The sequence below is a fragment of the Pagrus pagrus genome, assembly GCF_965226575.1.
Source record: "Pagrus pagrus genome assembly, contig: HAP1_SCAFFOLD_204, whole genome shotgun sequence".
Classification (NCBI taxonomy): Eukaryota; Metazoa; Chordata; class Actinopteri; order Spariformes; family Sparidae; genus Pagrus; species Pagrus pagrus.
The window spans coordinates 22,154-94,242 of record NW_028175259.1 but is presented as its reverse complement, the minus strand read 5'-3'; the positions used below and the strand labels follow the sequence as shown (position 1 = coordinate 94,242).

Sequence of the window (72,089 nt, the reverse complement as noted above, 5' to 3'; positions counted from 1 at the left end):
AAAAAGCAAACTTTGTGGCATAAACACCCCAGCTGCTAGCCTGCTAATCATGAGACAGAAGAGAGGATAATTCTGTCTAGATGTGGACTGGAGATCAAATTTTCCAGCGGCCCTGATTATCATTTATTGAATGTCTTGTTAACTGCATATACATTCACCTCTGTTGAAAAAGGAGCGGTTAATTGACCAGTTGGTGGTCGTATGTTGGCTCAGGTTTATAGCCTATCAATCTATGCTATCAGTAGAAGTTTTGGGCTGTTTTTATGGAGGTAAAATATCGCCATCTCTTGGTGAATTTAATTCATAACAGTCATATAAGATAAAATAAAATAAGATAAATTAAGATAATCCTTTATTTGACCCACAATGGAGAAATTTAAAGCGTTGCAGCAGCAAACAGCAGTGTGAATATAGAACCTAATTACTAAATGTATAAATAAGTATATCAAAAATATTTAAATATAGAAATATCATCAAATCAAATCATAATGCATATTATTATTAGTTGTAGTCGTATTTGCATTAATTGCATTTTAATCTTTGTGAGGAGGCTAGCACCATTGCAGGAACTCTCCCTGTTACAGTTGCCTTTGCTGAGCAAAAACTGAAGCTCATCAATGGCGCAAGAACGCTTTAGTGGCCTGGCTATCATAAGCATCAACTCAGAAGTGGCACAGCAGCTGTCATATGATGACCTCATTGATGACTTTGCATCCAGAAAATGCAGACGTGTGCATCTGTAAAAGGCTTGTTCCATTGTTGAAAGAGTCATGTTGTAATGGGGGGGGGGGCCTCAAAATAAAACTCTGCTTAGGGCCCCAATTTGGCCAGGGGCGGCCCTGGTCCCATGAGAGTTAATGCTACAATGAGCCCAGTGAGCAGAGACAAGATCAGTGCTTTCCATTTACCAAACATTGTATCAAACCAGCCAAAGGTGCTGTTAATACCAGAAAGTTCTCCACGAAGAGACCTCAGTCTCTCAAGAGCCTGGGCGACAGATCCGTCTGGGGCTGTGTTATTGGGAATGAAAGTACAGCAAGAGTCACCAAACATTACACAGACGCCCCCCTTGTCAGCCAGCAGCATGTCAAGCGCCATTCTGTTTTGCCAAGACATCAGAGATGTTGCTGACATCTGCTCAGCTAGTCCAGTGAGGGCATCATGTGTGTAGTTATGAACCTCTGTTGGTTGTAATAGATGTAATTAATCCAGTCCACATTTTTATTCAGTGTACACCACCAGCAAAAAGCTGTTTCAAAGCCTGCAAGAACCTGATTTCTAGCTTTGAATTCATCAGGGACACCACAAGGCACCCCTATAGCATCGATGTACACTGTTTTGTCAAAACTGCCAAGTGGGTTAGAGAAACGTTTCACCCTGTAATTTTGGGAGTGATGGTATTCTCCAACCGGCCACAGGTGTACCTGCGAAGCAAACATGGTTACTGCACACAAACCAGTCCAATTAGCAGGTAGAGATTTTCGCATTCTACCACAATCCCAGTAGATGTCTGGGTATGGCTCTATCTTATAGTCAAACGCATCACGCTTCCAGCGCCGACCATAAGAGCCATCCTCGATTAGTTCTTTGCCTGCTGCTGTCAGGAGGATACAGGATATGAGTTTTTGCACATTTAAGACGTGTCTGTCCAACACTGATACTGCCATAGGTGCGGTTGAAACAAATAAAGGTAGCACCCGATGCTACTTCAACTTGTCCTGCAACTGGTAATGGTGGTGAAGGAACTGAGAAACGGGGCAGCGGAGGGCAAGATTTGAACAGTGAGTGGCTGTACCTCCAGTGAGGTTGTGTAGATATTCTAGTGAGCAAACAGTCCACCAGACACACTACAAAGGGACCCACTCTTGGTTTGGGTTCAGTGCGACAATGAGGATTTCCAGGCAGACTGACCAGTGACAGGTTTGCTGTGTAGCCTTGACAGATGAGGCATGATGAGTTTGTCATTGTGCGTGCAGTATAATTGACATACTGCATCCACAGATTCTTCAGGGGCCCTGTCTGGTCCATAGGGGTCAGAGGTCAGGTGTCTTTTGGTTCTGTGTAGAAGTGCAGTGTTGTTGTGAGTGGTAGTGTTTTGTGAGACACTTTTGCTGGGATGAGTCGAAGGCCATAATATGGGTACCACTATGATGACAGCGATCCCCACAAGACAGCACAAGGTGCCTCGGAGACCGCACATGCCTGGCTGCCTGAATGGATGCCACGGACGTTGACGTCTTTCCATGTTGCACACAGGTGAATCAGTGCTTCGATCAATCGGCGCTCCGAAAGTTGTTTCCTCCCACAGTATGTCAATACTGTGACCGTCTGCTTCTCTTCCTGGCGTTATGAACACTCCTGGTCCTCAGCGTGTTGTGGAGTTGGGACCTTCCTGCAGTGGCTGGCGTGTGCCCAGGTGGCTCTCTCAGCGATTTTGACGGCAGTGTGGGTGGTGAGGAGGACCTGGAACGGGCCGCTCCACTTTTTGGACCTCCAGTGTTTTTGCCTGAGGTCACGAATCACGATGTAGTCGCCTGGAGTAAGGCTGTGGAGAGGATGGTTGGCCGGAGCAGGAAGGGCGTCCTTTACCAGTCTGTGGATTTGAGATAAAGCAGAGGACAACGTCTGGCAATATTGCAACATATCATTTTCATAGAAACAGGTCTCAGGGAGTGGTCTATTAACAGGCCCTACTCCCAGTTCGGGAGGCCTGCCAAGGAGGATTTCAAAGGGACTTAGATTTGCGCGCGCTCTTTTTCTCATTCTCATGTACATTAGCACAATCGGCAGGGCTTTAGTCCATGAGAGACCTGTTTCTTCACAACACTTTGCAAGTTTTGATTTCAAAGTGCAATTTTCTCTTTCCACTGCACCCCCACTCGCTGGATGGTAGGAGCAGTGTTGTCTCAAGTCAATCCCAAGAAAACCTCCTAGCTGTTTAATAGCTTCACTCACAAATGGTGTACCATTATCACTACTTATTTTCCTGGGGATACCCCATCGTGGTATCACACACGTCATCAGGGCCTTGGCCACAGCAGCGCTGTCCTGCTTTGAGGTGGGAAACACCTCAACCCATTTGGAAAACATGTCAACCATCACAAGGCAATATTTCTTGCCTTCACTTGGGGTTAGTTCAATGAAATCCATCATGACATGTTCAAAAGGTCCCTCTGGTTGTGGATGTGCTGCTTGTGGCTGTCGTGTAGTTTTACCTGCATTATGTGTAGTGCAGATATGACAGGATTGGCAAAATCTTTGAGAATAGGCTGTAAAGCCTTTTGTGAACCAATGTTTTTTTATCAGATCAAACATTCCCCCATTCCCCCCCAAATTTGGCAAAATGTGGAAAAAAGTGTTTTGGTAAACATGGTTTACTGTCAGGTCCGTGCCAGATGCCGTTAGTGTATGTGCAGTCGAGTGATCGCCAGATTCCTTTTTCATCAGCAGAAGCGCTAATATCTGTGTGTGTGTGTCAGAGTTGGAAGCACTAGTGTCTGTGTGTTTTTCAGGGTCAGAGTGAAGCAGGGTGTGGGTGTGTCTTACTCCATGTTTTCCAGCAGCAGCTTTAGCAGCTGCGTCTGCTCGTGCATTTCCAGAGTGGTATTCCAGAAAGGAGGTTCAACAAACTCTGAGTCTATCCCTGAACTCTGAGTTGACTTACCCTGTGAAGTGAAACTCTGAGTTTTCAGTTCCAGGATAGCTGATCTGAGTTAGGTAAGTCGACTCTGAGTACGTTAACTCTGAGTTGAGCTCGTGCCTGACGACTAGTAAAAAGCCATCATCAATGGAGCTCCGATACTGTGATTCACCATGGCAACAGGGGAGAAAACAGGAAGCAGACATTTTCTGTGGGGAAAAAAAGTAACACGGCTGCAGCCGTAATAAAAATCACTGACAGAGTTTTAGATGCGGCCGTCTTTTCATTTTGAATTTAACATCACTTTCTTTTATATTAGCCTTTGAGGAAGTGGTTGAATGTTGTTCAGTGTTTTATTTTATTTTAGGCTATTTTATTTAATTCAAATCGGCTGAAAATATAAAAACAGTCTCACGATGGCTCCTCACTTTGGTTTTATTTCACATATTAAACAAAGTAAAAGTTTATTCAGTGGATATTTTAACTTGTAGTAGCTTTTACCACCAACAGATGCTGTTTAACACACATCTGTGTCCTAACATCCTGCTGAGTAGATGAACATGAAGTGGTGCTCACCTCCACCACGTCCGCCAGAGACAGAGGAGCTGGTCCTGAGTCAGGTCGCTGGGTGACCAGAGGCTGAGGGCGTCACTCTCCCCCAGTACCCAACATTGGAGTCAGACACACACGTAGCCTACTGTCTACAGATTTAACTAGAAGTCATTTAATCTTATACTCAATGCGGCTGCAAACTAGAAACACGGACATTGAAATTACGTTGTTGGAAAAAATACAATAGGCTCTACTGATGGTTACTTTTGTAGCTATCTGTGGGAAATAAAGAAAGTCAAATGAAATGTGAGTTATTTCTCTTTTTCTGGTTGCTGAAGGTGATTGATTAACCTGCGAAGTGATTAAAAACAAAGAAACAAAAAAAACAAACAAAGAGGATTGTTCAGATCTGAGAGCACGTCAGCGATGTGTAGCCTGATATTCGCTGTGCGGCCGGAGAATATAAATGACGGACTGATGAGAAGCGGTCTACTGTTCGGTTCAGTCCTCGTCGGGGAGTGAGAGCTCATCTAAATGAATCTAAATTCTCCTCCTGGTGTAAAACTATGTGAATTATTTCTGCTTCAACACGATCGGACTGAAGGAAAGGACAGCTGCTGTCAGACAGCTCCGTCAGACTCAGGGTTTCTTCAGGTAAACCTGCCAGTGAGCAGGTTATGTTCACAGAGTCAGTTACCGCAGTAACAGACTCAGAGTTTAAGTTACCTCTCTTTCTGGAACTAAAAACTCAGAGTTTCTCTCATCTCAGGGTTAACAAACTCAGAGTTTTCACAAAACCCACTGTCTGAAATACCCCCCTGTAGAAACTGAATCACTGTTGTTAGTGTGAGCCTGACATTTACACACAGCAATGGCTCTGGGCAATAACGCAGCATCCAATAATGCAGAAACTTTGTCACCATTCAGAATAGGCTTTCCATCAGATTTTATGAATTTCCTGTGCTTCCATAGAGCACCAAAATCATGCAAAACGCTTAAAGCATAACGACTATCGGTCCAGATCGTTACTGATTTATCTTCTGCTAGTTTACAGGTCTCTGTGAGAGCAACTAACTCTGCAGCTTGAGCAGAGTAGTGAGGCGGCAAAGAACCTGATTTCAAAGTCTCATGTAGTGAGACTACAGCATAACCAACCTGTTTTTTTACCGGTTTCTGGGTTACGGGATGCTGAGCCATCAACAAACAAAACAAAGTGAGGATTAATCAGTGGAGTTTCAGACAAATCGGTGCAATGGGTGCACACCTCGTCCAACACAGCAACACAGTTGTGATCTTCACCCTCCCCCTGAATGGGAAGCAATGTAGCAGGGTTAAGAACAGTACATCTTTTGATCTTGATGTTAGGCATGTCAAGCAAAACAGTATTGTGTCTTAGCCATCGTGCTGTGGAGAGATGTGAGGTTTTCTGTTCAAGCAAAATTAGAGAAACAGCATGAGGAACAAGGAGAGTCAGATCTGAATAACCTACAGTATCCCTCGAAGCCATAACAGCTTTCTCAGCTGCTGCTACAGCCCGGAGACAACGTGGCAACCCAGCAGCTACAGGGTCGAGTTTAGCAGAGAAATAAGCCACAGGTCTAAGTTTCCCCCCATGATCTTGGAGCAGCACTGATGTCATACATGCATTCCTCTCATCAGCAGTCTGTGTGAATGGTCTGCTCGGGTCAGGTCGCCCTAAAGTAGGTGTTGTCTGTAGAGCTAGTTTCAGGTCAGTGAAGGCCTTTTCAGCCTCAGGAGTCCATGTCACTAAATCATGTGATTGTGGGCTTTTACCATGCACCGTGGCACCAAGTGGTGCTTCTAACACTGCATAGAACACATTCCCAGGAACGAAAGAACTTGTTTTTTGGTTCTAGGCCTGGGAATGTTCTGAATTGCCTCAACACGATTGGGTGAAAGGGATTTCCCGTCGCTGGAAATCTCATGACCCAAAAATGTGACCTTTTGTCTGACATGTTTTAGGAGTCGGATCGTATCGCGTTCGCATTGTTCTTTTGTTGGCGCACAAATCACAAGGTCGTCCACATACTGCAAAAGTGCAGAGCCCTCGGACAAAGCCAGAGGCTCTAGACTTTTCCGCAACGCGTCGTAAACAGTACGGGACTCGCAAACCAGAACTGACTATCTGGATGAACAGGAACACTGAAAAATGCATTGGCCAGGTCCACCACCGAAAACCACTTGTGACAAAATTGTGTAAGGATTAGGAACTTGAGGAGCTCTCGGCTGTACAGCATCATTTACGACTTGCAAGTCTTGTACAAAACGCCATTCAGTTGGTTGACCTTTGTCTCTTATTTTCTTCACAGGAAAAAATAGGAGTCCTCACAGGAGAAGTGTCACAAGGCACAATTACTCCTGCCTTTTTCAGGGACTCAAAAACCTTCAATAGCCTCAGGTTTGGCAAGGTGTTGGCAAGGTCTGTAATCAGATTTGGGGGTGATCACCACTGGTTCTGCTGTTTTAATTAGACCAACATCATGTTTTCCTCGAGCCCACAGAGTCTTAGGACTTCCTGGAGGGCTGGGATGGCTGCAGCCTCAGTCTCTGACAGAAAAATGTGCGAGGATGTTATAGGTGGAACTAACTGAACTGTTCGTTGTGTGTGAGTGGTTGCAGAAAAACCTTTCTAAATGCATGCAGTTTTGGATTGTAAAACACATGTGGGTCATCTGTGGGGTCCCACTTAGTGGTTGATCTACATGCACGTGCAAAAAGACCCAAATCCTCCCATTTATCAGTGTTTGCTTTTTCAAGTGCAATGTGCGGCGCAGAGTTATTTACATAGTACTGATGTTTTTGAGTGGGTGTAAGTTGCACAGATGCAATGCATTTGTTTTCTGTCCAACATAGGTGTGTGATACACAACCGTTCATTTTTGTATTTGTCATCATACCATTTCTTTTCATACTGTCTATCTGGACCCACTGAAACAAAAGATGTACACTGAAGTGAGTCATTTGGCATGCACTGCACGTGCGTGTGTGGTGGGCCAGGGGGTGTGTGTTTTCTGGCCTCTTCCAAAAATAGACTGCAGATATCGCTCTACGGTAGCTTCCACTGATAAGCATACAACAGCTGATCAGGGCAATATTTCACAAACAACTGTGCATTTTCATGAGGTTTTATGACTTGAACACCATCTGGTGTGGGAATAAGAGTTATTCCCAGTTTGCACATGAGATCTCTGCCCAATAAATTTATAGGGCAGCAGTCTGACAACAGAAATGCATGTTTGAAGTTGGTGCTGTTATCATCGGAACATTTAAGAGGAACAGTAAAATGTTCACGTACTACTACACCAGAAGCACTTGCAGAGTTGACAAAGCAGACTGACATTTTAGGAGAGCTCAGAAACTCCTTTCCTTTGATCACTGAGTGTGTGGCACCAGAGACAACAAGGAAAGAAACCATTCTGTCATTCACAGATAGAGAATATGTTGGCATTTTCTTAAAGGCATTGTTTTCATATTTCACATATGTACCAGCTGGAGGTGAACATTTTGTTTCAAGGAAGGTTATTGCATCACATAACAATTCAAACGTGTGATCTGTAGTGTGCGATGTGGGTGTGTTACCAGGCTCCAGATGCGTCGGGTGAGTCAGAGTAGAGAATGAGCTGTCCGGCCGCACCCCCCTTCCCTTCTCTCAGTCCGCCTGGCTGGAGGTCGCAGCTAGAGTCTTGGTGCAATCCTTGGCCCAATGTCCTTTTTGTTCACATCGGAGACACACTTCTGGATCACAATAAGAGCGTCTCCAGTCACCGTATCCTCTGTGACCTCGTCCTCGATATGCAGCCTCAGTTTCACCTTTCGCCTGTACGCAGTCAGAGATCTTAGCAGAGTTCATCCGAGGTGGGAAGGCAGCTGTAATTACTGTATACAGCGCGGTAACAGCATGTCTATAGTCTTCATTTTCCACGTCGTCCCAGTCATGATGTGAGCAGCACGTGTCGCCACTTGGAAACTTTTCTGAAAGCTTTGACCAATCTGCTGCTCCCATTTTTAGGATTAGCAGGCGTTTCAGTTCAGGAAGGGTTGGGCTGAATTCTCGACAGAAAAGTTCTAAGTCCTCATCAAATTTCTTTCCACATGTACTCGGCTGTGGCAGGTGTGCCATGGCCTCTTTCACATCAGTATCAGACCTGGGGCGGAAAACCATTTGGACGCCCCGGGCTCCTGCCACCTCCACCATGGGATAGGTGCCGGTGGCTCCTGTATTATCTTCCTTGTTGGCCTTGCTTCTGGTGTAAGGTCGAGGAGTAAGAGGGGAATGTTCTCCAAAGTTTGCAGCAACAGATGTGGTTTTGGTTAGCTGTCCTTTGTTGGCACTGAGCTTCGCATCCCCTTGTTTGTGTCCCGCTGCGCTCATATCTGGTTGGGAAGCAGACGATGACGGTTTCTGGTCGTCCGGGTATGGCGGTGGTGCTGGAGACCGTAGTGGCGGTGGTGGTCTCGGCGGTGCTATGGGTTGAACAGGAGGGACGCGTCGAGGTCATAGTCCACTCTGAGACACTGAGGCATAGGACCTGGAAGTGGGGGATACAGAGAAGAAACCCGATTCTGAGAAGACAACTCTGTTCTTTTCTCATCACTTGCACTCTTCTTTTCCTTCTCATTTTGACTAGCACATTTACGTCTCTCCCTGCATCCACTTTCCACATCCTAAAGGCTTTCAAATGCCTTTCAACCTCCCCAAGTTTTTTTATGTGACACTTTTCTTTTTGCTTTTATCTCTTTTATTCTAAAATTAATCTTCTCCTCCAACAGATTCAGCTGTCTCATGCTGAATGTCCCTCCGCAGGGAAAACCAAACTCTCTCACCCAGACATGTAAAGGCTCTATAGCCTCATTACCATCATTAACCTTTATGTAATTTATGTTTGGGGCAGCCAGGTCTGGTCCTACGCCAGCTTCCTGTTTTTTTGCTGGATTTGCCTCCCATTGTTCTACTTGTCACTTGTCCCAGTGCACTTTATATTTATCCTTAAGACCCGGTCATTACCATGAATTCAGTTTAATTACGCTACAAATTCTGAAAAAAAGCAGCCAACCAGCGGTGATAACCTTAAGAGACCCCTTGTCTCTGCTTGGTTTCACTCGGCCCTGATTTGGCCCCCAATCCAGCGGTAAAACAGCTTAATAGGATAAACACCTTTTCTTCCTATTAGCGCCGGTGTTCCCAGAACCCGGTATTACTCTGCCCTGAATTGGTTCGAGTCGCCCAACTATCACAATGATCAACAGAAATCCAGCAAAAATTACTAATTTACTTAATTTTTTTTTTTTTTTTCCAAAACATAATTATAATTATTTATTCATTTATTTTCCCTCTTAAAGAAGTTTCGTTTCTTTCAGTATCTCACCGTTTGTTAAGCAACGTGGTCCTTTTTCCCTCAATAAGGATTCCAGTGATGACGGTCCGGGGCCGCAGCGGTCAGTCCTCTCGTCTCTTAAGATTTTTTCTCGAGGTAGAGGCTGGACGAAGTTTTCCTCCAGGCTGGCCGGTCACAGTCCGCTGCAGGCTCCAGATCCTGTCACACAAGGAATCCCACTTCTGACACCAAATTGTTGTGGAAATTTGTCTTATTTGTGAGATATCTGAAACAAACTTGTAAGAAATACCAGTTGTCTTTTAAGGATTTTATTCTTTATAAAAAAGGTTCATCAATCAACAGAGTGGCATGCGGTCTGCAGAAAGAAGAACAAGATGAGACAGTTGAGAACCCTTTTTGTTAAAGGAAAGGAATGCCCTGTGTCCTTCTCATGTCTGTACCAGGCTCCGTTCCCATAACAAGAAGCACATATCTCTCTTTGTGCTGACAGTACAAACATTCGAGGATGTGGGAAGAACACAGTGAAGACAATGTAAGACGACATAATGAATAAAAATGGTATAGTAATGCAATTTCCCATTCCAGGCTTTTATGGTGAGGGATCTGATGTTCGGCTCCCATTTTAGGTCCTGGGTGATAATGGTGCCCAGGAAACGGCAGGACTCCACAGAGTTGACTGGGGAGCCACACAGGTTGAAGGAGGCGGGTGGGGCTGGGTTCTTTCTGAAGTCCACTACTATCTCCACTGTCTTTAGAGCATTAAGCTCCAGGTTGTTCTGGCTGCACCAGGTCACCAAATGGTCAATCTCTCACCTGTAGGCGTACAGGTTTCCAGATGTTACCAGTTCTGGTCCCAAAGCAATTTTTTCAACAACTCAACCTTTGCATCACACAGTTTATATGGAGAAACAAACCACCCAGGATAAAGATGTTAATATTGCAAAACCCTCTAGAAAAAGGTGGACTGAAAAGTCCCCAATTTTGAGCATTTCTATTGGGCAGCACAAATTACAGCAATGTGGGTCTGGCAAACAGTGCAAATCCCATTCACCTAAGTGGAAACAAATTGAACAGAACCATTTAACAGAGTTCAAACTGGAATCAGTTCAATATAACAGCTCGCTTAGCTCTCTTTTGGTTACAACAACAAACCCAGTTATTGTCCATACTTATAAGATATGGCAGCAAATTTGGAAGAAAACGGGCTGTATTCAACCTATTTATGACAAATCCCCTTTCCACTCCAATCCCTCTTTACCTAAAGCCCTTAGAGATGGTATTACAAACCTATGGTTTACAAGAGGTATTACAACTTTTGGGAATTTGTTCAAAGATGGAACCCTTCAGACTTTTGAAGAGCTCTCATCTCAGTATGGACTACTCCACACCCATTATTTCAAATACCTCCAGGTTAGGCACTTTGTTATCTCCGAACAGGGTGGCCATCTTCAACCATTAAAAGAGCAGCCTCTAGATAAACTTGTGCGTAGTAAACAGGGAGTGGGGGGGGGGGTTTATCAAATCAAATCAAATCAAATTTTATTTATATAGCCCAAAATCACAATTCATTCTTTATTCTTCATTTTATCTTGAACAACAAGTAGCCATCAAAATGATATGTCAGACAAACAAAATAATCTGTTCGAGAGGGAACAGGAGGAAGCAGAAAGCTTATTTAGTCCTGTCCCTTCTTCACAACTTCCTCACATCATAAAATAAATACAACAAAAAAGAAATATATAAAAGTAAAATACAAAGTAATGACAAAATGATAAATACAACAAAACAATTAACAAAAAATCAAGGCATACTTAAACTAGCCTCCTACAATATCCTAAACTCGAAAAAGTTAATTCCCCAGTCACTCCCCATATACCACCGAAGTGAAGTACTGTATTCCATAACCCAGCCGTGATTGCAATTAGTTATATTTATATTATACATATTGCTTCGTATAAGGAACAGAAATGTAATAGAATAATTACATCCAGAAAATAGATAGTTTTGAGGTCTTATTTTTTTATTCTATTTGTCAAGAATTGCTTTCTTGTATCTGTTTTTAAACTGTATAGAGCTAGTACTTTGATTTCTTCTTCAAGACCATTCCACAATGTTACCCCATAGACTGATATGCACATGCTTTTAAAAGCAGTACGTACACAAGGTTTTTTAAAATTTAATTTTCCTCTTAGATGATATTTACCTTCTCTATCTTGAAACATTTTTTTAAATGTTTTCAGGCAGTGCATTATTTCTTGCTTTAAACATTATTATTGCTGTTCTAACTTTCACTAAGTCCATAAATTTCAAAGTCTGTAATTTAAAAAATAGAGGATTCGTATGATCAAGATACCCAGCATGATTTATTATCCTTACTGCTCTTTTTTGCAATGTGCATATCCTTTTTAAGGTACTCTTGTAAGTATTACCCCAGATTTCAACACAATAGATCAGATATGGTAATATGTGTAATAGCGGATAAGGTCTAACGTCTCATTTGGAAAAGTCGGCGAACCCCTGGGTATCCCACACACTCAGAGTCTGGCAGAAGGTAATTAATATTTGTGAGATGCATAGAATGTTGAGAATTTTCAGATGGTTTGCCTATGACTCAGATTTTATTCCCAATAGGCACAACTCTAGTTTTAAATCATGGACATTGTATGGTCTCACAACACTCCTTTCACTTACTCGAAGAAAGCCTGTGCACAGCTTTGAGACCTTGCGGGATAATCACGGCTTGGCACGAAACAAATTTCATAGATACCTGCAATTACGATCATATATTGCTTATGAATGTAAATTGACCGACCTTACAGAACGTGAATCAGAATTTTTCCACACATATGGCATGCTGGAGACAATGTGGTTCAACTGTTGCTAACCACTATCATATCTTCTGGGATTGTCCCAAGTTAAATGATTTCTGGAGGGGTATCCAGGCTTCCTTAAGCACGTTTTTTAACACTCAAATACCTCTGGTTTTTGATGTTCTGTACCTGGGTCTTGTCTCTTTTTTGAAATGCAGGACCGAGATAAAGCTGCTGCAATTACTTTTGGTGGCTAGTAAGAAAACAATTACAAGGAGATGGTTAAGCCCGATTCAGCCTACCCTGGATGATTGGATTGGAATTACCCTAGAGATATTTAGGATGGAAAAATTGAGCTATCAATTAAGAATCCAAAAGGACAAATTTTACCAAATCTGGAACAACTGGATTTCATTCATAACCCCCACGAGAGCAGATTTCATTTGATCTCACTGGTAATATTACTTCCTAGATTACTTACTTAATTTCTGACTGGTTATTGTTAATTATTTCTATGACAGCAGCAGCGGGCGACCACCCTGGTTCCTGTACATAGTTCCATTTAAACTGTGAGATGAGAGATGAGATCTACAAGTAAGTTGTACCAGAGTTCTCTCTAAGTGAGCATGTAAATCTCATCTGGCTTTGTGTACCTCACGCAAATTATCAGTACTGTCTTTTAAGAGGATAACCTGTATCCACTGATATTATTCCATTACAATTGCTGTGTAATTTAAGTTATTAGAGGAAAGTGGGTACTACAAAGGCCGAACGTAATTTAATCCACGACCCATGACTATACCTTTTTTGGACTCGCATGCCTGGACGGCTGGTGATGCGTTTTTCCTGGACTCAAACAAACAAAACCGGAAGGACACTTGTTTTCACTCTTACCAATGTTGATATGCTGGTGTATTTATGTCCATTCCAAATAAAGATATAATAAAAAAAAATAAAAAAAAGATATTGTAATGAGTGCACAGTACAGAAAGTGTAGTGTTGCTTGATTCAAGATATATCTACATGTACTCAGCACTCCAATGCTCTTTGCCATCTTAGTACACAGATACTTAATGTGGGCCTTCCAGCAAAACTAAATTAATAAATTAAAAATTAAAACACTCCAAAATTTGTTTTCATAAACTCTTTCTATTGCAACATTATTCATTTCTACGTGAACATCTTCATTCATTTTACGATGTCCAAAATTTATAAATTTAGTTTTGTTCAGGTTCAATCAGCGCTGCCCCTCCTTAGACGCAGAACACGCGCTGTGCGTAGGGCCCCACGATCCGTGGGGGGCCCCATTTTGCACAAGGGGACGCATTCTCCGCAAATGCGCAAAGGATGCGCATCGCTGCCGTGAGGCACGCTTAGAGCACCAAGTCAGCCAAAGGCAGGAGAGAAAAAAAAAGAGACGAGTAATCTGACGCCGCACACGTTGCCGCAATGATTGACAGCACGCAGCATCTGACCAATCAGCGGTCAGATGCGCCGACAGGCAGTTGGATGCAGGTGGAGAGATGGCCTCCCGACGGCAATATGAATCGGGAGCAAGCAAAAGAAAGACAAAGTCTAAACAAGAGGAGGCTCGTGCTTCACTTGAAGGTGGGTATGTTGTTGAAATAAAAAAGAAAACTTTGTGGCATAAACACCCCAGCTGCTAGCATGCTAATCATGAGACAGAAGAGAGGATAATTCTGTCTAGATGTGGACTGGAGATGAAATTTTCCAGCGGCCCTGATTATCATTTATTGAATGTCTTGTTAACTGCATATACATTCAGCTCTGTTGAAAAAGGAGCGGTTAATTGACCAGTTGGTGGTCGTATGTTGGCTCAGGTTTATAGCCTATCAATCTATGCTATCAATAGAAGTTTTGGGCTATTTTTATGGAGGTAAAATGTCGCCATCTCTTGGTGAATTTAATTTATAACAGTCATATAAGATTAGATAAGAAAAATTAAGATAATCCTTGACCCACAATGGAGAAATGTAAAGCGTTACAGCAGCAAACGGCAGTGTAGGAATATAGAACCTAAGCACTAAATGTAAAAATAAGTATTTAAAAATATTTAGATATAGAAATATCATCAAATCAAATCATAATGAATATTATTAGCTGTAGTCGTATTTGCATTAATTGCATTTTAATCTTTGTGAGGCTAGTATTTACATTAATTTCATTGTGTAATTTACCATTAAGACCAAAACAAAAATTAATAATCTGCTTGTATGGTGGATTTCTTGTCATAACAGGGTCAATGCTGAAGTTTGTTACTAAGGGTGACACGGAGCCAGCACCCAGTATGTCACAAGGGCCATCAGGCACCATGTCTACTGAAGCAGCCTGCATCTGTAAAAGGCTTGTTCCATTGTTGAAAGAGGCTGTTCATTTGATTTGTTCCTACTTATAAAAGGTTGTAAACCTAAATGGCATTCCGTGATACAGTCATTTTGTAAAGGGGGGGGGGGGGGGGCTCAAAATAAAATTCTGCTTAGGGCCCCAATTTTGCCAGGGGCGGCCCTGGGTTCAATGATAATTTATTTATATCAAACCAACTTTTTAATTTATACATTTCTTCCGTGACCACTTCCAAGAGCTGCTGCAAGTCTTCCCCAGAACAAAAAATATTTGTGTCATCCGCAAAGACAACAAACTTCAGTACATTTGAAACTCTACAAATGTCATTAATGTACAAAATAACTAGCTTCGGCCCCAAGACTGACCCCTGTGGGACACCACAGGTAATGTTCAGGTTCTTTGACTTGTGAAGACCCATCTGCACAAATTGAAGCCTGTTTTTAATGTAACTCTTTATCCAATCCAATGCAACCCCTCTGATGCCATACCTCTCCAGTTTTTTAAGTAGCATCCCATGATCAATTGTGTCGAATGCTTTTTTTAGGTCAACAAATATATAGAAGTTAATCTGCCTGATCTGAACCCATACTGACTGTCCATGAATATATTATTTTTTTTAATGAAATTATCCAGTCTTGTAACAAAAAGTTTTTCAATAATTTTTGAGAACTGAGAAAGCAAGGATACAGGTCTATAGTTGGTGAAAAGGTGTTTATCACCATCTTTATACAATTACTTTAGCAACTTTAATTTTATCTGGAAATGTTCCCGTTATGAATGATAAATTACATATATGTGTTAACAGACCCACAATTCCATTTATTATTTTCTTTAGAAGACTCATATCGATATCATTCTAATCTTTTGACGTTTTACTTATACACTTATTTACAATATCAATAATTTCCTTACTTTTCAGTTCCCAATATGACTGAATTTGGATTTCTCTCCACACATTTTTCCTCAACACATTTCTTCTCGGATTTATTTCTTTGGCCAGATTAGGACCCATCCATTAACAAAAAAACTGTTAAATTTGTCAACCACTTCATTCCTATCAGTAATTGTTATGCCATTGTCCGTAAACAATTCAGGGTAATCTGGTTTGGTTTGTCTTTTTCTAATTATATTATTTAAGGGAATAGTTGTCCAGTCCATCAGCAGGGCAGAGGAGAGCCATTAGCATTGGGCTAAGACAAGCGACAAAAGTAGCTAATTTGGCTAACGTTACATATTTCATGAAAATAACAAATCCCCGAAGCAAAACAACTAATTACCTGTCCAACAGAAAGACAGCAACCTCTGCATCACTTCTGGAAGTGCTACTTTTGGCTGCATTTTCTCTGCCATTGTTCTCTCTTGGTAACTCTGCTGCTTCTTCTTCTGCTGCTGTTTTATGGCTGTTGGCAAACAACTTTAGGTGTGCATTACCGCCACCTTCTGAACTGGAGTGTGGATCTCCTGCTAACTCCATAGCTGTGTCCAAATTCAGGGGCCGCATCCTTCGAAGGCCGGGTCCTTCGGAGAGTCCTTTGACGGTTGCGTCAACCATAGTTAAATTGGACGGTCCAGCCTTCGGCGTATTTCCTGGTTTGCGTCACCAGATGTTCCCGCCCTTACGGTTATGTCATGATTGATGCCGCCCAGGCCCGCGAAAGAGTTTTGACTGAATGGATTTTATGGTTTTCTGAACGTCTAACATTTTGAAAGCGAAGGCTTTTATAGCTTTACTTCCAACGGCATAATGCTAATTTATGCCGTATGCTAATGCATTACCAGGGTCACGTATTTTAACTGAAAGTCCGCTGAAGTTTAACATATCTGGCAATGGATGATCAAATGAGTAAAAACCGAGTATAAACCCAGAACTTACATTTAAATGTCAAGTCCGCGCCACTTGATGTCGCCATTGTTCAGTTTTCCCTCTTCTTTTTCGTGACTGAGCAGCGGCGCACAAAGGATCTTGGGATATGGGAGGCCGCGAAGGACAGTAGCGGTCCGTCCTCCAAAAAGCGGGAGAAGCAGGCTGCATTTGTGGGCTGCATTTGGAGGAGCCTTCGAATTTGGACATCCTTCGCGCAGCGTTGTGATTGGCCTTCAAATCCGCACTTTGAAGGATGCTGCCCCTGAATTTGGACACAGCTCATGTGGACTGTGTTGAATATATCCGGCAACGGTTCTTTAAACTCTGACTGAGAGGGAGGGATTGGTCAGAGATTTTACAGGCCTGCAGCTGCCACAGAGGTATGATTTATTTTGTTTATTTTTCTGAACACATTATGTATGGACTACTCTCAGGATGGAAAGGCCATTTCACCCAGTATAACAAAAAGTGTTTCTGAACAGGATTACCAACTATACCTTTAATATATTCCATATACTTTTTACATTGTTTTTATTATTCTCTAATATTTTATTATAATAACCCTTCTTACATACTCTCATAATATTAGTTAATGCCTTTTTGTATTTCTTATATTTAATCTCCGCCTCTTTTGTTCTATATTTTATGAAGTGCCTATACAGAGTATTCTTTTTCTTACAGGCATTTTGCAGTCCCTTAGTCATCCAGGGGTTTTCAGAATACTTATTCTTGTTACATTGTTTGCATATATATATACATATGACAGCTTTTGTCATACTCATTTTTGAATATGTCTAAAAATAATTATCAGTGTCTTCACAAACTTTCCAATCATAATTAATTAAATCATTCCTAAATGCAGCTATAGTTTCCTCAGAGCTTACTCTCCTGTATTTAACTTCATTACACCCCCAGTTCCTATTGTAGTTACATTCATGAATCGCAAAGACAGGCAGGTGATCACTAATGTCATTAAATAATAATGCACTAACAGTACTACTCTCCATATTGTTTGTAAAAATATTGTCAATCAGAGTGACAGTGAGATGTTATTCTGGTTGGTTTTGTAATCGTTGGAAATAAACTCATACTATACATTGCTTCCACAAATGCATCCGTCATTTTATGGTTGTTGGGATTCAACAAGGCTATGTTAAAATCCCCACAGACATAATTGACTTTTTTGCTTTTCTTTAGCGAATACCCTTTCCATATTTTCTATAAAGATTTCAATGTTTGAACCAGGTTTCCTATACACACAACTGACAATGACATTTTTCTTTTTTTCCAATACATATTTCAATAGTAACACACTCCATTACATCATCCATGATTACTGACATATTGTCCACAACCTTGTGAGGCCTTTGTCAACAAATAGAGCCACGTCTCCTCCAGTTTTGCTCCCTCTATTAATGCAATTAAGTTCCTATCCCTGCAAAACAAAATCTGTACCTCTCTCTTCGTCAAGCCATGTTTCTAAGATGGCTATAATGTTAAAAGGCTTTTTGAACTGCATTAGATATTCTTTTATACTTTGGAAGTTTGCATATAAATTCTACTGTTAAAATGAATAATATTTATCCCATGTTCAACAGTAATATTGTTAAACTGTTTTCTGTATAACAACAGCAACTGGTGTTTGTTTTTAAAAAGATTATGTTCCGGATCTATAACCTGTTCATATTCTATTAAGTTTTGTTCCAAGTTATCACGTTGCCTCAATGGGCTTTACAGTCTGTAAAGTGAACGACATCCTCTGTCCTTAGACCCTCGATTCGAGTGAGGAAAAACTTGCCATCTTGATGGGGGAAAAAAAAAAAAAAAAAGACCCTTTTAACCAGAAAAAAAAAGACGACGGAAGAAACCTCAGGGAGAGCCACAGAGGAGGGATCTCTCTTCCAGGACGGACAGTCATGCAATAGATGTCGCATGTACAGAAAGAACAGCAATCACAGTTTACAGGTTGCATTGACAGAAAATCTGATAAAAATTATATATGTAAAGTATGTGGATCCAGGAGACGACTGAGCAGGACAAGGCATCGTCAGGGGGTGCCCGAGCCACACGACCTCCTGTCCACCGTGGTGACCTGGAAGAGGGCAGGCCACATAGGATAATTAGTAGTAGAGAGAGAGATCAGAATGAGGAGGCCTCAAAATTTACAGGAATACAGTTATAAGGAGATAGCGAAACAAGGAGAGGAACGATCCAACGGAGCCCGGGTGTGACAATCCAGATCTGACAGTATGTGGGGCTGTAGGAGCCAGGAGAGGTAGATGGTCTCTGGGGCCTGAGTTCATCAGAAGGGAGCCTGAATGAAAAGAGAGTAGGAGGAGAAAGAGGGGGAGAAAGTGACACAGCTTGCACCTTGTGGGAACAGAAAGAAAAACAAGGTTATAGAAATGCAATGTTAATCAGAATAAGCAGATTATTACTCGTCGGCAGGACAATGTGGCGTCTAATACTATAGCTTACTCACTGAGACTGAGTTGACCCACCGAAGAAGCTAGCAGTCGATGTCAAGGACTAATTAAAGGCCAAGTCAGAAAAAGTGAGTTTTGAGTTTAGATTTAAAGGCGTCAATAGAGCCAGATTGTCTAATATCAGCTGGGAGTTTATTCCAGAGGAAGGGGGCCTGATAGGAGAAAGCCCTGCAGCCAGCTGACTTCTTCTTAACCCTGGGAACCATCAGGAGCCCTGAATTTTGAGAGCGTAGTGCACGAGTTGGAGAATACAGTATAATAAGATCTGACATGTACGACGGGGCAAGGCTGTGTACAGTTTTGTATGTCATCAGCAGCACCTTAAAGTCTGATCTCATATGTATTGGGAGCCAGTGCAGTGAGGCTAAGATTGGTGTAATATGATCAAATTTTCTTGTACATGTTAAGACTCTAGCTGCAGCATTTTGAACCATCTGAAGACCTTTAGTGCTCCCATGTGGAAGACCCGAAAATAAGGCATTGCAGTAATCCAGCCTAGACGAAACAAAGGCCGTGGACAGGAAGGACCTAATTTTGGCCATATTGCGCAGGTGGTAAAAAGCGATCTTGGTAATTTCTTTTATGTGCTGATGGAAAGAGAGGCTAGAGTCAAAAGTAACACCTCAATTCTTAACAGTTGAACTTTGATCACGTGACAGTAACTCTCGACAGTTGTGTTATTTCTCAAAGGGGTGTCTCTGTCGAGGGGGAGCAATGACCAGCATCTCAGTTTTATCCGAATTTAGGAGCAGGAAATTTTCTGACATCCAGCTCTTCACGGCACACAGGCAGGTCTCCAATTTGGCGATTTGAGATTTATCATCAGCTTTGATGGGCACATACAGCTGAGTGTCGTCCACATAGTTCCACATAGTGGAAATGTATTCCCTAACTCTGTATTCCCAAACTCCGAGTATGGAACACCATACTTCACATCAGTAAATATCGATGTAGTACTTTTATATATACAATATAACAATATGCCGTGACCTGTGGTGTCAAATGCAGCACTGAGATCTAGTAACAGAAGCACTGAGGTAGAGTCTAAATCTAAATTAAGTAAGTAAGATGTCCTTTACCACTTTAGTAAGGGCAGTTTCGGTGGAGTGACAGGCTCTGAAAGCTGATTGAAAAGGTTCCAGGAGATTGTTATTAGTTAGGTAGCCTGAAAGTTGCTGGGACACAACTCTTTCTAAGATTTTGGAGAAGAAGGGAAGGTTGGATACTGGCCTATAATTATTTAGAGATCCTGGGTCAAGGTGGGGTTTCTTAAGTAGAGGCTTAACCACAGCAGACTTAAAACTAGCAGGGACAACACCTGTCATGAGCGATAAGTTAACAATATTTAACATTGTAGGTCCCAGTGCTGGCCATAGATCCTTAAACAGTTTTGCCAGAAGGGTGTCCAGGATGCAGGTAGTTGGCTTTGAGGATGAGACAATTTTAGACAATATCTCAGGGGAGATATCTTCAAAATTGTTTAGAGCCGGGGCTAACTGAGAATCGGCAGAAGGCTGTTTTATAATCAACTTTGACGAGGAAGCCAGAGATGATGAATTAATTTTGGCTCTAATATCATCAATTTTATTGCAAAAGAAATCTAAGAAATCATTTGCATTAAAGGATGTACAGCTCACAGACTGTGGTTTTTTGATTAAGTTTAGCCACAGTGTCAAAGAGAAATCTAGGATTGTGTTTATTATTGTTTATTAGGCCAGATAAATATGCTGTTCTAGTGGCATTAAGAGCACGCTTGTAATTAAGTACACTATGACAGCATGCAAGATGAAAAACGACTAATTTAGATTTTCGCCATGCACGTTCCATTTTCCTGCAGGCCTGTTTGAGATCTCGGGTTTCATTAGTAAACCAGGGAGAAGATTTCTTTGGTCGTCTTGTCTTGGTAGAGACCGGTGCCACAGAATCGAGGAGAGAAACGATTACCGAGTTAACTTAATTGGTGAATTTTTCCACAGGCTTTGTCGCAATCGCAAAAGGGGCCAGGACCCCAGCCAATTTATCACAGAGTGTCGCTATGATTGCCGGGCTGATATGACGAGAGGTGGAAACATTTGTGTCATTGATACAGGGACAGGCTAATGACGCTTCAAATGTAATAAGAGAGTGGTCCGACACAGCAGAGGAGACGGAAGCAACATTCAGGGCTGACGCATCTAATCCATGGGAAAGAATCAAATCCAGAGTGTTACCACTGGAATGAGTAGGTTCATGAACGAGCTGAGTAAAGCTAGACATATCGAGCAGACCCAAAAAAGCTTTACTTAGAGCAGTGGTTCTCAACTATTTTCTGTCATGCCCCCCCTAGAGGACAGAAATTTTTTCACACCCCCCCTGAATTGAAATATTATTGAGAACCTGATAATAATTATTCATTTATCTGTATAAACCACTGTATGAGTTGCTGGCACCAGCATTCTGCATACAATCACCTGATTATCAAAATAGATTAAAAACATCTGCATCTCATCTCATCTGTTAACATCTGCAACAACTTCAAACAATTTCCAAGTTTAGTTTATTAACTCAATTTGTAACATTTAAACAAGACTGTGATTCTCAAAACAGAGAAAAAAGCGCAAATGATTCACTGGGATGTGCATTTTTATAGACTTAACACATTAACATTCAAAACTTTAAACTGTAAACATTGGTCACTTGTCAGCTTCATCAGCTTATTCCTTTTCAAAAAGGACTTTTTAATTTTTTTTGTGCAACATTTGCAACAATATTGCTTTTTTTTAAACGTTATTTTACTACGCACTGACAAATCTAAACATGTACACACTTATCATCATATGGATGCAGTTAATGTGGGATCCTGACCCACCAAACATCCTGGAAAATGACAAAGTTACATTTTTCTCTTAATTACATAATCACCATCAGTAAACGGGACGCCGTCTGTCACTCGCAGGGAGGGAGGCTGTTTTATGGAGGAAAGATCACTGAAGTCTCGGTCAGTAGGGCTGACTTAGCAGTGATGTTTTTCACCGCGACAAACACTTGCCGAGTTAAAGTTTTTTGCCGGGGACAGACGCCGTTTTTCGGGCAGAAATGTGACGAAGAGTCGGTTGGACCGACAGGCTGACAGACACTTTTCCACATATAATTGCTGTATTTTTTTCCTCATAAGTTGCCAAAGACACGACCAGTTACCACGTTACTGTTGTTTGGTCCTGTAACATTGCTTTGTGGGACATTTCTCTATATTTTATTGAGTGTCGGACCCGTTTAGTTATCACACAGTGAACACCATCAGATCGACAACCCCCCGCTCCCCACCGTCGGCTTATCTGCTCACACTGGTTCGGTTCGCCAATACTGTGCCTCTGATACCTCCGTAGGAGCATCAGAGGCAGAGGGAAATTTCACCCCTCGCCGCATCTGAAACTTTCACACAGAGGCAGATGGGGAGAATTGGCGCAGGATCCCCGCATGCAAACAGCAGTGTGAATGGGGCTACTAATAATGACAGTGGAAAATGAAAATGAAATGAAAGTCCTGACCTGCCTCTCACGCCCCCCCGACACCTCACCGCGCCCCCCACCATTTGAGAAGTACTGACTAGGAGAGTCAGAAGGCTTATTTAAGTGGATATTGAAATCCCCAATAATTAGGATCTTATCTGAACTAGTTACAAGATCTGCAATAAATTCACCGAATTCTTCTAGGAACTGGGAATAAGGCCCTGGAGGTCTGTAGATTACCACCAGGGGAAAGCCTGTTACTACTTGATGGAGATGGTTTTAACACCAGGGCCTCAAAAGAAGTAAATTTAATTTCCTGGTTGGAGCTTAAACTGAAAATAGATAGATGTAGATTAGAGCAACGCCTCCTCCCTGTTTAGAGGCCCGAGCAACATGGGCATAGTTATAATCAGGAGGGGAGGCTTCATTTAATGGCAGAAAAGTATTAGATTTCAGCCATGTTTCACATAAGCCAATCATGTCCAGCTTATGATCAGTAATCAAATCATTAATCAGTAAGGCTTTGGTTGACAGTGATCTAATATTAATAAAGCCAAGGAATTGGAACAAGGTACCTTTTAGTAGTTAGATTTGGCTGCCTATGCAGGTAGGGATGACGGGATGCCGGGATGCCATTGTGATTAGCTTTGGTATTTTATTATGCGAGACTGTGTAAGGTGCTTGCTAAGACATTTCCCCACTGTCAGAGGTGGAGATCAAGATTAAATTATTGTGGTTTATAGGGGTGTCAACATCTACACGTGTAAACGGGTACGCGGATAATAAATCATAACCGTTTAGAAAAGTTTACGCGTCATTTTTCCTCCTCGTTTATTTCTCACCAATATATAGGCCTATAGTATTTTTAGGGGTGATAATGTTGCCTAAAAGCTTCAGATAAAAACATTAACTAACTATACAATTAAATGTTCCCACTAGTGCAGTTATCCGCATACACAATAGATGCATAGGGCACAATGTTCTGTGATATATAAAAAAAACCCGCGGCCACAGCTATTTGTGTTTTTCAGACCAGCGAGACCACTTAAAGGCAAGACAGCTGCTGTGTAGAATAGGCTGCGGAGGACTTGAGAAGAGCGCGGCGCTCATCTTCTCCATGCGCAAATGTCGTCCTGCTGAAAACAAAAACTGTTAGTTTTTTTCGATTGCTAAGATGCATTGGTCGAAACTGAAGCGACATGTTCAAAACTCTTAACACAGTCTGCAAAACAGAAATGCATGTGGGCTTAACTGTCTCACTGCGTTTGGCCTCATTAGAAAGCATATGTTGGAGCCTATTGATTCTTTGTATTAATTATTTGGAAAATGGTATATGGTAATGGTATAAAATAATGCTAATGATAAGGATGACTATTCAGGATATATATTGTACATGAACTATTATTTATGATCGTTTTGCTGCTCAGGTCCCTCCTCCTAGTCAGGCCATCCTCCTCCTGTGATTAGGGAGAGAGGACAGCTGGTTTGTGCTTTTGTCTGTTTTTTGTGTTGAAGGAGTGAGGAGTGAAACAGTTTATCAACCACTAAATTACGTTTTTTATTTGCTCATTGTCTGAAGTCAACCCGGAGAATATTTCTGTTTATGTAAATAAATTCAAAACTTTTTGTTGAAACTGGAAACATCTCCGCGAGTGCTTATTATTAAGTGAGTCGTGGACCTCCTCCTCAGAAACTAGGGTTTTTTTTACCTTTTTTGAATGCAAGGAAGGAAAGTGGAAAGTCGGCGGATCACTCGCCGACAGATGAAGAAAGCAGCCGGCGGGCCGTGACTAAAATCAGCTGATCGACTCTATGAACGAATGCGCCGTTGCGCTACAAAGAAACAATCGAACACTATGGAAGGCAAAGTTGTGGATTGTGGATGTGGATTGCAATAAAACGGGGACGTTGGAATGATGTTTAAGAATGAACTTAACGGAAATTAAAGGAATTTGTGTGGTTATTTGTGATGATGTCTGACACACCTGAGACCGCAACTGAGTCTGAGGACATGTTGAAATCGCGCATTGCTTCGCGCAGAGGCAGATTGGGAGCATGCACGAGGAGGACAAATGAAATAAAGGCTTTGATGACTGACGTTGGAAATGTTGATAAAGTCAATGACACATTTGAAGCGTTTAAAGGAGCTGTGGATGAATTTAAAAATGCTCACAAATCTGTGCAAGAGCTCTTATCAGAGGAGGAAAAGGAAAATGATTATTATGACTGGTATGAACCCAGAATAACTAACCTGAATTACTCCATGAAAGATGTTGAAACATGGAAAAGAGAAATTGCACAATCAAAAGTTGGACCACTGGACAGCATATCAAATGTGTCACACAAATCAAAGTCTTCCACTTCCACTGGATCATCAACCTCCAGATCTTCCTCAGTCTCCTCAGAGTTAAAAAAGGCCAAAGCGGAACAAGCTGCTGTGATGGCTCGAGCTGCTGCATTGAAAGAAAAACACACTTTGCAACTGGAGGAAACAAAACTGAAATCAAAGATGGAGCAAATGGAGCTGGAAGCAGACCTCGCAGCATCAACTGCTAAAATAAAAATCCTTCAAAGTGATGAGGTGGATCAGGAAGCTCTGGGTGATGGCATGAAGGAGTATTATGACTCTCACCATGAACCAGAAACAATGGAGAGCAATGTAGAATTTGCACAGTTAGGTGCAATACCCAAAACTCCACTTCACCAAACCATCTTAAGTCTCCACAGACCTCCACCTACAAGGGGTACCAACACACCAGGAAATAAACCTCAAAACAAGAATTTAACTGAAAAACATAAAAACGAAACTGCAAATCATAATCACACCATAACTAATGCTGCTCATGATAACTTGGATGTGGTTATTCAAAGACAAAGACAAATGACTTAGCAGAACTCATTGTCTCACAGCAAAACCTGTCTGTTACCTGCAAGAGAGATTTCTGTGTTTGATGGTAACCCATTGGCATATCAGTCTTTTATCCATGCATTTGAACACTTGGATTGAAGACAAGACTAAAAATAATCAGGACAGACTCTACTATCTTGAGCAGTTTATCTCTGGTTTACCAAGAGACTTGCACATGGATGGGAGCAGGGGCTATAGTGAAGCAAGACACCTCTTAAAAGAGCACTTTGGGAATGAAATGAAAGTTTCTGGAGCTTACCTGGAAAAAGCCTTGAACTGGACAGCGATTAAAGCCGAGGATGGGAAAACGCTGCATGCATATGCAATGTATTTGAGAGCATGTTGTAATGTAATGCAAGATTTACAGTATTTAGAGGAACTCGAGATCCCATCAAACCTAAGGCGAATAGCATCCAAACTACCCTACAAACTCCGGGAAAGGTGGCGAACCACAGCCTATGAGACACAACAGAGAACTGGCAGGAGAATCAGATTTCAGCACCTTGTGGATTTTGTGGAAAAACATTCTAAGATGCTTTTGGATCCGTTGTTCGGGGACATTCAAGACCAAATGACAACAAAAAAGTCTATCCCAAGAAGTAAAAATGAACCAAAATTAATAAGAGGCAAAAACAGCAGCTTCGCTACTTCAGTAGCAGTGAATACAGAGAAAGCAGGATGCGCTGTAAAACGCACTCTGATCGACCGCCCACAATTCAAAACACAGTCACATGACAACAAGGTTGAATTCTTAAGAAGCCATGGATACTGCTTTGGTTGCCTACTAAAAGGTCATCTAAGCAAAAAAGAAGATTAATGTGTCAAGTTTGTCAAATGAAACATCCTACTGTACTTCATATTCAAAGTGCAAAAGGCCCAAAACAGGAAAATCAACCAAAAGCCACTGCTGAGACAGAAGATAACCCCATAAGCAGTGCTCGTTTCAGCAGGTGATGGAACTGGGGCCGGGAGAGACTGTGCACTTGCGATTGTTCCAGTCAGAGTTAAGGTGGCAAAAGGGAGCAGGTATATTCAGACCTATGCCTTCCTCGATCCAGGCAGCACAGCAACATTTTGCACAGAAAATCTAATGAACCTGTTGAATGCGAAAGGACGCAAAACAGAGATACTTTTGCGAACAATGGGACAGGAAAACCCTGCAGGGACCTATGAGGTCAGAGGACTGGAGGTGGGAGACTTGGAGGGCTGCACATATCTGGACCTGCCGAAAGTTTACACGCAGAACAAAATCCCTGTCTCAAAGGAAAACATAATCACAGAAGCTGATTTGGAGAGGTGGCCTTATCTCAGTTAAAGGAAATTGAGGCAGACATTGAACTCCTCATTGGGACTGATGTTCCTCGAGCAATGGAGCCATGGAAAATAATAAACAGTCATGATAATGGACCATATGCAGTCCAAACCTTACTGGGATGGGTGGTAACTGGACCACTCAGTGTTAATAGTCCTGCAGAACGTGCTGGGCCCATTGCAGTGTCAAGTAACAGAATCTCTGTTGTTGAGTTGAAGGATCTACTCATCAGACAATATAACCAGGATTTCTCTGAGAACATGTATGAGGAGAAAATTGAGATGTCAGTTGAGGATAAACGTTTTATGGAGATTGATTCCAGCTCAGCATTCCTTAAAGATGGCCACTGTCATTTACCACTGCCTTTCAGGGATAAAGACAAGGTCATGCCTGATAACTATGATACGGTAAAGGAACGCACACTGCACCTTATGAAAAAATTTAAGAAGGATAAGACGTATGCCGAGGAATACACCTCCTTCATGGAGGACATTCTCAAAAAGGGTTATGGAGAGAAGGTTCCACCTCAGCAGCTTCGCAGAGGGGATGGACGGGTCTGGTATATCCCACATGATGGCATCTACCACAAGCGAAAACTCAAACTGAGGGTGGTGTTTGACTGTACATCCTCATTTCAAGGAACGTCTCTGAATAAGGAGCTCCTCCAAGGTCCAGACTTAACAAACGCCCTCATCGGAGTGCTATTAAGGTTTCGCCAAGAACAAACTGCAGTTATGGCAGACATTGAGGCAATGTTTTATCAAGTACATGTTGATGAAAAGGACAGAGACTTTCTGAGGTTTTTGTGGTGGCCAGAGGGTGATATCAGCAAACCGCTTGATGTTTACAGGATGAAAGTTCACCTCTTTGGCGCTGTATCATCCCCGAGCATTGCTAATTTTGCCCTGCGTCAAACTGCTGATGACAACCAGAAGCATTACTCTGATGAAGTTATGAAAACCATCAAAACTAACTTATGTGGGTGATTGCCTCCGATCTGTGGCAACAGCAGACCGAGGCATAAAGCTTGTCAACGATCTCACTAAAGCCTGCGATCAGTGAGGTTTCACATTGACAAAATGGGTCAGCAATAACTGTGAGGTGTTAGCAAGCATTCCTGAGCATCACAGAGCAAAGGCAGTCAAGGAACTGGACCTGGGTAAAGAAAAGCTGAAAGAACAAATCACAGTCGAGCCTGCACTTGGAATCCACTGGAACACCCACAGTGACACCTTCAGCTTTAAAGTAACTGTCAACAGCCGGCCTGCAACCAGAAGAGGTATACTCTCCACAGTAAGTTCAGTTTATGACCCATTAGGTTTTCTCTCTCCTTTCATCCTGAAAGCCAAACAACTACTGCAAGAGCTCTGCAAATCCAGGTATGGATGGGATCAAGTTATTCCACAGGAATTTGCAATGCCCTGGCAGAGATGGATCGGGGAATTAATTCAGTTACGTGGGTTTCAAGCAGCAAGATGTATAAAGCCTGAGAACTACGACCCAGTGGCGACCGCTGAGCTGCATCACTTCTGCGATGCAAGTGAGTCAGGTTATGGTACAGTAAGCTACCTTAGACTAACAAATCACCAAGGCAAAATCCATATCTCCTTTATATTTGGAAAAGCCAGACTCTCACCTCTCAAGCAGATCACCATACCCAGGCTTGAACTCACTGCAGCAACATTGGCTGTAAAAGTGGATCGGATGCTGAGGAAGGAGCTGCATTTACCACTCACAGATTCAACTTTCTGGACAGATAGTACACCTGTATTGAAGTATATTCACAATCAAACAAAGAGATTTCATACATTTGTATCCAACAGAGTTGCAATGATCCATGATCTCTCTCACACAAGCCAGTGGAGATACATAAATTCAAGAGACAATCCAGCTGACGACGCATCACGAGGATTGCACGTGGAATCTTTCTTAAGATCAAGATGGCTGAGAGGTCCTGAATACCTGGTCAGAGGAAAAAAAGACATGGCCAAAGATCACACAAGGTCTAGGAGAGATATCAGCAAATGACCCTGAGGTGAAAAAGGAGGTCACAGTTAACAGTGTGGAAAAGGAGATCACAGTTAACTGTGAGGATTGAAAACCAACATCCGATATGCACATTAATCAAGTATCACTCATCATGGAACCGACTTCAGAGGTCTGTAGCCTGGATATTGAAGGTGAAAAAACTACTTAAATTGCTAAGTCAGCTAAGAAGGAGTCAGACACACTGCCTGGTGAGTCAGCTATCCACCTGGAGATGGCAAACTTCCTAACCACAGACTCATGCATAAATGCTATACGCAGATTCATCTGCAGGAGAGGAGCAGTTATAAGTATCAGGACGGACTGTGGGACAAACTTTGTCGGGGCCCAAAGGGAACTACAAGAAGCTTTGAAAGAGCTGAATCATCAGAAGATTCAAAACACCCTTTTAACAGAGGGAGTAAAATGGACTTAACCCTCCTTTGTGAGCCCACCACGGCGGAGTCTGGGAAAGACTGATCAGACTAGTCAAAAAGATCCTCACATCTGTTCTAAAACAACAAACGCTGGACGATGAAACTCTATCAACAGCACTGTGTGAGGTAGAAGCCATCCTGAATGACCGACCGATAACTACAGTGTCAAGTGAACCCAATGATTTGGAACCACCAACCCCAAACCATTTGCTCCAACTGAAAGCGAAACAACTATGCCACCAGGAGATCATTATTCAAGGAAGAGGTGGAGACAAGCACAGTACCTTACAGATCTCTTCTGGAGATGGTGGACAAAAGAGTATCTTCCTCTCATGCAAGAAAGAAGTAAGTGGAAGAGCATAAAAAGGAACTTGAGTCCTGGAGATCTGGTCATCATTGTTGATAACACAGCACCAAGGAACTCATGGATTATGGGCCGTGTTGTAAAGACATTTCCAGATGCCAAGGGCTGTGTGAGAAGTGTTTTGGTTAAAACCAAAAGCAGTGCGATTCAACGACCAATAGATAAGCTCTGTCTTCTAATGGAGGCAGCAGGATAAATGGAGAGAGGCCGTGATTTTCCAGCCTTCACTATGGACCGTTTCAGATATTCTGACACGATTATGAACTTTGAGAAGACAGATAGTCATCATCGAGTAACTGAATGGACTTTGAATTTAAAGAGCATAATTAATTTCCCTTGTGTAATTGTTCTATTTTGGCTCCTTTTGAATCTTATTTATGTAATTGTTTTGCTAAAGCCAACAATTAGGGGCCGGGATGTTGGAGCCTATTGATTCTTTGTATTAATTATTTGGAAAATGGTATATGGTAATGGTATAAAATAATGCTAATGATAAGGATGACTATTCAGGATATATATTGTACATGAACTATTATTTATGATCGTTTTGCTGCTCAGGTCCCTCCTCCTAGTCAGGCCATCCTCCTCCTGTGATTAGGGAGAGAGGACAGCTGGTTTGTGCTTTTGTCTGTTTTTTGTGTTGAAGGAGTGAGGAGTGAAACAGTTTATCAACCACTAAATTACGTTTTTTATTTGCTCATTGTCTGAAGTCAACCCGGAGAATATTTCTGTTTATGTAAATAAATTCAAAACTTTTTGTTGAAACTGGAAACATCTCCGCGAGTGCTTATTATTTAGTGAGTCGTGGACCTCCTCCTCAGAAACTACTCTGACCTTTTTTGAATGCAAGAGTAGCCATAACAGCATATACAAAAGGAGTGGCTTCTGATTCTTTTTCCTGTGCAAGTATGGATCAAAGAGCAGCGGGCAAAGTTGGTAGAGAGAGAAGAGCAGCCAGGAGAGGAAGGAGTTTAGTTTTATCTCTTACTGTAATTTGTATTCTACCCCTGGAATTCTGAGATTCTGCATTATTCTGTTTACGTAATCTTTATTTTTTGTATGGTCCTGAAGTACTTATGCAAAAGCACAAATGTTCTTGAATAAATCTCTGCATTCCTGATTCAGTGTTGTTGCAATATATTACAGCATATACTATAATTTAGAACCATTAAAGTGCAAAAGATCCTATATAAAATACTCAGGGAAATTCATATCCTCCACTTTGCGAAATAATAAAACAATGCTCAATGTTAAAATGCGCTCATAGCTGGCGCAAGAAAAAAAAATAAGAAAATGGTAGATGAAAAAAAACCTTTTTATTGAATTACACGTTTAAGTTTTCCGCAACATCTGCATATATGAATTTATAGTAGCCTACTACACATAAAAAAAAACAACAACCCTGTGGCATTTCACAGATATCAAGGGAACAGATGTATTAAACTCAGCTGAACCTCATCCAGAGAGGCTTCACCTGCTACTCTGCGTTGCCAAAGTCCGCGCGTGTGAGAAACCATGGCTGCAATACAGCACATTCTCCCTGCGAACCAACAGCGTCGCCGTGCGCGAAGCCAGACGGTTTACATAAATGCATACGTGCGTCAGCACTTCTCCCCACTGGACGTGCTGTCAGACCTGGCTGTCCAGGCAAAGTACCGGCTGCCCCGTGCGGAGATCCATCGGCCGTTGGATCTCTTTGCCTGGACAGCCCGGTCTGACAGCACACACACACACACACACTTATGCGCTGATAAAGAGGTGGGTGATCGATTTGCCTGGCATCGATTGATTCAGCACAGCAGCAGCGCGGTGGACAGCTCCCACTAAGAGCTTCTTCAGAAGATTCTTTGGCTGGATCTTAAGGTTCTCCTAAGAAGGCAGTTAAGAACGCATCTGGGAAACACCCGTATCTTAGCGCTCCTTCTTAGCCGAACCCTTCTTAAGAGCCTTCTTAAGTCCTTAAGAACGATCGAATCTGGGAAACGCGGCCATTAACTGTTGAGCTGAGCTGCAAGATGGAAATGCAGACTGTGTTAAGAGTTTTGAACATGTCGCTTCAGTTTCGACCAATGATCCTTAGCAATCGAAAAAAAATTGTAATGGCTTTTTATTTTAGCCTTTATTGTTACGTGTTGTTGTATACATTATATTGTTGGTTGGTGTTCTGTGTCGGCTTTTTACGACCTGATCACATATCCTCGCGTCTAAAGAGGAGGAAAAAAACATCCCCCCCCCCCCCCCCCAGACAGTTTTAGTGAATAATTGTGAGATTCCCCCTCTACTTTTTTAGCTTTGTGGATATAAAGGTGAAGTTTTTACTTTTACTATGAGACGTATTAAAATTCAGAGGCAGCTTCCGTTGCGAGAGAGGGATGCAGTTTGAACTATAAGTTTAAAAACAAATTGTACAACTGTGAGAAATAGTTAAAACAATGATTAAAGAAGAAGGTTAAACCTTTTTCAGCTTTCACTCACGTTTTCTTTTCTGTCAAAATGATAGATTTTATTTTCAACTCATTTTACTTTCTGTCATAAGTAGGCCTAAGCCTTAAAATGTTAAATGAAGCTCTGTGATTTATCTGTTATGTTGGCTTTAATTTAGTACCTATTTGAAATAGGTCTACAAGAATCAAATCAAATCAAATTTTATTTGTATAGGCCAAATTCACAAATCACAGTTTGCCTCAGAGGGCTTTACAATCTGTACAGAGACGACACCCTCTGTCCTTCGACCCTCGATTCGAGTGAGGAAAAAGCTCTTTTAACAGGGTTAAGAATAACAGAATAACGTTGAATAAACGTTTTTGTCTGATAACTACTGGAATGGCTTTGATTTAATGGGATTAGGAGGCGGTTGAATGGAGGCAACTGCGATAGAAAGAGATCATAAATCTCAGACGTGTAACCGGGTACACGTCGGTTAGAAGCCCCGCGCATATTTAGAGCATGATTCAATGAGAGAGTGGCGGGGGAAGGTGACAGTCTCAATGTTGCAAACTAGGGTATCAGTCTGGTACTCTGCACTACAATACCATGTTAACTAGACTCCACACCAGCATTGACTGTATCGCTAGCAGGCTGTCTAGTCACCTGTGACCTGCCAAATGCTACATCCCTGATGTCAAACCTGCATCAAACACCTGTCTATATTGCTAGACAAAGCAGCAGCGCCGACTCCAGTAGGATGAAGGCCATCTGCTTTCAGACCACACAACCAGTGGCTTGCTCCCGCGCCTTCCACGCCGCGACCGAGCAGGGACAAATTCCACAGCAGCTGCCGACGAGACTAAGCTAGTGCTAAGGCTAGCAGGCCTGCTATCAGGCCTGGGGCTAACACTATCTGCAGTGCCCGTGTTTCTAACTGAGAGAAGCTGTTCTAGCTCACGGACACGTCTCTCTAATAGAGACACCCTATCTGCAACTGCAGTACAGTCAGCACAAGCCATCGTAACACTTGTTTGTCGAGGCTGTGTCGACTGCGGTGAAAGGCAAAAAGCAGTGAGCTAGGCTAAGCCTAGGAAGCTAACCGGGCAGTAACAGACTACCCAGTAACAGAAAAGCGGTTCGACAAAGTACGTACAAGTTATAAAGTCTAACGTTAGCTGCAGTACAAAACCAGTTTGACTATGAAATACTCAGAAATCGAAGAAAAACAGCCAAGATGGATAGAGAAAGAGAGAGACACAGTAAACAACAGCTTTCGATCTCACAGAAGTCCCGGTATGCGTCACAGGCAGCGTAAATATACTACTCTTACTCAGGAATTTCTCAGATTAGAGGTTGGGAAGAGCTAAGAGTGAAATGTAAACAGGAAGAAGACCTGGAGTGTAATTTTGAAGAAGGGGATCATTGTGTACTAGTAGTCAGTGTTTTTCTTTTAACTCTAGACATAAAATTACACAATACAATCTTATTCATAGAACATACTATACCCCTGACAGACTACATAAAATGTCTATAGTCAAAGTGCTTAATGATATTACAGGACTAACCATCCCCGCAGAGCTAAGAGTAATTCTCCTGGGTGACACATCTATGTTGAAAGTCAATAAAAACCAACTCAAATTTATTAGAATTGCCCTTATTACAGCCAACAAATGTATAGCTATGCATTGGAAAGATGTATTAGCATCATGCATACCAGGTGAAAAGACTATGTATAATTTGAAGGGTAAACCTGGAGAGTTCCAAAAGATCTGGGGTGGTTTTCTACCATATGTGGACACGGAGTCCACAATACAGTAATCCTCTTATATTTAAACAATGTCATGTGATTGTTAAACATGCTTATTCATCATTTGGTGCTGTTTCTAGCTTTATTTTTATTTGTCTTAATTTTTTTTTCTACCTCTCCCTGCCATTTAATCCCTCTCTGCAACAGTTGTGTTTTAGGCTATATATGTTTGTTTGTTTCTTTCTTTCTTTCTTTCTTTCTTTTATGATATACTGAAGGCTTGTATTTATTCTTACTAATCTGACTTGGTACACACTCTGTAGGAATGTATGGTCGGACCTGTGGGGATGGGCTGATCTGGTACCTATTTGTCATATTGTTGTACATTGCCCTTTCATTCAGCTCTAGGGTTGTTAAAAAATCTAATAAAGATATTGTTGAAGAAAAAATTTAACAATGTATATAACTATAAAGCAGTATAGTAACTGAAACTCTTACCACCATGTTTTCCCTCTCCACTTGAATGCAAACAAAAATGTAGAGCATGAGGGGTGGTAAGAGCTTCTTCCCCTCTGGGCTTCGTCATCATCAATCAAATCTCCACTGCATTCAACTACAAAGTATCCTTTGCAGAATGAAACTCGGGTGAATAAACCACGTCCTGTAAGAAAAAAATTAAGGACAAAAAAAACAAATTATGTCCACTACAATTGTTTTTTGATCTGTAGCTAAATGTATAAAAACACACACTGTAGATAAAGAACGAGAATTTATGAAAAAGTGGTAGTGGTGTGCTCATGCCCTGTCTTTATACTGTCAAACTAAATAAAATGCTGGAGCTCTTAAAGAATAGGGTCAACATGAGAAAAAAAAGCAATGGAGCAGGACAAAAATACTTGAGTTGGATTTAAATGCCTCTGTTCAAAACATGGCTACTTATGGAACGATAAAACACTGCCCTGTTTCAACCTAAAAGGCATTCATCAGGGTACAAAATGGTGAACAGAGGGCAAAAATGTTTATAACCTTGGTAAGGGGGGCCACCTAATCCTGACTGAGTGAATACCAGAGGTGGGAATTGTGGAGTCATCACATCATCTCCATGCCCTGTATTTGTTCTTTTCATGCACTAAACCAGCTGAGTCCAATCAGCACAGCTCTTCAGCCAGGAAGGTGAGCTAATTAGTGAATGCACCTGGTTCAGTGACTGAGCAGAACAAATACATGGCATGGAGATGACTTGATGACTCCACAATTCCCACCTCTGGTGAATACAGGAGGCTGACATCAGGACATCCCAATACAAGTCACGTTTAAGACGACACGCCTCCCCCACATGTTCTTCCTGTACAGTACATCCTACACTTATAAGAAATACCCAAACATTAAATTGCATCCATTATTATATCCATCACAAGAACACATTCCTGTACCTTGCCATGTTTTGAATAAAGGATTTTAAATCCATTTTTATCATTTTTATCTTCCACTTCCTGCTTTTTCCCTTTTCAACATTTAAGTTCACTTCATGGCTGCATGATTGAGATGTGCTGCCAACTGCCAGCTATTAAGGTGACCCTGCTGGTATACGGTTCAGCCACGCAGCTGCTGCTGAGGTGATACATGCAGGCAGTGCATCACCTCAGCAGAGGGAGGAGGACAGGATGAATGGCTGTTACTGTATGACGTCTGTATTCTGTATCCTTTCTAAACTTTACTCAATATTACGATTTCAAGAATATGTATTTATTTTACCGACATTTTGACTAATTTCTAGTGATATATTAGTTTATATAGTGGTTTTTCCTGCTGTTAGCTTTACTGTTGCTGCTCTAGAAACAACATAATGTAACATAAAAATTAATAAAAAATTATCATCATCTGTTTCTGAATCTATTCTTGGAAAAAGAAAATAGTAAGCAAAAGAACTGATAAGGAGTATATGTACTGATAAGAAATGTATCACCACTTGTCCATCTATACATCTAGATAGACAGCCAGATAAACAATAACACATTTAACACTAACAACAATAACATTTATTCTCAGCAACAGGCTGCTCCTCCCTAAGTGCAAAACAAACAGACTCAAAGACTCCTTTGTCCCACGAGCCATCAAACTCTATAACTCTGCACTTGGTGGGAGGGGGAGGAGTAGCAGGAGAGTGGGGAAGGTGCATTCGACATGACCTGAACACCTAGATCTGTAGTGCTGTAAATGTGCAGTAACTACAATAACTGTACAATATCTCTGTGCAATAACAACAATAACTGTGCAATATCTACTGTGCAATGTACCATTTTTCTTATATTATTATATTTATTGTATTTTTGTATTTATATATTTATACTCGCACTGCACCTGTCCTACACACAACTGTGCTCTTTTTGTGTTTTTACTTCTACTTTTTGTCTATTTGAACTCTGTGTGCTTTTCTTTTCTTTTTACTTTTTTACTGTACTGTCGGTCTTTGTGATGCTGCTGGAACCTCAATTTCCCTGAGGGAACCTTCCCAAGGGATAAATAAAGTACAATCTAATCTAATCTAATCTAATCTAACACCATCTTACCTTTCACTGCATTGATGTACTTCACCTCCAATCTCCATGTTTTGTCAGTCTTTAAAACAACATGGTGACAGGCATCTTTAAGAAGACTGATCCTTGGTGGCATTTCAAACTGCAAAGAAATTAATAAAAAATGAGATAGCTTAGGCATCACTTCTAGTTAAATTAGATTACAGGGTTTTAAACAATATGTTACCTGAGTAACATATGGACTCTTCCCCTTAGCAAACTGAGAAACAGGAAGTGCAAACATTCAATTTTTACCATCTCTCTCCACCTGCCACTTTTGAAGCATTTAAACTGATGACGAGACTCAAACAACAGAGTACTTGGTCTTCTGTTCTTTTTATTGTGCTATGCCAACTCAATTTCTGTTAAATCCAACCTAAACTTAGTTGTGAAATATTGAGTTTATTGTGTAATGAAATCAATCAGTACAGTCGAGTCTAGATCAGGGTAAACCTTTTCAGACGCACCTTCCAACAATCGCCCAGTAGTCTATCTTAATTAATCCAAAGCAATTTATTGCGATCCCAAACGAACTCCATAAATCAGGATGCACAATTCCAAACGATCAACCAATGGATAATCAACAAATGAAACGAAACTGATAGTAAACTGATGGTATTCGGTGGTTAAAAAACTGTACGATCACCCCGTCCATGTCCAAGGGAAATCACTTCCTGCTTTCCCGTTTAAACACACCTGACAATTAATCATCAAGCCACAGATGATACCATAAGCAAACCATAGGGGGAACAATCATTTCAACTAACCAAGGCATAACACTGTTTCATGAAAATATGTAGCCTACAATAATATAATAATTCTAAACATAAAAATAAAACGCATAAATACCAGTATTCAAACAGAAACATTTCATATATGAGCAATATGGCTCCAACAGTAGGTTCCCTAAATCCTTCATTTAACATATTGCTCGTTTATTATTTTCTTCTATGATATAAAGATATATATTCTCTGAATTTGATTTCCACTGGCATGATTTAGGTTACACGTCCACTACGTTTTTAAGTAATATTCCAAGCAAAACCTGGCTTGCTACACTGCTTAATAACTATAACCAACCAACATTAAAATCGTTCGAAATTAACTGCGCCTTGTCTGAAAAGCATGGCTCTAAAAACTTTGCCTGCTTCAACATGGTTGGATTATCGTCGCCCACATAAGCATGACTTCAGGTTAAATTTGGATCGAGTCAAGTGCATTGTGCTGCGAAACCAATCACCCATCCCCCCACACCAGGTGTGATGGACTCGATGAATGTGGCCGCTATACTCCTACCCTGGCACAGATAAAAAAGAAAAATAAATAAGATAACTGACACCCGAACATGCAAATGACCTTAATTTTAACGAGTCAGTCCACCATGGTACCCGAAAACTCTGATAACTGTCTTAATTAGCTGACTGTTAACTCTAGCAAGTGCTAATTAGTGATACACCTGTGTTCGGCTAGCGACCCTTAAACAAGAAAGCCGACAGTTTTAGTAAATAAATAAATGACTACACAACGCATCAAACTGTCATGGCATTACGCTACTGTATATCTCAAGAAAATACTGAATACTTACTGAACACGCCGCTTGTTTACCCTGTTTCATCGACTTCAGCGGTGGCACGGAGCTGTTGCTGTGGCTCGGAGTTGTTACGCTGGCGGTTGTATGACAGCCAACTTCCGGTCAGATTTCACATTAAAAGCATACCGGCGGAAGTCACAATGTAATGGCGATTTAACGAAGGAAAGGTAACGTGCTACTTAGCAAATTAAATGAATAATATTTTTTTATTCAAAGAAACTTCTTCCAGTTGACCCGCATGCCTTTGGGTGAACACTAGTTGAGATTTAATGAGCTTTCTTCAACAGTGGTTTTCTCTTTGCCACTCTACAATAAAGCTTTGACTGATGAAGAACCCAGGCAACAGTTGTTGTATACCGAATTTTCAGCTTTCCCCCATTTCTGAAAATGTTTCTTTTTTTGTATATTTTTTTATATATAAGAGGAAAACATCCAAAGGGGTGAATAATACAAATCCATATACAGTATATATACATATTTATGTGCATAAGCGTGAGTTGAAACAAACAAAAGATCAAAAAACAAAATATAAAGGATTCATTTTACCACATTCACAAAGTACATGCAAGGTACATACAGTATTACCTGATCCTTGATACTATCAATTAACAAGTATACATTAGGACAGACCTGGAATGTTAATGCTCAAGGAGAATTATAGTTGAATCTTAGCTTTATCATCTGTCTTTCTTATTAATTAACCTGATCAGGGCACAAGATGAAGAGTAACAATCCACAAAATTAAGCGTGTTTGGTGACTGAACTGTATCTTGTATTTATCCACTGTACAATAACACAATGCCATATACAGTCCTCTATATTTATTTTCATTTTCTTCTTATCTCTACTTTCTATTTTTAACCAAGAATTTATTGTTTATTTTTAGCTAAGAGTTTATTGTTCATTTTTTTTCTTATTTTTATATGTATATATATATTTATACACCCGTTTGCGAGTAGTTGTTGTTGTTGTTTGCAAACTGCCTTGTGTGCTGCTTCCTTACTTTGTAAGCAGCTGGAAATTCAATTTTCCTGAGGGAGTCATCTCAAAGGGATCAATAAAGTCAAGTCTTTTTTCATCTATATCCTTAATATTTCCTATATATCATTATCATGATCATGACATCTTTTGACTTCCAGGGGAGCTATTTTGCCCTCAATACTGTCTTGAAGGACAGCAAAGCCCTCCTCACTCATGGTGCTGTAAGTTCCTTCAGTTACTGTAGACTTTTATCCAATCACACCTCACCTCACATCAGTGAGGTACATTTTCTGTGTTTTCGGTTTGAATCCACGCCCTTTGAGTTCAGCCACAAACCTTGGTGAACATTTTTTTCAAGTTCATGTCTTTTATTTTAATTACACATCAATTCCAAGAGATAAATCTTTAAAAAATGTGTAGTCTTACTCTCGAACTCTTCCATATTTCTTCAGAAAGAGTAAATCCACATTTGGGATTTTTGAGTTGGCCATGAACCGCAAAAACTGAATGATGTGCATTGAACACTGTTTAGCGTTCTCCAGCATTTTCTTTGTGGGGTTGGCACCCGCAACGTGGCCTTGATAATCTCTGACCAATTTTTCTGAAGAGAAAGAATCCAGAAGCAAAATAATATCAGATAGTAGTTAACATCTAACGCTGACATCTACACCACTGACTGTGCAATGGAAATATATTGAAATATGGTATATTTACCATAAGCAGGGGTTCGTTATGGCGAATATGTCTTTAGGCGTTTGTCCTTAACAGCCTGGAATAAAATAAAAGGAAAGAGGCATCCAAACTAGCGTCACAGCAAAAAGCCATTTATAATTTAGCAGTAAAATCAGACAAATACATAGTCAGCTATATTCCTGACGACCCCCCTACAACTCTTCACATCTGCTAAAATAAAAAGGTCAAAAAAGTTCCTATAGGTTTGTTATTTTTGTCAACACCATCATTTTCTCTGTCTGACAGTGGTGAAAGAAAGTAAAATTTACATGATAAGTTATTTGTTGTACCAAATTGTTTAATTAAGTGGATGAGCAAAGTTAAATGTATTTGAGTGGAGAAAATCTTTAGTATTTTGTATGTATTTTTGAATACTTTCAAACTGTTTCTCTAAAACAGCCAAATTATTAATGTAGTTGTTTCTTTAAATGAAATAATGTGTTCTTTTATGTCCAGAACTTTTATTCTTTGTATTAAATGCAAATGATAAGACTTTTGTGACGTAAGAGTTTTCAAAGAGCACATGTGACACAGCATAAAAATTTAATAAAAAGGAATATTCAACATTTAACATGTGTGTAGTCAAGGTGAAGACACAAGGGTTAAATCTATAGCAGACCAAACAAATAGGAATGATTAATTTTCTATTGTGTCTAACGGTGTTGACAAAAACTAAGTTATGACAGGAAAAACACATATTTTATGAACAAATGACATAAAACTTTACTTACATTACTGTACTTAATTGTTGAGAAATTGTTCTATAAACATGAGTATAGATTTCTTCTTGGGTTTTTTTTCAAAGTTTAAACCAGTTTTGTCCAAATTCTCAAGAATTTAATTCAAAAAGTGACAAAATAACAGAACACTAATGTCATCATTACTGTATTGGAGGAAAGGTCAACCGTGAAGTTGACATTGTGTTGTCTTGATACAGATCTAAGTACAAATATTTACCTGGGCCCATATTCCTAAAGATTCTGAGAATCCTCTCAGAGAGCTCCTAACTTAACCTAAAAATTCCTAGCAAGGAGTCTTAGCTTAGGAGTGATTCCAGATTATTCTCAGACAATGCTGAGCAAGGAATGGACAGAAACTCCTATCTTAGTGAGGAGGTGTGGTTGACCCCGTTGCTAGGTATGAGTCATCATTACAAAAGCTGTGATTGGTTGATCCTAAAAGCTAGATAAAAAATATACTTTTGGTGATAATGGGCAAAGGATGGACCCTCAAATCGATAAACTTAATCATAGAATCTAATCTTTTGAAGACTGTGTAATTGTAAATATTATTTCACATAAAAGAAAATATCTGTTAAATGAATAGTAAGCTATACTTTAAAATTATCCTACAAAATGTGTGAAAACTTAGGCCCACTTGCACAGTATTCTTATATTTATTTGCTTCTATTAATTGCCATGCTGGTAATTTTTGCACTTTCAACATTTTAACTCAATTTGGTATTAACGAGGGTAATGTCTGTGATTGCTGACTGGCCTATAAGAAGCAGCGTTGGTTGGCTTTCATTTTGGGTGGTATTGCATTGTGGCGTTGGGTTGGAGATGTAAGTGCAATCACAAACATGATTCCTGCACCATCCAATCTGTAGCGTTTCATTAAAATTAAAATTAAAATTAAAATTAAAATTAAAATTAAAATTAAAATTAAATTGTCCATCACACCCTCACAGATGAAAGTCTTGAAAATGTGAGAGTTGAACTTTTGAATGATGTCAGACAAAGAAACAGTGAGGTGGTGAAGCAAAACCCAGCAGCCAGAGAGTTTAAAGCCAGATGGTCTGCATTCTTTCATACTGATGAGGTAAATACATGCTTGCCTTTTCCTCTCTTCTTATTGTGCAATTTCAGTGTGCACCTGTTAAAATTTAAAGTCTGATACGGTAAAACAACCAACATTTGGAGAGAGAAAAATCTCCTGTAGAGGAAGCAGTTCTTTATTTTGGCCACTTGGGGGCAGAAGAACTCTATGGCAAGCTACTCTTCTAACTTCTAACAGATAAATGCCTAATTCCAGCAGATTACAACACTTCCACTTGAGACAAACTTCATGGTACAGTTGGACAATCTTTTACCCCAGTTGACATCTGTTTTCCAGAAGAAGGGAGATGTTTCTGGCCAGAAAATAGACAGATGTTAAAGTCACCCTTAAAACAGAACAGCATATTAAATATACAATGTTAATTGCAATCACTGTGTAATTGTATTGTCCATATGAAGCCCCAGTTTGCATCATCAGTAACAGCCTGGATTATTTGCAAGGTGCAAAAATAATTTCTAAAGAAATATTGTCTTTTTAAGGCAATAATACCATATGGGCGAGAGATGCAGCCATGTTATCAGACAGGTGCCAGTTCAATCCTGTTTTCTTAGGTGGTGATAAAAAAGATCGGGCTGTAGATGTTGGTTGTACTGTATATCCCTTAATAAACAGGAGTTAAAACATATTCATACCTCACTTTAAAAAAAATAAAAACTAGGCCACGCTTCAGCTATTTTGTAATTAAAAAAGGATGACCTTTTACAGTATGTTTGACATATTTTTGAGCTATATAGATCAAACTTGACAAAGCTGATTGGAAGTCAATGTTTGTAGGTTACCACAGGTTGGATATTGGAAAATTTCTTTGCAGTTATTTATGTGTTTCTGAATGTTTTAATCGGTGGAATCTCTTCACACAGGCTACAAGTGATGTTAATCTCAAAAAGGCAGCAGTTCTCAAGGCTCTTTGCCTCTACCTTGGTAAGGAAGATGGACTTCTAATTCGGGAGCACACGGTAAATCAGTGTAATTGCCTTTTTTTCTCGTCAGATATATTGTAACTTGTAAAAGTACACGCTTATAGTAAGATTCCAAAGTCACTCGCACCTTATTTGTTAAAACCCATTGACTGTTTAACCCATTGACTGTTTAACTGTTGTTAAAACCCATTTTGACTTCTTTGTCTCCATGTCATCCTCTTCTCCTCGGACATCCCGCTTCTTCTCCAACTGTTCCTTTTCTCCTTGGATGCCCTCTCTCCACTTTGACTTCTTTGTCTCCATGATGTCCTCTTCTCCTCAGGCACCCTGCCCAATTCATCTGAGAGAAAAAAATCAAAAATAAACACTAACAGGTTCTCAAGTAAAATACACCAATACTGATCTTCAGATTTGTTAGTGTCAAGTGCACAGGAACTTTAAACTCAGCTGTAAAACCTGCTGTATACCTGGACAGTTTTTCTCCAATCAAGCTTCAACAATTAACCTCAACGATCTCTTTGTCAAAACCATCGACTTGTCTCCTAGACCCCGTCCCAACCAGTCTGCTTAAAGAAGTTCTTAATAAAGGATTCTGATTCTGATTCTTTCTTAGACGTGATCAAACTGTCTCTAGTTACAGGTTATGTACCTCAGTCATTTAAATTAGCTGTAGTTAAACCTCTTCTTAAAAAGCCTACTCTAGATTCAGGTGTATTGGCGAACTGTAGACCCATTTCTAACCTCCCCTGTCAGTTATGCAACTTTCTTCAAAACAATAGCTTGTTTCAGGACAATGTGGAATCTAATACTATAGATTACTCATCGAGACTGAGACCGACCCACCGAGGAAGCTAGCAGTCGATGTCAAGGACTAATTAAAGCCTAAGTCAAAAAAGTGAGTTTTGAGTTTAGATTTAAAGGCGTCAATAGAGCCAGATTGTCTAATACAAGTACACCTACCCGGGGAGGGACTTGTGCAGCCATCTTTGCCTTTTTTGTCATCTCCTACAGACAGAAAACCCCATATTATCAGAAACACAAAATAGTGAATGCCAAGTTTCTATGTATCAGTGGCTTCAATGTGGAAATTTTTTCAACCAAATTTAGGTTTACCAACACTTCCTCTCCCTAGCTCTGCTGTTGTTAGTTATCATACTTAAAAATGAAATGTTTATGTTGTTATCATATCATCATTATGAAATGCTATTGTCATGGCTATGGGCCATGACTGGGTGGATTAGAGAAATTCCAACTTTATTAAATTGGAGCTCTCACCGGACTGTTCCTGGGTGTGGGTGCAGGCCTTTTCTTTCGCAGCTGGGGAAGCCTTCGCTTCACACTGGCCTCCTCTTCCTCCTCCTCCTCTTCAGAATCCTCTTCTTCTGTTCCATTCTTTTGGGGCTGCCAATCACCTGACCCCTTATCTTCAGAGGAGATCAGCTCAGAGCTCTGTTTTAGATCAGAGAAAAAGTTATTTTTCTCAATTAAGACACAAACATTATTGTAAGCACAGAAACTACTTAAAGGGGAACTACAGTTTTTTTACAACCTGGACCGGACTGGACTGGAGTGTTCGGGGCACTGAAGCGCAGCCTCTATGAGCATTATATGCCACGAAACTAGTTCATTTTACCAATATTTTGTTACTAGTGCTATTCCCCTCTGAGTCCGGGCTTGTCTGTTATCAACATCCGCGGTCTGTAGGTTGACCTACTACCTCCGACCTGGAAGATGTCATCTCTGAGCTGCGCGCGCACCCCCGACAGCCGGCTTGTTTACCTGTAGCTGCTACTGCTAGTTTGACCCCGTGTAAGTTTAAGTTTGAATGTATGTAAAACAATGGCAGTCAGAGCCCATCATTTTTCATCAATATCGCTGAGGTTCTTCTGCAACACAGGAATATATCTGTTATAGGGACTTCCTAACTCTGTTGTAGGCTACAATAACTAAGTAGTAACTGGTAGACAGAATAGAAACAAAAGCGCTACATAAATATATACATATACATACATCGGCCAAATATTACTGAAGCAATAATTCTGATTTCATAGAATTTCACTGTATTGTGTGTGGTGTCACAATTTTCAGAGGATCTCAAATGTGTCAAAATTTCCCTTCAGATTTAGAACAGGGGTGTCAAACGTGTTTACGTGTTAACGTCATGAAGGTGTTAATTTCACATTTTCGTGACTCAGATTTGAAGGACAAATTTGCCGCAGCTGGCTTGGACATATTTTATCAGTACTCTTGCCAGGTCACCCCAACTTGACAGCCCTTGCTGCAAAAGTGTTGAGCATGTTTTCTCTGTAATGAGCATCAATAAAACAAAGCTGCGCTCAAAGCTCACGCACAAGCACTTGAATAACATCCTGAAATTGGCTGCCAGTCAGGATGTGACACCTGATATCGATGCACTTGTGAAAGCTAAAAGATGCCAGGTTTCAGGAGTAAAATAAACAATGGGTAACCCCGCTTAAAATGCTGCATGAGACACTGCAACCTGATATAGTTTTGTGAAAATTATTGTCTTCTGTGGAAATTTAAATTAAGTGAACAGTGTGTGATTTACTGTCAGTCACTTCAGTTCATCAGTTTGGTTTGTTGAAATTGAGCTTTTATTTTTCTATTAATAAATAGTGTAGCCTACAAGGCAGGGAGTAACTCAACCCTCTTGAATAGTTTCTACCTCAGTTTGTATGGTTTGTTGAGTTAGCACAGGATTAATATGTGGAAATGACAAAGAATTAGAAGCATAAGTATGTTTTTGGATTAAATGCATACGTTTCATTAAGAGCCAGTTAACACAGATTTGGCAATAATTGCATGGAAATGATTTAAAACATGCCTTTAAGAAATGTGATGACGCTTCCCCTTTAAGACACTGGTTGCCCGTGTTTACGCATAGCGCTCAGCTCAGCTGAGCAGAGCCGAGAGCGAGGGGGGAGGGGAGAGAAGCAGAGAAATTAACAGTGAAATAGTTACAGAGACAGTTGGTTTAACGCCTGGAAAATAATACCCATGTACTTGGTGTTTCATGAGGACCATGTTTGAATAAGCCACAGCGGTTTTGGTGAGTTTCAGCTCGTTTTATTGATGCTTCGTTGTACTGTTTGCACTTGAATGAGTGACTGGTCGCTAGCAAAGAGGTAATCGCCTTAGCTAAACCAGAGAGAGACACTCTTCCTCGGCGCGGGAGACAACACATAGCCTACGCACGCGACCGTGGGACACAAGATCGCGAGCCAAACCCACAGACTTGGTCCCTAAAAGACATCTTCATCTTCACCTTCATATTCATCGCTTCAATGAGGATTTGCCAGATGGATTACTGGTAAACTCGCTGCCAGAGAGGTAGGAGTGTTGGAGATATTTCACTGAACTTGAACTGAAGTGTTACATGTTTACATTCTGTTTCATAATTGTCAATATTGTGATTTAAGGTGTAATATTGTTTTACTTTATTTGGATTTAGATGCTTTTAAATAGTGAAAAGGTTTTTCTACTTATGGAATTAATAGAAAAATAACGAAACCAAAATAGGTGCAACCTATTACCATAAATTGAGATAGTTGGTCACAGACCGGTCTAACATAATTTAAATCATCCTACCTGGATGAATTATTAAGGAAGAATATTTCTTATTCAGGAAAAGAAACCTGAAAAAGGGAAAGCGAATACCAACCCATACCTGCAGGATACGATAGACACTGTCTGAACACTGTTGTGTTTATTGTTCTTGTTTACTTTAAGTAAAGTACAGGCTTTAATTTTAAAGAACCTGGTCTCTGGTTTAATTTTAATCTGTCGCCCCACTCCATCAGAACCTAGAACTGGTCCAGTGGCTTTCACCGATTCTTGGGAATTTGAATAAAACGGGTTTTAATTTGGAAAATAAAAAGTTAGTTAAATAACAAAATCTGAAGGTATATCATTATAGACCAAGGTCTTGGCTGTTGAGCAATGTATCGGTGCAACCTCCTCATTTTGTATTTTCTTCATAAAATAGGCGTTCTTCCAGTTATTACTTTGTTTTTGTCCACACCGCAGACATGATAAAAAGCAAATACATTTTAATTTATTTTGTCTAATATGTATTTAGAGTTTTTAAATCATTATCTGGCATCGTTAGTAAACATATGCTGTTAAATGTCGAATATTCACTTTTGTTCATTTTTTATACTGTTTCACGTGTACTCCTTTTAAAAGATCTAACATCATACAACGTTTACTTACATACCATCAAATATCAAATCATCATAGTAAAAAATAGAGTAATTACGAGTAGGAATAATGTAAAATGCATCACTGACATCATCTTCAACTGTCATGTAGTGTCCCCTACTCATAAAATAATACATTATATTCTTCTGTAAACTGTATATTGGAAGTGAAGAACAGATAACAAATAACAATTGTGAGCAATGTGGCAAACATTCAATAAGAAACATGTTCAATTAGCAATAGGCTATCATTAATAAAAGTACCCCTTAATAATCATCATAAGTAAAAAAAAAAAATCATTACCAGTAGCAATAAGATAGAATTCATCACTGACCTCATATTTAACTGTCATGTAGTGCCCCCCACTCATAAAATAATATAGATCATATTCTTCTGTAAACTAGACGTGAAGAACAGATAAATGAATAACTACGTCTTACAGTCTCTTTTCCATAAACTGAAATGTTTCAAATTAAAGAAAGCATTCTGTGTAAATACCACAAAACACATCTGGCACAAAAATAATAATAATGATAATTCGTGAACTCCTGTGAGTATTCCCTGACTGTTTTACATCACTCCACCACTCATTTAGCTTTATTGGGAAGTATGTGGTGACTCCATGACTTCAGCAGACAGGTTGTATATCTCCCAGGTTGTTCTCTTGAAACTTAGAGTTGGAGGGACACTGCAGAGGAGAGAAAAGTTCTTCTTGTTCTTGTATTGCTTGCTGGGGCCATCTGACCAAAAGTGAATAGTATCAACTTTTGGAAACTTTAAATGAATATCTGTCAGGACTGGTTCCAAGTGAGTCCAAATGGCAGATGCATCTTGTCGCTTGAATTCTGATACTGTGCAAAAGCCTGTCTTCTGTTCTTTTGTATAGTACATGCCAGTGTGCAGGTTGAGCTGTGGGAGATTCTGACCAAAATGGCATGACTGCACCTCAGAAGTATACTTGCATTTCCACGCCTCAGAAAAGTCAACACGCACACTTGCTGTGCTATCATTGCACTTCTCGATCATGCTGCTGTACTCTCTGGTCTGGTTCTGAAATGAGCACACGTGTGTTGTTGTTTCTGTCTTCAGTTTGTCTTCATATCGTAGGAGAAGCTCTCCCAACAAGTCTTGTGTTGATCCTGAACTCGTTCCCATTGCTGGCATTCAACATTGGTCTGGTCTTGCTGTGGTGTGGGAAGTGTATGTTTGTGGAGACACCAGGTGCAGGAGCGCAGAAGACATGCCTCGCTTGTCCGTGAACAGCAGACGAGTTCAAAACTATCCTCCAGTTTGATAGGCTCGATGACACCATTTCTCTTCGGACTTCAAGCATCAGCTTAGCATTCTCACGGTACTTGGCGTGTCTTACGATCCGACGGTCTAGGTGCTGTGACATAGAATGGACGTAAGGCACAGAAGGATGAATAACTGAGCTTCACTCTTGGTTCCTTCTTGGTGAACTTTTTGTGGAGGTTCAATACTGTATCAGTCAGAATCATTCTCTGATGCTTTATTTCCTTCCGCGTGATTGTGTCCTGCTTGTCATTCGTGCTGCATTATGGTAGAAATCCTGAACCTTCTGAGTAGTGCTATATCGGTTGAACATCGCCGTCGCGATGTGCGCATGCGAGATAGTCACATAGCATGACATGCGATATTAAGATTCCCCCCTTCAAAGTTCACTCGTGCTAAAACATTTCAACTTTGGAGCAACGTTTCACCCCTTTCCCAGTAAGCCAGCATGGTGTATTTGGTGTCAACGGATTCATTAAAATCTCTAGCTTAAAAGCTAAGTCCACTTCAGTGTCAAAAGTGTCACTGTTGCAATTTTTTTTCTCTTCTGTGCATCATCTTACTCTACCTACGATTCACTGCACAACAGGCTGGCTAAAGAGACTTCCATCCCTAAGGCTCTATTTTGATCAGCTGAACAGATGATATGTCGCCCATTGATTGGATGCTAGACTCCAGTTTCTTCCACAGATGTTAATTAACACTGTAGAACGAAAGTTCAGGTAAACAAAATAAAACAAAATTGCCTTGTCTGGTGAAGTAGCCAATATTTTTTCAGAACCTTGCCTGACAGCGTCAAGTTCTTGTTCTTGTGGGCAGACTTTATGAATGAGTGCATTGTGGAACAGCTGAATTTTCTTGATGGAGGGGTTTTTGAGTTGGCTTCCCCGCAGCAGCTGCTCTGTTTTTTTTCAGGGTGATTCTTGTATTTTTTTATTCCAAGTTTGTTCTTGTACCCAATGGTTTTTCATTCTGTTCCTATCCTTTGTTACCTCTTGAAGTTTATTTTTCATAGCTTTCATCTCTCTAGAGTATCTGTACAAACAAGTTTAAGGGAAAATGGTAAACTTATAGGAGCTTGAGTGATCTTGAAGCATGCAGTAGAGCTGAAGGTTTGAAAATGGGGTCCTCAGGAATGTAGTTGACCTTGTAGTTGCCTGATTTTATTGCTTTTTATAAATATCTGATGTTGGTGACGAATACGTGGCAGGCCGCAGCACTGTGCAATTAGACCATGGCAAAAAGTTATCACACGTAGATTTTTCTTTAGTGCTGGGTCATCATTACAGGTCTGCAGTTTTCTGAAGGCATCAGAAGTAATGCACCAGTTAACAAAATCATACACTTCTGCTGGTACATATTTACTGCACTGGAGAAGGGAAAGCGTGTCACCACCTGGGTAGAACTGAGGCTCATGCCTAACCTCTTCCATACTTCTCCTTAGGATACCTGCAGCCTTGTGTAGGATTTGATTGTCAGTGAGAGTCTCTGTTCTCAGTTGAGGCATTGGCTCCTTGTCCTCTGTTAGTTTTTCTCTTAGTATGGAAGCTCCTCTCATTGCGTGAGCAACAGCGACGGCACTAGAACAGATAAGATCTGATTTTCCAGGACGTTCAATGAAAATCAGTTCATCTCCATAATGCTGGATCAATTTCTCTTTGAGTTTCCATGATTTATACATGCTTGGTCCTGCAGCTGCACTCAGTTTTGAAACATAGCTCTCGGTGACAGCATTCAGTGTTGAGACAGTCATATTCTCAGAAAAAACTTTGCTAGTTATTTCTTCAATTAGTTTAGTGAAAGCTTCTTCATATTCACTTAACTTTTTTTCAGACAGATATTTATGTCTGGCTGCTGAAATGTTTCTCTCTGAAATATAGTGTCCAAGGCAGCTTCTGTGGTACTTGGCATCATAAGCAAAAAGATCCTGACGGGTCAGCATACGATGATGTACTTTTTCATCGTGCCTCTCTGAAGCTGCACCGAGTACCTTTGACCTTGTACTTTCACCTGTACCAGTACTTATAGGGGTCAGGCCTTCTCTATTTGTGGCTTTCTGGCTGCAAATGAAACACTGGGTACGAATGTCAAATCCAGCGTCTCTGCTCAGTCGTCCACTCTTACACTGTTCCTCGGCTGGTTTTTGGTCACCGATCGTAGGCTTACAGTTGTTAGGACTGGAATAATTGGCCCTGCACGAACTGTGATATGAAACCTTAACCTTGAAGGACAGTATGTCGTCAGAGTAGGAGGATATTCTCCTACGAACTTCATCACCTCGTTCCTCAGCAACCTCGATTATTGTTTTCAGTCCTTGCAAGGTGGGGTTCCTTTATGTGTGGATTATTTTTATCTGCCTGGAGAGCACTTTCACATATTAAGCACACCTTTTCATCCAGTGTCTGTGAGTGTGGCTGGATTGCTGACTGCGCTGGCTCTGTTGTCTCCATTATTAGAGTAAACTCTGGTAAATATGGAAAAATACAGTAAATCTGTGTTACCAATTCTTGGCCCAAGTCTGTCTCTCTCTCCATCAAAAACACATACGCACACACGCAGCTATGCACACATACACACATTAGATTGCCTTTGCTATCTTATGCTTGTAGCTTATGCTAGTCTCTGTTTGCCTTGATCAGAACACCTGCCGCCAGTATTTAAAACTTACAAGTTGTCTTGCAAATAAAAGATAATATTATTTAAATATATGAGTTAAGTTACACATTTGTATTACCTGGTATTTGCCATTAGGTTGGTGGTTTCTTTTGTTTGCAGCACAATCCATGTTTCTACTCAGGAGAGCTGTATGTTGTGATTTAAAATAACTGTCAAGTTCAACCCACAGCCCCTCCCCTCTGAGGGAGGGAGAGGGGGCGCCCCTCCCCCGCCCCCACACTTAATGGCAAAATAAAACCACGTCATTTATTAATGGAAATCTATTTTGATAAGATTCTCAAATTCAATATTCAGAACAATCTCTTCTACACATTCAAACAGAAAGTGTATTAATAAATTGATTTAGTTGGGAATTACAAGCCTCTGAATCCAGAGAAGCGCTGCACAAAATGGATTCCTATGTGAAGTTGCTTATCATAACTTGCCACTCATAATACTCAGGTTTAAGATGTTGAAAGTACTGCAATATACACATCTCAACCTTCTAGCAGAGATGCGCTTGGCATTTGCGAGCATCAAAATTGTCGAGGGAGACGCATGGAAAAACAACCAAACATTTCTTAGTGCAATTGAGTACGGTTCTCTGTTTTGCTCATAACCACATTGCCCTTCAGAGGTAATTGTGGGTTCCATACCCCCAACAAACACTCAAGAATTAATACATTTCTTTCAGGCAGGGCTAGACAATCTTAACTGAGAAGGAATTTTACTTGAAAACCTTTTAATTTTAAATACAAAAAAGTAAAATGTTATTTCACTATGAAAATTAATTTTCATGATTTATGCCTATTGTATCACTTCCTGCAAGTCTAATACTCTACACTCAATTTTACTGCGTTTCCTGCCGTCACTCATTTTCTCACCTTTCCAGCGTGTTGTCTCTGTAGGGGCTGTTCTCTCTCGCGCGTGTGTCTTCCTCCCTCCTGTTTCTCTCTCTCTCTCTGTGTGCTGTGTCTGTAACCCCTGCCCCTCCCCCACTGCTCAGTGCGGACACATAGATGTCACCACACATCACCTAGTTGACCACGCACGTGTGGCCTGAACAGGACACCTTACAAAGTTGAAAAAAACAATTCATATTTACCTTAATCCTCGTGTTGTCCTGGGGTTCTTGATGTGTGGATTATTTTCATCTGCCTGGAGAGCACTTCCACATATGAAGCGCACCTTTTCATCCAGTGTCTGTGAGTGTGGCTGGATTGCTGACTGCGCTGGCTCTGTTGTCTCCATTATTAGAGTAAACTCTGGTAAATATGGAATAATACAGTAAATCTGTGTTACCAATTCTTGGCCCAAGTCTGTCTCTCTCTCCATCAAAAACACATACGCACACACGCAGTTATGCACACATACACACATTAGATTGCCTTTGCTATCTTATGATTGTAGCTTATGCTAGTCTCTGTTTGCCTTGATCAGAACACCTGCCGCCAGTGATTAAAACTTACAAGTTGTCTTGCAAATAAAAGATAATATTATTTAAATATATGAGTTAAGTTACACATTTGTATTACCTGGTATTTGCCATTAGGTTGGTGGTTTCTTTTGTTTGCTGCACAATCCATGTTTCTACTCAGGAGAGCAGTATTTTGTGATTTAAAATAACTGCCAAGTTCAACCCACAGCCCCTCTCCTCTGAGGGAGGGAGAGGGGGCGCCCCTCCCCCGCCCCCACACTTAATGGCAAAATAAAACCACGTCATTTATAAATGGAAATCTATTTTGATAAGATTCTCAAATTCAATATTCAGAACAATCTCTTCTACACATTCAAACAGAAAGTGTATTAATAAATTGATTTAGTTGGGAATTACAAGCCTCTGAATCCAGAGAAGCGCTGCACAAAATAGATTCCTATGTGAAGTTGCTTATCATAACTTGCCACTCATAATACTCAGGTTTAGGATGTTGAAAGTACTGCAATATACACATCTCAACCTTCTAGCAGAGATGCGCTTGGCATTTGCGAGCATCAAAATTGTCGAGGGAGACGCATGGAAAAACAACCAAACATTTCTTAGTGCAATTGAGTACGGTTCTCTATTTTGCTCATAACCACATTGCCCTTCAGAGGTAATTGTGGGTTCCATAGCCCCAACAAACACTCAAGAATTAATACATTTCTTTCAGGCAGGGCCAGACAATCTTAACTGAGAAGGAATTTTACTTGAAAACCTTTTAATTTTAAATACAAAAAAGTAAAATGTTATTTCACTATGAAAATTAATTTTCATGATTTCCGCCTATTGTATCACTTCCTGCAAGTCTAATACTCTACACTCAATTTTACTGCGTTTCCTGCCGTCACTCATTTTCTCACCTTTCCAGCGTGTTGTCTCTGTAGGGGCTGTTCTCTCTCTCTCTCTCACGCGCGTCTTCCTCCCTCCTGTTTCTCTCTCTCTCTGTGTGTGCTGTGTCTGTAACCCCCGCCCCTCCCCCACTGCTCAGTGCGGACACATAGACGTCACCACACATGTGCGGCTTGAACAGGACACCTTACAAAGTTGAAAAAAACCATTCATATTTACCTTAATCCTCGTGTTGTCCTGGGGTTCTTGATGTGTGGATTATTTTTATCTGCCTGGAGAGCACTTCCACATATGAAGCGCACCTTTTCATCCAGTGTCTGTGAGTGTGGCTGGATTGCTGACTGTGCTGGCTCTGTTGTCTCCATTATTAGAGTAAACTCTGGTAAATATGGAAAAATACAGTAAATCTGTGTTACCAATTCTTGGCCCAAGTCTGTCTCTCTCTCCATCAAAAACACATACGCACACACGCAGCTATGCACACATACACACATTAGATTGCCTTTGCTATCTTATGCTTGTAGCTTATGCTAGTCTCTGTTTGCCTTGATCAGAACACCTGCCGCCAGTGATTAAAACTTACAAGTTGTCTTGCAAATAAAAGATAATATTATTTAAATATATGAGTTAAGTTACACATTTGTATTACCTGGTATTTGCCATTAGGTTGGTGGTTTCTTTTGTTTGCAGCACAATCCATGTTTCTACTCAGGAGAGCTGTATGTTGTGATTTAAAATAACTGTCAAGTTCAACCCACAGCCCCTCTCCTCTGAGGGAGGGAGAGGGGGCGCCCCTCCCCCGCCCCCACACTTAATGGCAAAATAAAACCACGTCATTTATTAATGGAAATCTATTTTGATAAGATTCTCAAATTCAATATTCAGAACAATCTCTTCTACACATTCAAACAGAAAGTGTATTAATAAATTGATTTAGTTGGGAATTACAAGCCTCTGAATCCAGAGAAGCGCTGCACAAAATGGATTCCTATGTGAAGTTACTTATCATAACTTGCCACTCACAATACTCAGGTTTAAGATGTTGAAAGTACTGCAATATACACATCTCAACCTTCTAGTAGAGATGCGCTTGGCATTTGCGAGCATCAAAATTGTCGAGGGAGACGCATGGAAAAACAACCAAACATTTCTTAGTGCAATTGAGTACGGTTCTCTATTTTGCTCATAACCACATTGCCCTTCAGAGGTAATTGTGGGTTCCATACCCCCAACAAACACTCAAGAATTAATACATTTCTTTAAGGCAGGGCTAGACAATCTTAACTGAGAAGGAATTTTACTTGAAAACCTTTTAATTTTAAATACAAAAAAGTAAAATGTTATTTCACTATGAAAATTAATTTTCATGATTTCCGCCTATTGTATCACTTCCTGCAAGTCTAATACTCTACACTCAATTTCAATTCTCACCTTTCCAGCGTGTTGTCTCTGTAGGGGCTGTTCTCTCTCTCACGCGCGTGTCTTCCTCCCTCCTGTTTCTCTCTCTCTCTGTGTGTGCTGTGTCTGTAACCCCCGCCCCTCCCCCACTGCTCAGTGCGGACACATAGACGTCACCACACATCAAGTAGTTGACCACGCACGTGCGGCTTGAACAGGACACCTTACAAAGCTGAAAACAACAATTCATACTTACCTTAAAAAGTTAAAACAACAATTCATACTTACCTTAATCCTTGTGTTGTCCTGGGGTTCTGACCCCAAGTTAAATCTTTTCCCGTCAAAATTGTTTTTTTATTCATCAAATGGTCTGAAAATAATGGGGGTTGTCCGATACTATGCTCTTTGTGATTGAAATAAATTTGAGATAATTTGATTGAATTATGTCCAATCAAATTACTTAATAATTATTAATTAATTATTAATCCTTAATAATTGTCCTCTGGGGTCAAAAAAGACCCTGCAGCACAAAGTGGTGCGATGGAGCAAATTGTCACACCATACTGCTTTCCAAAACATCTTTGATCTTGGATGTTTGATGTGTGGGGTCAAACAATGGTTATGAGGGTTAGGGTTAGCCTCCTCACAGCAGCACAATGAGGAGGCAGAGGCAAGTCAGTGACAAATAAGGGTTTGCATTATGAGCAATTCAAAAATTTTTTTAAATTTTTTTTAAAAGCTTGCATCAGGTTTGCTAAAATGTATATTTTGTATTCATGTTGGTTTCATGTCTGCAAGTGTACTTATGAAAACAGTTACTTAATTTTAAAATTTCACATGAAAATAGATTTTATTAGGATTATTTTAAATTAAAATTGTATGCGTTTTTGTAATATAGAGCAGGACAAATGCTGAAAACACTGTTTTGTAAATAATATTTGACAAATTATGTATAAACTGTAAAAGCACATGTTAATACATTGCAATAGAGGATTACATCTTATTCCACATGAATGTTCCTGTATATTATACAATTTTAATGAAAAATACTGGTGACACCAATTGACACAAAGCAGTTACACCACCTGATTATGTTGCTTCTACAAAGGCCATTGTCTGTTGAAGAAACTGGCACTAAAAATCAAGCATGACAGTGAACAAGGTCAATTGAACTTTTTTTTATTATTTTCAATGACGAAAAAACATCAACTCATTAATTAATTTTTACAAATTAAACATCCAAAAATCATGTGAACTTGTTGTTTTATGAATTAATTTAAAAAACAAACATCAAAAAATCATGTGAACTTGTGTTATTTTATGTATTAATTTGAAAAACAAACTTCCAAAAATCATGTGAACTCATGTTTTGACTGCGACAAATTAGTGTAAAAACATGTCAAAAGTTGTGTGTGTGAGGTGGTGGTGGAAGGGATAGAGAGAGAGGGAGAATTGTGTGTTTAGGGCTGTGTGTGTGCTTGGAAATGTTTCCAGTCCTGTGTCATGAGTTTTGAGTTACATGAGTTCAAAGGTTCTGGCTCATAATAGAATAGGATGTCAGGTAGATGAGGCCAGGTGAAGACATTCTCCCCACCCAGTTGTTGCATGAAGCTCACTTTTACTTCTTCACCCACCACCTGGATGACCTGTCCCACGAAAGGCTTACTTTCATATCTGACCAGAATGAACTTGCCTTTCAGATCCTGCTGACAGTTGGTAGATGTTGAGGGGAGGTCTTCTGATTGCAGGTTGCGGAGATCTACTGCAGTTGGATCATAGCACTTGCAGATATCAGGTCTGAAACATGAAATTTCCCTCCACTGAATCGCAGCTCGCTCTTCAGAGGTCACTTGTCGAATTTTCAGCGTACCTTTTACGGCCGGGACATTTGTTGGGACTAATTCGTCGTACTTGGAAACGACTTCCTCGAATATCCAAAAGTACTCGATGCTTGAGGGCTGATCCTTCAGGAAGTTCCTCAGCTGTCTGCAAGTCAGTGCCTCTTTGGACTGCTGTGTCTGCAGTACGCTTGACAGCCCCTCCCACTACATCAGGAGCTCCTTTCCCATGCGATTTCTCACTGTAATTTCAAGTGACCCTTTGAAACCCACTCAGAAAAGGCATTGTGTTTTCTCATTTTTTTATTGTGTCTGTATTGGGTCACTGGTCCATCACTTATGATATGTAGAGTGGTGGGTGTGTTACATTTGCCTATGGCATCCTTCAATACAGGCTCCATGCGAGCCCATACAGCACATTCATCATGGCGGGGAGAGGCAGAGAGAGCGGCATAGGAAAAGGATGATAAGGCTGTATACACCACACTTGCGTGGATTGTAACCTGCTAGCGGCTGCCCCCGAAGCGGAAAGCCTGAATTTCACTTCTTGAGCTCACAGCCATATTTCTCAGAAGTCTACACGAATGCAGACTTCATCCTCACGTAGTGTTTCTTTCAGCTCTCTGAGTGTTTTGACTTGGTGGAGCCAGTTGAATTGGTGCTTAGCTAGAGAGTCTAGCTTCTTGTTAAGCAAAGCCAGCAGATCATCACACTTTCCACTTTGTGTGACTTTTGCAAAGTTAGCAAAGGTTTTGCCTTCTTCAGATGTGACTACACTGCTGCCATGTTAGAACAGTCTCCTCCAGAGGTCCTTCAAAGTCAATCTCATTATAGCAACACTTGCACAGGTGCGATACATTTTGCCTGATAACATGCAACTATTCTCATCCCTACAGAGAAAGCTGGCCACTTCCTCTCTTTTAATTTGTGAGGCTCTTATTGCTTTTCATTTTGTTCTTTTCACTGACCATTTTCTTTTTTGTCTTTTGCCAATGCAGTTTCCTGTATCTTTTTTTGTCTTTTGTTTTGCTGCCGGGAGTTCCCTTTTAACTTTGCGAAGTTCAGACCTCAGCTTTTCCCTCTCTTTCAGCACTGAGCTCTATAGTATTTGTTCTTTCTTTACTTTCCTTTCCTTGCAGGGGTTGAGGATGCTTGCGGCCTCTCTGTAACTGGCTGCTCATAGTCATGATCGTCCAGATGATTATGCATATGCTCTGGATTGTCGAGATGCTGAATTTGCTCATCTGACGTGTCCATAGATTGTGGGGTTAAGTTAAGAACATCAGCAGTCTCGCTGGTACTTTCTCCACTTTTCCCTCAACTTCTCCTGCTTTGTTTTGGAAAGCTCAGCTACTGGAGTATTCTTTCACAGTATTTCAAGTGTGTGTGTGTGTGTAAAAACAACCTTTCGCGCCTTTTGGCAAGGTAATTGGCCCTTGCAGCAGGATCTGCAAATAGCAGCTATAGGGGGAAAAGAGGCTCTATTATATTGCAATAATTATGAAACAATAGAAAGTTAATAAATGTAATTTTACAGATATAAATTTTAATCTTTGACTAACATTTGTCAGATTATTGGAGTTTTAAGTCTTTTTAAAGCTGCTGTTCATTTTCAACATTGTCACTGTTCACCGACTTCATTCTGCTACATTATGAAATTACATATTATTGCACTATATATTGCTTAAAATTGTAAGTGAATGGAAGACATATACAGCCATATAGAAAATTATTCATACCCTTGCTAGTTGTTGTGATTTTTTATTTTTGTGATGAAATGACTGCATTTTTTCAAGTTTGTTTGAGTTATATGTGACCAACAAGTGAAAGAATGACAACAATACACAATTCAAGATTCATTTCAGGGGTGTTTTATTCATGGATTCCCAAAAAATGCCATGTTCAAAGTTATTCATACCCCAGTCCAATGTCTTTCTTTAATAGTCAATCGCATAGCCTTTGTTTTCTATGACTGCTTCGAGACGATTCTTGTATGTGTCCACAAGCTTCCTGCATGTCTCCTGTGAGATGTTTGCCCACTCTTCCTTTGCGAAAGCCTCAAGATGGGTCAGGTTGGTCGGTTTCCTAGCCTTCACTCTGGTCTTCAAGCGATGCCACAAGTTTTCGATGGGATTCAGGTCAGGACTCTGACTTGGCCATTCTAGGACGTTGACATCATTGTCCTTGAACCATTTATTCACTACCTTGGCAGTATGTTTAGGATCATTGTCTTGCTGGTATGTCCAGTTGTGGCCAAGCTGGAGTTTCTCAGCAGATTCTTTCTCATTTTCATCAAGGATCCTGATGTAATCCTCCTTTCTCATGATTCCTTGGACCTTGACAAGGTTTCCAGTGCCACTGGAAGAGAAGCATCCCATAACATTATGCTTCCACCACCATACTTGACTGTGGGCACAGTGTTCTTTGGTTTGAATGCCTCTCCTTTTTTCCTCCAGACATATTCAGCATCCATATGGCCAAATAACTCCAACTTGGTCTCATCAGACCACAGGATAGTTGACCAAAAGCTGGGATCTTGCTTCAAATGACCTCTTGCAAAGGACAGGCGAGCCTCCAGATGTTTCTTCCTGAGCAGCAGTGTCTTCCGAGGCCTACGTCCATGGGGACCTCATCTGTGCAAGACTCGCTCAATGGTGGACCGTAACACCTTTGTCCCTGCCTGGTCAAGCGTTTCAAGTAAGGCCTTTGTTGTGGTCTGGGGGTTGTTGTTGACTTCTCGGCAGATCTTACGCTTCCTGCCACACCCGCTGAGGTTTTTAACAGTATTGAAGCTCTTGTGCTTGTTGATTATGCTCTGGACGGTTGCCACAGGGACATCATACTGCTTTGAAATGGCCTTGTAACCCTTTCCTTCACTGTGGGCACGCACAAGACGTTGAGGTAGGTCCTCACTGAGCTCCTTCTTCTTGACCATGATGACCAGAGATTAAGAATGACCAGAACACTTTTCCTCTATTCATACTCTTCTGGGAAGATGCAATTTTTCTTTTAAATCAGTGTTTAAAATTTGTTCAACAATGTTAATGGTATTTATTCCATTGTAACATCTTAAAATAACCACATTTTTGTTGAGGTATTGTCGGGGGTATGAATAATTTTGAACATGGCATTTTTTGGGAATCCATGAATAAAATACCCCTGAAATAAAGAATTTCTTGAATTGTGTGTTGATGTCATTATTTCACTTATTGGTCACATATAATTCATAAACAAACTTGAAAAAGTGCAGTCATTTTATCACAAAAATAAAAGATCACAACAATTAGCAAGGGTATGAATAATTTTGAGGAGGTCAAATGTCAAACGGTGTAACCAGTTACACCATTTGACATTTCAATTTAAATTCAAATTTAACAGGCATTATGATGGACACCTCATGTAAGCACGTGGCCTCGGTGTGAAGATTTCAAACACATTTTTTAAAATAAATATTTATTTTTACAATTATTATGAATGATAAATGTTTTCCTGGGGTCATACCATTTGACATGTAACCCTAAGCACACCTGACCATACCCTAAAAATGTCAAATTATCAAGATTGCCAAGAGAGTTACTAGTCTCGTCATGCAGCAGTTAGGCTTATCAGGGGTCCTTCTCTGTGATATAATTTCCTGTCACATGGTCTTTTTGCACAAATTTACTCCTCCTTGAATGTTGGTTACACCAACTTGACACTTTAGGAAGTTGACTTGACAGACACAATTCTCCAAATTAATTATAATATTCAGAACAATGGCGTTCCATTGATTTTATTCATTATTAAACAACACAAATGTAAGATTATGCCAAAGTAGCTGATACAGTGTTTTATTGAGAATTTCACCTTTTTTGAACAAGTTTAACTATTTGGTACGATGTTTTTACGGTTACACCACATTGACATTTGCCCCTCCAGGCACGACCCAGGCTCAGGCCATCAACTGCGCAACGAACCAGGCCCCTCCATCCTCTCGTTGAGACCCCCCGGTGTTCGGGTGCCCAACTGCTGGATCCGGCGTCTCTCCATTTTTCTTCTCTGGGCTGTGCACCACCTGGAGTTACATTGTAAAACGGTGGCGGTCAGTGAAGACAAATTATGTTGTAGGAAACGTCTGACCAAAAGAGTGTGTGTTTTTCTTTTTAGAAATGTTTGTGAAGAAATGGTTTGATGAAGAAATGGTTCTTTAGTGTAATGCATTCACACACAGGTGCATGCACACACTTCTCACACTGTAGTTGTTTGTGTTGTTTTTATGGTCTTGATTGTTAATACAGTGTTGACACTGTTCCAGCTCCATTGTAATACATGCACACACAGACGTTCACTCACTCACACACATTCCTTGCAGTTATTGTGTTTTGTATATAATTGCGTCTAATATGTTAAGACATTGTTCTTTTGTGTAATGTATCTGCACACACACACTGCTCACACAGTTGTTTTGTTTCTTACAGTGTTGAGAGATTGCAGCAGAGTTTTATAGGGCTGTATGCTCCATTTGTAATACTTTTGCACACAGGCGTGCGCGCACACACACTGTATTGTTTATTAAAAGAAGTGATTGTTATTTCTCCCTGTGTTATGCTGGTATTCTTAGTTATTCTGACAGAATTTTTTTGCATTATTTCATAAATGTATGCCAGAATAGGTGCGAGGTTGGTCTTAAAAAGGTCTTAAAAAGTCCTAAGTTTGAGTCGAAATTTTCATATGTTTCCATTATTTTGGTTAACTATCCGTAGGGCTAGGGTTAGTAGGAGTTCTTCAGGCAAGCCACCCCGGACAGGTAAGTAGATGTTGTTTCTTTGTTGTGTTGTGCCAAACTGATGTGTCTCAGTGTCATTCCCTTTTATACCCTCCTGTCTGTCTGAATTTAGTTTGCCAATCCTTATGTATAAGCCTCTCCCCTTTTAGAAATCCAATTATAATCATTTCTCCCAATACTTTGGTTCTTCTTTATCTAATATTAGGTTTAAGTTTAGAGTATAGGGATAGGGCTAGAATAGAAATAAGAATTAGGTTTTGTAGTTTTCCACCAATTAGGGTTTGAGTTGAGAGAAGTGGGTTAGGGAAGTGTCACTAAGAAAAATCAAAGTTCCAGAAAGTGTTTAGGACCACGTTTCAGGTATAGAAGTTGTTGTCTGGACTCTTTAGTACATGGTAGTACATAGTATGGCCTCAGTGGTCCCAGGGATCCCATAGAATTCTATTGGATCCCTGGGACCACTGTGTATGTACTATGTACAAATAATCCAAAACAAAAACGGAAGCCAATGCTTGTAAAACGAGAAAGAAAAAAAAACAGGATGCCACATGGGACTTACACTGCCTGGTAAACAAAAACCTGGGTTAGGGTTCATGAAACTTTCATTAAGCGATAAATTATGCCGTATACTGTTGGGGTAGCATCCCCCGGCACTTCAGATGCCCTTGACTTTGTCCTTTGGACTGTCCTTAACAGATGTCTCCAGCATCCTCATTCTGGTGATGGGGATATCTGCGGAGCACTTCAGGGTTAGGGTTTGGGTTGGGTAAAGAGTATGAGGGTTAGGGTTTGAGTTTCTATCCTAAACCTAACCATCTAAGGCCTATGTGCCTAACCCTAACCACTTGACATCCAAGTCTTGTCAATAGTCATGACATTTTATCAACCCTAGGTGGTCAAGTGTGACTGTAAGTGGTCAAGCGTAACCCTAGTGTGAGCCTAGGGTTGTGTGAGCGTAGGGTTATGTCAGCCTAGGGTTGTGTGAGCCTAGGGTTGTGTGACATAGGGTTGTGTGAGTGTAGGGTTGTGTTAGCATAGGGTTGTGTGAGCGTAGGGTTATGTGAGTGTAGGGTTGTGTGAGTGTAGGGTTGTGTGAGTGTAGGGTTGTGTGAGTGTAGGGGTAGGGGTTAGGGTTAGGTGCCAGGGGTAGCATCCCCCGGCACCTTCATGAAGCCTTCATTTAAAGACAAATTATGCCTTATACTGTAGCGAGCTTCGAGGTAAAACGCGTAAAAACAACGAAATAAAGTTAGTTAGTGTCCGGTTGAGTGTAGGGTTGTGTGAGTGTAGGGGTATGTTAGCATCCAAGTCTTGTCAATTGTCATGACATTTGAACAACCCTAGGTGGTCAAGTGTGACTGTAAGTGGTCAAGTGTGACTCTAAGGTGTCAAGTGTAACCCTAGTGTGAGTGTAGGGTTGTGTGAGTGTAGGGGTATGTGAGCGTAGGGGTATGTGGGGGTAGGGAGTGGTTAGGGTCAGGGTAAGTGTCTGGATAGGGCATCAGTTGTAAGGATGTCAAACACTGATGTGCCAAAGAAATAAAACACAGTCATCTGTTGCTATGCCTCAAAGACAAGTGAACGTTTGTCTTGTTGCAGTGTTAACACATGAACTCAGGCCCATTGTCAGACATCTACAGCTCCATCAGAGCCTTGATGTCATCGATGCGAGACGTTTTCCTGTCAGAGTCTGTGGAGCGAAAAGCCTTAGGGTTAGATTAGGGGAAAAATACGGCATCCACCAAGGTGGAACCGTAGGTGCACTCTCCACTACTGTGGACTGACCCATCTCCTAGTCCCCTTGTGCTTTCCAAATTCCCCTGGTTGGGTTAGTTTAAATAGGCAAACAACTAAAGGCGCTCATAAAATGAGGATATTTCCCATAAAGAAAACTTTTAAAATACTAATCTATTTTTTGTTGTTGTTGTTTGTTGTTGTTTATTGTTGTTTAGTCATTGTTTTTCTTCTGTGTCCCTGCAGGTGGCGATGTTTCGGTACTGTTTGTTCCTTCTGCAGGCCCGGAGACACAGGTAAGTATAGTCAGGTAAGTCTATTTTAGCTTTAGGTTAGGAGATGTTGTTCCTTTGCATGTCTAAGCCAAACTGATCTTTTTAACACTGTTCCACTATTTATACTCTACCCTATTTGCATATTATTTCAAATTGAGTTTGTCTATGTTATATTTAACTAGTTTTTAGATGTATTTTTAATCCAATTAATTGTTTTTAACTCCAATGAAATTGTTTTTAACCCTATTTCCTATATCCGCAATTAGTTCTATATATGAAATTATGAATTTAGGTTTTAAATTTAGTGTTTTTATGAAATATATATCTATTGCCCTTTCTTCCTTTCCCTTTCCAATACCCTCTTGTTTTAAATTCTGCTACCCATCCAATTGTCTATATATTCATGTTTGTTAATAAATGTATTTGTAATCCTTATTCCCTTATACATATTTTTCTGTTTCTTCCATTTTCCATCCTTACCTAATCCACCTTCCTCTACAGTGCACACTCCACAAGTGAAATCATTCCCAGAAGCAGGGTCAGTAGGATTTACCCTTTGTAATTACTCCTAGTAATTATAATTCGGAAAAAATAATGCTATTATAAGCATTTGGAAGAGTGATTCCATAAAGGAAAGAGATTAGGGTTAGAGGAAAATAACTGCATAAAAAAGGGTTAGCTATAGCGAGGGTTATGGAAGGCTAGGGTTAGCTATAGCGAGGGTTATGAAAGGCTAGGGTTAGATCAAGCGAGGGTTATGAAAGGCTAGGGTTGGATCAAGCGAGGGTTATGGAAGGCTAGGGTTAGATCAAGCGAGGGTTATGGAAGGCTAGGGTTAGCTATAGCGAGGGTTATGGAAGGCTAGGGTTAGCTATAGTGAGGGTTATGAAAGGCTAGGGTTAGCTATAGTGAGGGTTATGAAAGGCTAGGGTTAGATCAAGCGAGGGTTATGGAAGGCTAGGGTTAGATCAAGCGAGGGTTATGGAAGGCTAGGGTTAGCTATAGCGAGGGTTATGGAAGGCTAGAGTTAGCTATAGTGAGGGTTATGAAAGGCTAGGGTTAGCTATAGCGAGGGTTATGGAAGGCTAGGGTTAGATCAAGCGAGGGTTATGAAAGGCTAGGGTTAGATCAAGCGAGGGTTATGGAAGGCTAGGGTTAGCTATAGCGAGGGCTATGGAAGGCTAGGGTTAGCTATAGCGAGGGTTATGAAAGGCGAGGGTTAGATCAAGCGACGGTTATGAAAGGCTAGGGTTAGATCAAGCGAGGGTTATGAAAGGCTAGGGTTAGATCAAGCGAGGGTTATTAAAGGCTAGGGTTTGCTATAGCGAGGGTTATGGAAGGCTAGGGTTAGCTATAGCGAGGGTTATGAAAGGCTAGGGTTAGATCAAGCGAGGGTTAGGTGAGGGGAACTGAGCCTGTCCCCTCCTCGGTTGGAAGGTGACAGGGAAGGCACTCTCCGTCCCCCGGTCGTGCTTGCCACCCCGGTCCCACCTTCTCTCTTTCGGGTAGGGCTGGCGTGGCCGCTGGTGTCCACCGCGACGGACCACCGTCCACCCTCCCTCCTGCCAACTTCCCATCTAGGTAGGTAAGTATTGTTTTTTAATCGCGGTGTATTTATGTAATAATTAACTTGTTTTTTATGTTTATAACTAGGTAGGTATATATTATGAAATTAAAATTTATATCAAGTATCAAAAATGAAATCTTTTAATAAATGAAAATTAACGTGTGCCTAGGGGCAACGTTTCGACCGTAGGAGGTCTTCTTCAGGCCTAGCACACGAAAAAAAGAAAGACTGGCTGGGTCTCTTCTGGCTGTAGGAAGATGTTTCCCCTCTGACTGCACAAGTAAGAATGAGCTCATCCAGAGCTTCAGCTTTATATAGGGTAGTTGGCCACGCCCCTTTTCTTTCGGAATAATTTTAGTGTTAACCAAATTGTCTCTTTTCTTATAGGTAAACCGGATTGTTTTAAGAATAAGGTAAGTATAAATTTATATTATGGATTATTAATGTTTTTAATTATTTTAAAGGTAAGTATCAAATTGTAATTAAGGTAAGTATGAATTTAAATTATTAATTATCAATGTTTTTTAATATTTTTTAGGGTATCAGGTAAGTATATTTATGGTATAAATTGTGGTTCCAATGGTTTTAAGGTAAGTAATGAATTTTAGTATTGTTGTATTATTTATAAATATGGATTAGGTAGGGTTAGCCATTCGATTAGGGTTGGGGTCAAAATTAGGTAATAGGTTAGGGTTAGCCATTTAGTTAGGGTTGGAGTCAAAAGGGTTAGGGTTAGGGTTAGGTGAGGGGAACTGAGCCTGTCCCCTCCTCGGTTGGAAGGGGACAGGGAAGGCACTCTCCGTCCCCCGGTCGTGCCTGCCACCCCGGTCCCACCTTCTATCCTTTGGGTAGGGCTGGCGGGGCCGCTGGTGTCTTCCACCGCGACGGACCACCGTCCACCCTCCCTGCTGCAAACTTCCCATCTACGTAGGTAAGTATGTTTTTAATTAACCTGTTTTTTTATTTGTTTTTAGATCGCGGTGTATTTATATAATAACTAGGAAAGATATATATTATGAAATTAAAGTTTATATAAAGTATCAAAAATGAAATCTTAATAAATGAAATTTAACGTGTGCCCAGGGGCAACGTTTCGACCGGGGAGGGTCTTCTTCAGGCCTAGCACACGTAAAACAAAAAAAGACTGGCTATGTCTCTTCTGGCTGTGGGATGATGTTTCCCCTCTGACTGCCAAGGTAAGAATGAGCTCTGAACAGAGCTTCTGCTTATATAGAGTGGTTGGCCCCGCCCCTTTTCTGGAATTAAAGTTGTGTTGACCAAATTGTCTTTTTCTTTTAGGTACTCCGGATTGTTTTTAAGAAGAGGTAGGTAAGTATAGATTTATATTATGAAATGTTAAATTATTTTTAAGGTAAGTATAATTAGATCCAATTGTGTTTTTAATGGTTTTTAATTAAAATGTTTTGTTGTATTAATTATTGTTTATTGTTTTTACAGGTAATTCAGGTAAGTAATTATATTAGGGTTAAATTTGGTTAGGGTTATAACAGAGAGATTAGGGTTGGGGCTAAAATATAGATTAGGGTTAGGGTTAGGGGGTTAGGTTAGGGGACTGATCCCGGGGAAGGGGCAGAGCCCGCGGCCAAGAAGCCTCTTCCCGGGCCTGGGGGAGGGGACGGAGCCCGCGGCCAAGAAGCCTCTCCCCCAGGGTATGCACTCTCCGCCCTGCGGAGGGTTAGTCCCCCCTCCCACTCTTAGTACAACCAATTTAATTAGGTTTGTTTTTTTAGGTTTTTAGGTGTTTCCATTTTTTTTAGGGTTTTTATGTTTACTTAGGCTTAATTTTTGTAAATTCCCTCCCTTGTTTTTTAATTAACATGTTTTTTCTTCTGTGTTTCAGGTGGTTCGCGACGTTTCGAGACCGGAATGGGTTCTTCTTCAGGCTATTTCCACTATCACAGGTAAGTATGCTTCCAATTGCAGGAGATGTTGCTCCCTCTGATTCCCCAGCCAAAGTGAGTATGTCTTATGGTTTCCTTTCCTTTTATAGCTTTAGAATTAGTGTTGTTAGATTTTAGTGTTAAGCTTAATGTTATTATTTTAGAATGAACTTGTTAGTCCTTTTAGCTTAAATTAACTTATTTTAACCCATGAATTTATTTATATTTAAATTATTAACCCCTTATATATTATCTTAAATTAGATTAATTATATATTTATTGATTATTAATTAACCCTTATTTCCCTCTTCCTCCTCCTATCCTCCATCCTTTATCAGGGACCGGCGGTGAACTGTCCTTGTGCGTACCTCGTATATAATTGTGCTCCGACTTGGGCAATATACGGAATAATTATATAGGACCTCTTATGGGTCAATTTGCGGGTTCCGGTAGGGGTTTGGGATTAGGGTTAGGGGTGGGGATCAAATTGGGTTTAGAATAGGGTTATAGGGTTAGGCCACAATGGGGCTAAATTCCAATTTAGGGTTAGGGGTTCCAATTAGGGTTAGGGTTAGGGCCATGAATTAGGGTTGGTGCCAATTAGGGTTAGGGGTTCCCAATTAGGGTTAGGGTTAGGACCATAGCCTAGGGTTAGGCCAATTAGGGTTAGGGGTTCCCAATTAGGGTTAGGGCCATCAAATAGGGTTAGTTCCAATTAGGGTTAGAGGTTAGGGTTAGGGCCAGATTGGGGTTGGGCTAGAATTAGGGTTAGGGGGTTAGGTATAGTGGATAAGGTACTCAGAGCCTCTCCCTACATTGCCCAACGACAACATAGGTTTGTGTGAGAGACAACGGCAAGGCACGGGCCGACGCATGTTTGTCCCCAGGCCACCGCCCGCGTGCTTCCATGAACCATATAAGAGGAGAAAAGAGTTGAGAGTAGAGAGTATGAGAAGTGAAAAAGTGAACTTGGGATGTCCTATTTATCAAAGCACAGACCAAAAGCTAGTTTAGAAGCTAGGCTAGTATATGAAAATCAAAGTATCCTGATTGAAATGATTACAACCACAGCGACTTCAAGCAGAGTGAGTGAGTGAAAAGAGAGCAAGACAAAATAGAAGAGAGCGACTGAGCAGGTAAGTCAACAATCAATCAAAAACAGCGAAGAAAGAGAAGAAGAAGAGGAGGAAGAGGAAGAGGAGAAGACCACAATTGCTTAGCTGAGTGATTTATGTCTATGAATTTCCTGTGGAGATGATTGTATGAAAATTATCTTATAGGCCAATTTTACATTGCAGCCCAATGTCAAATACAGGTAAGTAAGTACAGTGAGATGAACAAAGCAGGGTGCATTCCCCCGCTATAGCCATCCTCTCCATGTGGTCCGCACCAGTGGAGTCTGACAACTACAGCAGAAGAAAAAATAATAATCTTAACCGAGCTTAAGCGCAAGCCCCGTGAAACAGTGCTCAAAAGGTAAGTCAGCGCAGCTTGTAAGTCCACACCCGTGCCGCTTATCACAGACCTAGTGGCCATTACAGCCCCAGGCACCGCAGGGATTGAGCGAGGACCCCAGCATTATCAACCGACAAACCCAATTCGCAAACTGGATCACAAGCACTCGTACAAAAAGCCCTATGTTATGTCTGTATTTAAGAGCACGAGGGCAATTTCTGCCCGCGAAACTCCAATCGCGGAGAAACAACAACAGCGGAATGTTATTTCCCGATCGCAGCCCTGCCAAGTCTCATGCTAACTGGACCACCCCCACAATTGAGTATCTTTTAGGATCATCTAGCATGTCGATCACTGAGCACAAATTCCAAGCACATTGCACAAATTCCAACCACATAGCACAATCAGCAAACACAAAGAATGAGAGAAGATCAGAATTCTATAGTAAGTGACTATTTTTAGGAAAAATGTAATTTCATTCGATTTAGAGTTGATTACTTTGAATTAACATTATCATAGCTGAGTGAGGTGTACAGAGCTGGGCGCGGTCCCCGCTATAGCCATCCCCTCCACGTGGTCCGCACCAGTGGAGTCCGACAACTACAGCAAAGGATCTTAAAAAGGCTTAAGCGGGGTACTCTGAACAGCGGCGGAAAGCATCCCTGTCAGATTCCATCAAACTCCCAAGACACATCACCAGCAGGCACACCTTTTACACCTGAATCCCCGAGAGGAATGTGGTGGGTGCAAGTGGAGAGTACAAGAGAGCTCGAGGACAGACGGGTCCCTCACACGTCGCCATGACAGACATCCCTACTTCTCAGTATGCGCACAAGGAAGGCCAGTGACGACCGACCTGATGTTTAAACTGGATCACAAGCGTGTTGTGAAAAAGCCACATGGTGTGTCTGTACTTAAGAGCACGAGGGCAATTTCTGCCCGCGAAACTCCAAACGCGGAAAGAGAACACCGGAGTGTCCTATTCCGATCGCAGCCCAACCAAGTCTTGTACTCACTGGGACACATCCTCAGTTGAATGCCTTAGGATCACCGAGCGTTTCGACCTCTTACGACAAGACGCTCTCCCCTAAGGAAGGTCCACCCAAAGATGCGCTTTTCTTTGGGGTGTGTCCCTCCTATGCTGCTCTACACTAGCCACTTCTGCATTTTGAAGAGATAGAGTTTTTTGTTGTTTTTTGTAAAAAGCACCATTTTAGTAGTAAAATTCAAAGAATTCGGACGTTGTGAGCACATTTGTATGAAAATGTCTCAAAAACCAATGTTTTACATTTGTTGAAAAAGACCAGTTTTAGAATTTTCACCCTTTTTAAGAAAACCAGAATTTGAAGTCAATTGAAGACATTTGAAAGGGAAAACCCGCAGGACAAATTGCTACACTCACAGACAATGCCATGCAGAACCACAGAGAGCGGTGGACGATTCCCAGCCCAGCAAAACAGGGGTTGTCATCCAGCAGAATGGCTTAGGACCAGCCCCGACAAAGCGGTGCCTTCCCAGACATCCCACAGGATTATGCAGAACCAAGGCCAGCTGAGACAAAGCACAGCCTCCTTGGTCCAGCATAGACCCCGGGCAAGGGAAAAGACCAACTCTCTGTGTTCCATACACCGCACAACCCCAGAGAGTGGTAACACATAGCAAGAAACACACAATGCTACATGCACCAAATAAAATGCTGTGCAGAACCACAGAGAGTGGTGGAGCATTCCCAGCCCAGCAAAACAGGGGTTGAAATCCTGCAGAATGGCCTAGGACCAGCCCCGACAAGGCGGTGCCTTCCCAGCCATCCCACAGGATTATGCAAGACCAAGGCCAGCTGAGACAAAGCCCAGCCTCCTTGGCCCAGCATAAACCCCGGGCAAGGGAAAAGACCAACTCTCTGTGTTCCATACACCGCTCAACCCCAGAGAGTGGTAGCACATAGCAAAACATAAATAAAACAGCAATATTGAAACCGGTGAGTGTATATTTACCAGATGGGGAGTCTTCTATCCTGATGTCCTGATTTAAAGACCAGGCCTAGCTGCCTCTGGTCTATTATACTGACCCCCATCTGCATTATGGTGTCACTCTGAGGTGTTATGTAATGACACTTTTTTTGTGTAATTACAAAGTTATTACATTGTAATTACTTACTATGTTGTCTTCTGGTAGGAAATGATGATTTCCTGTAAAAATTGCTATTTTTAGGTCACTTTTGTCAAGGTTTAAGTGTGGAGGGAGCTGCAATGCATTGTGGGTAGTGGGAGGTCCCACCCCCTTTACTCTCCACATACTGTGTGGAAATCGTTTTTGCGTGTTGTAATGCTCTATTTACTGTTAACTGCCATGTTTGAAGACCCAGAACAATTATGAATTGTTGTGGAAATCATGTGTTGTGCTTTTGAGATGTCAGTGTTGTAAAAAAGAAGTGGAAAAATGTCATTGTATTGTGACTATGTGTATTCCCGTGTGGTCCTGTGTTAACAGCAGGGTGGGGGGAGGGAGCATTCAAAATGGCTGCTCCTGTGTCTCAAGTGAGAGCCCTTTGTTCCCATGTGTTCTTTGTCTATGTAGTGGCTGCTCCCCTCTATCTTTTGGAGGAAAAAGTTCTTCCTTGAAGTTTTCAGTATGTTAACTCTGTTGTCTTTGTTTTAAACCTTGAAAAAAGTGAACCTTTTATTATTATCTTTATAGTTTGAGATTTTATTGTTAGTATAATCCCGTTTTTCTCCTGTTGTAATGTCAAGTGGGAGGAGTTACCAATCTGGGCTGTTTGTCTTTGTGTCTATTTTGATGTCTTTTGTCAATATTTCTGGTAGGTATGACTTGTACTTTGTTGTTTATGTTAGTACTAGTCTCTGTACCTGTTTTTCTGTGAAAACAAATACAGTTTATCTGTTGTTACTATGTCACTACTGTCTATAGCGTTTTTGCACCATGATCAAGGTGAGTAGTCTGCCCACTCACCTGTCAGGGGAAAATGTGACATAACCACACCCCCAGTGCCTCTTGAGGCCACAATTGGGAGGTGCAGCTGTCAAAAGTCAAATCATTCACAGAAGCGGGCTCAGTAGGCCCCACCCTTTGCAACTACTCCCAGACATCACAATTCTGAACATAATTATACTAACAATAATTATAATAATAATACTTATTATAAGTATGTGGAAAAGCAACTCCACAAAGGAAAAAGATTAGGGTTAGAGGAAAAGAATTGCATAAAAAAGAAGAAAGAGATTAGGGTTAGAGGAAAATAACCCACGGGGGTTATAAAAAGATGGAAAATAAAGTGTGAAAAAATAATTAATTAATTGTGAAGAAAAAGAAAGTAGGGTTAGAATTTGTGAGGGTTATGGAAGATTAGGGTTTAGAAAGAGTGAGGGTTATGAAAGGCTAGGGTTAGATATAGTGAGGGTTATGAAAGACCAAGGTCATGCAGGATTAGGGTTATGCATAAAGCAGTGTTATATATTAAGAAGGGAGTGGTTAGGGTTAGGATAAATAACAAGGCTGGGCATATAATAGAAAATAAACAAGAAAAACAAGAAGAAAAGAAGAAAGAAGAAAAGAGAAATTCGTGTGGTCAAACTTAGGTTTAGGCACCTAAAACCAGTGACCTTAGGTTTAGGCACTCAAAGTCAGTGATTTTAGGTTTAGGCACCCAAAATTAGTGACTTTAGGTTTAGGCACTCAAAAACAGTGACTTTTTAGGTTTAGGCATTAAAAAACAGTGACCTTAGGTTTAGGCACCCAAAGTCAGTGATTTTAGGTTTAGGCATTAAAAAACAGTGACCTTAGGTTTAGGCACCCAAAGCCAGTGACCTTAGGTTTAGGCATTAAAAACCAGTGACCTTAGGTTTAGGCACCCAAAATCAGTGACTTTAGGTTTAGGCACTCTAAAACAGTGACTTTTTAGGTTTAGGCATTAAAAAACAGTGGCCTTAGGTTTAGGCACCCAAAGTCAGTGATTTTAGGTTTAGGCACTCCAAAACCAGTGACTTTTTAGGTTTAGGCACTCAAAACCAGTGACCTTAGGTTTAGGCATTAAAAAACAGTGACCTTAGGTTTAGGCACCCGAAACCAGTGACCTTAGGGTTAGGATAAAGAGGTTAGGGTTAGGCAGTAAAGAGATGGTGGTTAGGTTTAGGATAGAAAATCGGGAAGGTTAGGGGTTAGGGTTAGGGTTAGGGTTAGGGTTAGGGGCGGGGGACTGATCCCGTCTCCGGTCGGGGATCG

The 72,089-nt window shown here is 40.8% G+C and overlaps 2 long non-coding RNA genes across 2 annotated transcripts; both read right to left on the bottom strand.

Moving 5' to 3' along the window:
* Positions 1–1,207: 1,207 nt before the first annotated feature.
* Positions 1,208–11,436, bottom strand: LOC311254058. Its single transcript, XR_014622173.1, has 3 exons — positions 9,838–11,436; positions 7,792–9,746; positions 1,208–2,593 (listed from the first exon to the last, which is right to left on the bottom strand). It is a non-coding gene; the product is annotated as an uncharacterized lncRNA (long non-coding RNA).
* A 7,270-nt stretch (positions 11,437–18,706) lies between these two features.
* On the bottom strand, positions 18,707–38,030 carry LOC311254057. The gene is made up of 4 exons (XR_014622172.1): positions 37,942–38,030; positions 36,351–36,459; positions 34,279–34,441; positions 18,707–19,286 (listed from the first exon to the last, which is right to left on the bottom strand). It is a non-coding gene; the product is annotated as an uncharacterized lncRNA (long non-coding RNA).
* Positions 38,031–72,089: the final 34,059 nt, after the last annotated feature.